Consider the following 72089-nt stretch of genomic DNA (forward strand, 5'->3'; position numbering starts at 1 on the left):
GGCACAAATTGAAACAGCCACCACTTTGACAAGAGTCTTGGGGCTTCAATAAAAGTTTTAAAAAATCACCATGGAAAAATCTTTTGAGCCTAATTTAAACCTAATCATTTCACCAAAAAGAAAGGTTATGACGACGTAAGGAAGCAAGAGAATAACAATATTCTGAAATTAAAAACATCTCCGTTAAATATTTCAACTATATTCATTAACAATGGTTATATATTTATATACATTACACAACGGATCGATACAACCGGAATTTCGCTTTAATCTTGAATATATGACTCTCAACTGAGAAATTAATATGTCTTTTATGCTTTATTGATCTCTCTCTCACTCTAGTCAACTGTAGTCGTACTTGCCTTCATTTGATTATCTACGTTAGTGCTTCTAAATTATTTTCTTTGTATTCATTTGTCTCTTTATTAATTCCCTCTCTCTCTCTCACTCTCTTTCTCTCTTTCTTTCTAACTGTCTCTCTTTCTCTTTCTTTAGCACATCTTTCACTTTCGCTTACGTATCTAACTATAATTCGATTTGACCTTGATCTTATAATTTTAGTATTTTAGCGCTTTAAAACTCTTTTCTTTATGTACATCGGTCTCATTATTTATCTCTCTCTCACTCTTTTTCTATCTATCTNTATATATTTATACACATCTGTCCATCTATCTCTCCGTCCCTCCCACTCTTTCTTTCTATTTATTCCTATTTAATACCTTGATCTTATGTTTGTCCTCTAATGCTTATTTCTTTAATAAGCTGCCTCTTTATTAATTTTCTTCGTATCTTTCAATCGCGCTATCTGACATATAATACGACCAAAGTCTCTCTCTCTCTCTCTCTCTCTCTCTCTCTCTCTCTCTCTCTCTCTCTATCTCTATCTCTCTCTCTCTCACACTTTTTCCTCTTCTCTCCCTTTCTTTACGTACGCCTGTATGCCACTCTTTCTCTCTCTCTCTTTCTCTCTCTCTCTCTCTCTCTCTCTCCCTCACTCACACACATATGCGATCTTTGCGTTATCAAATTCCCTGACTTAGTTTTATGAATTTATCGTTAGGAAAATAATTAATTGCGTCGCGTCCATTCTATACTAGTAACGTTGTTCATCTTGATGTACGGTGTAACCTCAGCATAATTGTGCAAATTTTCAATTTAATAATTCAACTGAAAAGCATTGGCAGAATGATCCAATAGCAACCTATTTAATTCAAAAAGTTTTTCGTTTATATCGTTGTAAGAATTCAACTCGTCCTCATATTCAGTAATACTTAAAAGGGTTTTTTAGCTATTCATATTTCATTACGCAAACTTTTTCCAAACCTCTGTTATAACATTTACATTATTCATTAAAGAAACAATAATAATTTTACAATATTTATACTCGGAAGAATAATGTAAACATTATCAAATCGTAAGAATCGAAGGAAATAAGATAGGTCATTTGGAAGATTCTAGATAATTCACGACATGACAATGGATCAAGGCAAAGTAAACTTTATTGAGGATGTTAGAGGGATGCTTCTGCAAATGGGCAGTAGAAAACCAAATAAAAATAGCGGAACAACTGCTTGCGAAAAAATAAATAAATTGTAAGTTATAAATTAGAAGCGTAAAAAATAGCCAAAGGAAGTTATACCGTAGGTCTTTCAATGAGTAGTACAGTAGTACAAATATAAAACCTTTAAAAAAATCTAAAAAATATTTAACTTTTGGTTGCCAATTTGGACAGTAAACGGCTGACGAATCTGTAGTAAGCTGTTTCCGATTATTTAGTCTGCTGTTTTGGTCATTCAGACAAGTTATGTCTTCTCGCCATGAAACATGAAAAAGTGAAGGGGTGCGTGTTTTTGTGTTGCGGTATACTGCCTTTTCTGTGTACACAACCCCACTATTGAAGATGGCTAGATGCCAAAACTCATTTGACAGACAAACACAGCGAGTATAGGGCCAAAATGACCAGAAACCACCAGTATTAGTTACATGCAGTATTATTATTGTTTTATTAAACGAAATTCATTTTCAAGAACACATCTGATTCTTGAGAACGCGTTTGAGAGTTTGACTTAACCATAAATTTTATAAGATTACATCTTATGAACAAAAGCGTTCCTACACGGAAAACCTAAGGAAAAAAACTTTATCGTCCGTGTAATTAGCCCAGCGACCATGCCAGCGGAACTAAAATCGCCTTTCATTCCTCATGTAAATTGTTTATTATATAATAATTAACGAAGTCACACATGTTCGAGACGAAAGTGAGGCTTTTCGTGGTGATAAGTGGAACTTTGTTCTATCGACTTAGCATAAATACGGCTGTTTCGTGAGAAATGTTTATTCCAAGTCGAACTCAAGTAACGCGATGTCACCGAGAAAAGGATTTCTTCTCTTATCTGTTTGAACTTTTTCCGAGCTCAAATTTAGTACTATTTGTTTGTCGAGGGGAAGGGGTGACCCGAGTCGACAGCGTCCTTGATGAACCAAGGTGCACAACTTAAACCAGCCCAAACTCAGATGAAAACGAATGCCCACAACGCGGTTGGAAAAAATTTATTAAATTTTCCATCAATTACAATAATATTTGAAAAAAATCATGGCTGTCGTTGAAGAAAACATCAAGCCACTGAACAAACTCCTGAGGACGACAAACCTTGACTAGCTTCATTAATTAATTTAGCAATATTAAATTCTAGAACGATCGAATATCGTAAGAAATATTTAACCAACATTTAAACGTGCTCTGATGTGTAACTGACGATGGGAAAACTGACGATATAAACATAATATGACGATATGCTCATCAATCTAGCATGACAGAAGACACGAGTAACTAGCATAAAAAACCCATTATCAATAAATAATTTCACGTACAATTAAATTGCCTTAAAGTACAATAACTCTCGAAAATTATGAAACAGAACGAACTTCATTTGCCTTAATTTCTGCACACCATATACATCAGAAACATATTTTCATTATTATGAGTCTCAAGAAAAAATTAAATATATAACAAAAATAAAGGTCTCATTATAATTTTCTTGTCTATCATTTTTTTTAAACATTTTGAAAGTCTCTGTCGGACGTGATTGGGCATTTTACCATCTCGGTCAACGTCCGCTTGTTTTACTAACCACCAGAAAAGACAAAGAAATATATTATAACCACAACTTAATTAACAGTATAATCAAAAAGGAAATTCTATTCGTAAAAATCCCGCTTGCTTTACTAACCAACAGAAAAGGCAAAGAAACATATTATAATCACAGCTTAATTAACAGTTTCATCAAAAAGGAAACACTATTCGAAAAAATCTCTCCTTTTGTTATTTGATTTGAACAAGTATGTGCAAAGAGAGCGAGAGACAACACACAGACATCCACTGAAATGGCAAACTCGCAGGTGGGGAATAGCCGAATTGCGATAATCATTAATGCAAGAAATAACTAGATTTTATTCCTACAAAGAACTAGTTGTTTGGCTAACACTACATGATTCTTCTAAAATGATAAAATATGTATCAGTATGTATAGAATCAGTTTGATACTTAACATTAATAAATCGAAATGAACAACCACATTTACTGCTAAATGCAGAGATTCCGTTTGCTTTTTATAGACATATATTGTCGATGTTTTACTCAAAATATAAATGAAAAAAAAAATGATATGAAGACTATTTAAAAATATAGAAGAAACCAGCAGCAGAACTATTTACATATGTTTTTAAAATGTAATACTAGTTTGGAATTCAACATCGGTGTAAATAGAATGTTAAGTTAAAAAATACACACGGTGGTAACTAATTCCTTTAATGTTGAATGTAAAATTTCAATAATATCCATTGTTTTTTTTACGATGTACAATTACTAAAATTTTCATTCCCTTCGTCCTTTAGGCTTAAATAAACATTACAAATAGAGTGCTTTTATCAAAAACATTTATCTGTTACCTTTTTTTTTTAATTATAAATTTTTAGTTTATTTTTTTCGATGCTGAACTGGGGGACTCTGCATCACTGGGTGCATGTTTTCAGTGTTCATGTTAATTTCTTAATCCATAAACGAATTATTAATTTTCAAATATGCAAGAGATCGAGTTCTTGTGTAAGACATGGCGTACAAGAGTTAATGAAAATAAATTCTGACAGGTTTCCTTTAAAAAATCAACTGTCCCCCTCTTGTTCTCACAGTATTTATATTGCATTTTTTATTTATATTTACAAACAACTTAAATCCGCAGACTGTACTTTTTTACAAAATCAAGAAAACAAAGTAAATTTACGTTAGAAAACTTACAATCTGCCAGAACCATTGTCAGAACCATCTGACTTATGGTGTTGGACTATGAGCTGAGGCCAAAACCGAGAGGAAACCTTTCGGTCCAAATCACCATGGCATTAACACTAATGGCACATTTTAAGTATATAATCGATCGATAATGTTTTTGTAACATTTTAAATGTTCTACAACAAGCCTACTTTGTGGAGTTCTTCATTGGTTCGGCGGGATGATAAACGAACCTGTTGTTAGGTCGTTTACAATCATTTTGATCTGACAAACGCATTTTGGAATTTTATCATCATCAGAACTGAGTTTGCTAGACCATACCGATGAGGATTGGAAGGCCGAAATGATCGGAAGAGACCAAATACAGCAGCTTCCTGTTCATTCCAATCCTTCTGTTCTCTATACCTTTTCTAAAATAACCTCTAAACCCCAAGAAATCTATAACAAGAGTGGTAATGGATTTCGTTCATGGAAATATGGAAGGAAAATTAAAAAATGAAATAGTGATCAAAACGTGGGCTAATGTATTACAAAGAAATTAAAACAAAGTGAATAGATGCATTGTAATTTTCTATTATGACAAACTCTTCAGGAATTTCCAATGTTCAAAATGAAAACATTACAGACAGAATTCTCTGTTCTTAATTTGCTTCTTGTTTTCATTTGATGCAGGCCATGAAATATTTATCCATATTATTATGGTTTAGAAAGAAGTAAGTGTTAATTTTAAAACGACACAATTTTTATTTTAAAGCTTCCATTAACAATATAAACCCTTTCTATGTTGAATTTAAACACACGAATGTATCCTTTTAAAAGCCATGTATTTTTTGTTTGAGGACTCATTTTTTTAAATTGCTCCGGCCGTTGTGTCAACTTAGATAGCGCTCGGAAGATTAACTCGATGATTATTCATGAGGTTTCGGCCACAAATCATCGAAACGTCTGATGTACTCTTCCTTCCACGCTAATGACTATGTAGAAAAATGACTCTGTCCTTGACTGAGCCCAGGCGAGGAGCTCACATCCTTGAAATCAGCTGGGAGCCTCACTAACTCACTCGGCTCCATCCTTCCGCCCACTCTTATAATATTCTCCTTTATCCACCGCTCCTTTCGGGCTTCGCGTGCTTATTAAAATTTTAAATTATTTAATAAAACAACAATGTGGGCATCGTGAATAATACTGTGCATGCTGTTTTACTGGTAGATACGAAAAAAAAAAAAAAAGACAAGGGAATACAAAATATTTCTTAACTTTTAAGCGCAACAAATATAACCGAAAGACTTGTGAGTTATGGACCTCCATTGAGACAATTAATGACATGACACATAATCATAAAAATTCAATTACTTCAAGTCCTTAAACATTAAAGTCAACAAAAGTTATTATACCAAGAAACCACCAGAAAAACAATAACAAAAAATTGCCTAAGGAATAAAATAACCTCATTAAAGTAATAAAAATATAACTGATTACCATTTGGTTAATAGCATTTTGTTCTAAATTTTCAAGGTTAAATAAAATTCCATTGTTTTAAGCACACCCACGACCAATAACATTTAAAAATCAGCGTCGACCCAGAAATAAAACATATCCACAAAATTATATATTTTTGAAATAAAGGCCAAACAAACGACAAACACCGAATTTTATTCAGGCCCGACAATAATAATTCGATTATAATAAAATTTACTTTCTAACCTCGTTCTGTTCTAACCAATTAACATAGTTTATGTTTCAATTAATTATTCTTTTTATCTAAGGTCTTAATTGAAATGAAAAGTATAATTAATTGAAATGACAATTATGACCTACCTAACATACACGTATTAATAGTTTATGTTGTTATTGAATTTCAACGTTACAAATTAAATTATTATTTGGATAACCTGAGCAATGCAGGTTCAAAGGTGAAGCTAAGAAAATTATGGAGTCTCAGAAATATACAAAACGCTTAGTTTTTTATGTGCATATCATCATATTTGTAAGAAAAAAAGATTTTAAATTAATAGCAAAATATCAAATTTTAATCGATTCCAACAGTAATAATTCATAGATGATGATATATGCTTTGTAACGTGCCTTTCAAACTAACTTCATTTTAAAAATATATTTTTAAAAATTCATTTTCATAACGCTTCACCAGGAGTTTCGATATTGTAAATAGATGTTTTTGAACTTTATCAAATATTAATGTCTTAAAAGTTTGAATAGAAGATGGTTCTCAAGAGCTCAACAAAGGAACTGAGCGCTTTCTTTCAAATTGGCTTTATCCTTGATTTTTAATTTAAAAAATATATAGTATTGACAGCTGGTAGTAATTATATCAGATAAATCATTTATGTTGTTCTTTTAGTTAAACTGATAAATTCAATTTTGATTTTTTGAAATCTGATGCATTAATTCCAGCAAAATAACATAACATAATTTGTCCTTTATTAATCCCAGCCTGTTCTGACTAATTCATGTTAAAATCACACGTTTATGTTATTATTAAATATTTATCCTCAGTAAAAGATAACATGAGATTGGGAGAAATCTCACATTTTATAATGTATCGAAACTAGGCGGAAGATTTCCAACTATCAATAATGTTTAGAATATTGTTATTATCTGTTGGCCATTAATGTTAAATTCTCATTGTGCTATTTAGTAAATTAATGTAAATTCATCAAAATATAATTATACAATTTAAAGGTGAAAATATACATGCGAATTGACATAATAATCGATTTTACGATTTCCTGTTTTATTTTTGTTCCAACCTTCTTTTGGTTCTGGAAAATTTAGTAAATTATACACCATTATAAATGAAGAGGTTTATGGTTAGAATAGGAAAAGAACAATGACAGGAACTAGTTTGTCGTACGATTATCAAGTCATTAAACCAATTATGTTGTTTCCTAACTCCAAAAATAAACGCTGAATGCCTAAAATAGACGTCGATCGTTTTAAAAAATGCTTAACTATTTTTCACTCTTAATTAGGTAGATTTTTATACTACAGTTAAAATAGAAAAAACTTTCGTTTTATCGGTTTAAATGTTTTTAACAAATGAATTGTCATGATTGATATTTAAAATTCGTAGCTTAGCTGTTGAATTCTTTGTTCAATATTCTTTTGATTAAATTCACTAATTTCGTGGTCCGCTTGACCAATGAATATATTACAATTAATTAAGGTTTTTAGTTGAGATAAAAATTCTTTTGATTGCGTTCTCTCATAGCTGGTTTCCTAGTGAATGATCAGTTGCTAAATAAGAACCAAAAATTATAGCCGTCTGAAAATTTTTACTTTCCACCTACCTTGTTGGCATTGAACAACGTGACCAAGAGGAGAATTTTATTTCTTCTAGACCTACATATATTGTACTTTCACATAGATTGCATTGGCTGTGGTCTTTGTTAAACACGTCGGACCGACGAATTTTGGATGAGTGAAACTTTTTTTCTTCTTTTTACACGGCCGCATAACCGTACGCTGTGAAACCGACCACATTGTGGTTTGGTTCCTGTTTCGTTACAGCTAAAGCGACACATTTTAAAAAGCTTTCAACATCTTTTAAAATTATACAGGCCCAGGAAATTGCCCAAGGTAAACGATTTCAATTAGAAAAAGTGGATAAATTTTCAAAAATAGATGATGCACGTTTCATAATATTATTTTTTTAATAAAGTGAAACATTGAATTGATTTACTTATTATTATAAGTCTTAAATGTGAATTCTTTTAAGAAAGAGTATAATTGTTTAAATGACAGCATAATTTCCACATCGATACGATTAAGTTCAAACGTTTCACTGTTTTTAACCAGTTACTTGTGTTGATGCATTACTTTATCCTCAAAATGTCTAATTTTGTTAATATTTTATTTTTGGAATATAAAATTTTATTAAGTGTTCAAATTTGCCATTCGTTCTGAAAATCTTTAATTACTGACAAATCGTGTTAGTTTATAAGGAATTGTATATCCCTTGATAAAGCTGGTTGAATAAACACTTTGGGCATTTCTCGACGACTGTAGTTTCAGAACTGCTTCATAAGCAAACTCCGATACTGCGGTTTTAACCCTTTAGTCAAACGCTAATTGTCAATTACTTGATTGATCTGATAGGTCAACATTGGAGAAAATAAAGTCTGCAACAAAGAAATTGCAAAGGTAGACGTTTATATCATTATGTCTGATATAATTAGTAATCAGCAATTAAATTTGTCTATTAAAAATTGATCGTAGAGGGGGCCGATAAGAATGAAAAGACTCCCTCCCTTCGTCGAGCTTTCGAGGAACATATTAGGGGTATTCACGATCTTTGTGGTATCCCTGTTAAGTCTGTTAGGTCCTGTTAGATGGAGAAAAATGATGACATAGACTTGTAAGAATCAGCTAGTTACCATTGTTCGGTCTAACAGCAGAGAGGCAATGTTAGGTATTAGATTTTATTAGGTTTTGTGGACCACGACCAAATAAATTCTTGTCAATTAATTAAGGTTTTGGTTGAGATAAAAAAGTTTGAGTCACAAGCGGGATTCGAACCCACGACTTTCAGCTAAATATGCCGTTGCTCTACCATTTGAACTATCGTGACTTCGATCCACTCGGACTTCCCACCTCAACCCCACCTTTTGAATTTTCCCTCCTTTTTGCCATTTTTCAAATGTCGTGTAATCTATTTGATTCTCGGCGAAAAATGAAACGAAGAGCTTTACTGAAGTTAGGTTAGGTTAGTCGAAAATGTAGTCACATTGCTATCCGTTAGGGCGTAAGTAACCAACATGGCAGCCATGAATTTAACAGCTGTTTTTTGTTTATACGTATTTTTATTCTTAAATACACATTAATTACATAAGACCAATACTTTTCTTTTGTTAATTTCGGACCTGTCATTATACTTTCATTCATAATAGACAAATTCCCTATCCTATGAAGTCGTAGGCTGTTAGACGTTAGGATACAAGTTAGGTATATCGGCACGAATTGAAGCGTGTCATTTGTTAGTACTTTCGAGTGCATAGATAGCTTTTTGAATGAAAAAGTTGATTAATTTTCCTTTTTTATTAACTTCTGGCATCTTACAATTTAACATAAAAGCGGACCAAAACAAACAACAACAAGCCTTCGAGGACTGTTATAGCTTTATTTTTGGTTCTACCAATCGCCACGCGCATCATTGCAGAAAAATTAACGTTTAACATGCTAAGAAAAGTTGGGGGCGTTCATGATCTTACTGGACATTTCTCTATTCGAGTTAACATCTTACAAACATCGTAACTGAACAGACTATGCTTTTTATTCTAATAGGAAAACAATGTGAATTGACATTAGAAAACACAGTTAGCATTTACAAGACCATCAGACAAAACCTTTCTGGACCTACTGATTTCAACATTGAGGCTAACTTAAACCAAATCCAAACATTCTTCGCATCACCACCAATGGTCCTTCGTTCGTCCCTAATGGAGCACTGCAAACGTCATTGAATATTCCTTGTGCAAAAGATCTCGTCCAATCGCGATTCCAGAGGTTTATTACCAAGCATTCTAACCTAAATCAAATAAATTTCAGGCGCAAGCTATTCCCATCACTATAAATATTTTATTTGTTCAACATTGTATAATATTTGTTAAATTCACTAATTTCGTGGTCCGCTTGACCAATTAATACATTACAATTAATTAAGGTTTTTAGTTGAGATGAAAAAAAGTTAATGGCACGAGCCGGATTCGAACCCACGATCTTCAGCTAGATACGCCGCTGCTCTACCACTTGAGCTATCGTGACCTCGATCCATTGAAAAATGGCAAAAAGGAGGGATAACTCATAAGGTGGGGTTGAGATAGGAAGTTGATTTCGAGTGGATCGACGTCACGATAGCTCAAGTGGTAGAGCAGCAGCGTATCTAGCCGAAGATCGTGGGTTCGAATCCCGCTCGTGCCATTAAATTTTTTTCATCTCAACTAAAAACCTTAATTAATTATATTGTATAATATATTATTTTGTATCATTGTATAATAATATTATTATTCCTTTTCTCTCTCCTCTGCCAATTCCGATCCAAAAGTTCAACAGTGAGCATACGGTTTACTCTAAATCCTTTGAATCTCTCCCTTTCCTCAACAGTAATCCTCCAACCTCTACGAAGCCAAGAGATCAATTGTAAATAACATAACAATATAGAAAGAAGATAATGTATCAACAAGGTTAATCGATTTAATGAAATTTTCTAAACTGAGAAGGCCATTCTATAATTCCTAAATCTACAAAATGAAAAAATCGTAGGCACAATCCCAAGTAGATAGAAGTTCCTTTTAAATTGTTGAAAAAGAAGTGTTCATTTTAAAGGAATGCAATAGCTTTATTTTAAAGCCTCTACTTCTATTCTCCCTTCCTAAGTTGGGTATACGAGCGTGAATTTATTCTTCGTAACAGTTATGTATTTTTTGTGTGAGGACTCCTTTATGAGCAAGGGACGATAATTACTATAAAGTCGTCTAGACCAAAAAAAATAAATGTTATCTTTCCGATTGGATTGATCCCTTATCGTTTGTTAATAGCAAAATTTCTTTATTAACAACACACATCCGAAAAGGTTTAAATCACTTGAAAATGTCTTTTCTTTCTAATTGGCTTCACCTCTGATCGTCTTTTGATGTAAAAGTTTGCCTTTTTATTGATACATATTTTTACATCAATATACTATTTAATTGGTACTTCGATAAGCATTTATTGAACATTTTTTCATATATTTAAATAACTTATTAATTGAAGGCCAAGAAATACCTACGGTGGGAAAGAATGATTTCCAGACGATAACGTTAAACAATTTTACAGTATAACAAATAACCCTTCTATTTCCCAAAATAATTACACTTAATTACAGTGGCCCTTTCTATTTTTGGGTTTTGCACCGTTTACAGTGCTATCCTCATTGCAGAGCCCATATAATTACGAAGCGGAGTGAATAACGTTGTGACACCAGTTTCGCCTTGCGGCTATAATCGAGTGGCATTATTCCTCCAGCTGGAGCGAGAAGTCGGAGGTAGACTTGTTCCACTTCAGGAAGTGTAAGAGGGGCCGTCTCCCTGGTCGTTCTGGGAGATTGATTCTCGCGAAAAAAAAACGGAAGAGAAAAAGCCGTTTCCTTTATTGTCCTAAAATTGGAAACCGCAAGTCATTTAATACAGTGTATTAAAGTTCTTTTCCTTTCTGTTTTCCGTTTTTGAAAAGTTGCGGGTTATTAATTTTAATTTTAGATACGTTTTGAACCTCACCTTGGCCTTGCTCAATTTAGTGTTAGAGATTCAAGACTGGAATAACAACGTTCAATAAAAGAAGAGCGATTTAAAGTTCGCTGTCCAATCTTAATTTTTTGAATTAATTATTTTTCATCTCTGTTGGAGTCAGATATATTATGTAAACTTGTATGTGTGATAATCAGGTTTTAGGCCACATGAACATTCCAACTTCATGCTACACTTTCGTTTAATCTGAAAACATCTTCAGGAGTTAGTTTAAAATTTCTTTATCAGGTACATATGTACATGTTTATAAATAGTTCATAATAAATAAATAACGTGTAAAAACAACAATTAAAATACCAAAAATAATAATCGATCAATTATTTTTCAACAATGTGGTTAATTTAACAAATAAAATAAAATAGCAGACAACCTTAGGAAATGATAATCCTACGTAATAATATTATGTAAACTATTTCACGTTTTAATTTAGTTCTATTACCACCAATTTGGACTCCGAACAAGACATTCAACAACAGACCAAATTCTCCGAGTAACGGACGTAAAGGAAAATCTCTTGGAGAAAAACAAATTTATTCTGCTATCTTCGTTGATTTTCACAAGCTTTTGACAAGGTCTGGCACGAAGGACTCATCAATAAACTAAAATGGATGCTACCAAAGCAGTATGTCGATATTATCAGTTCCTACTTAACTGACAGACTGTTTAGAGTCAAGCCAGAAGATCAATATTCAAAATTAAAAACAATAAATGCAGAAGTGTCACAAGGTAGTGTATTAGGTCCACTTCTTTACTTGTTATACGCCAGTGATTTTACGAAAATAGATAGAGTAAAAATTCCAACGTTTGCAGATGACACAGCGGTGATATCACTAGGACCGACTATCACCCATTCGACCAAAATTCTCTAAAATGCTTGTAATAAGATAAACGAAAGGACAAAAAAATAGAAACTCAAGCTAAATCAGCATAAATCGGATAATCTAATTTTTACAAACAAAAAAGTGGACCGTGTTCCTTCTTTAACAATCACAGTGGAACTACTACAACATACAGCGATACAGCTAAATATCTGGGAACGACCTTAGATGTCAAGCTGAGATGAAAAGAACAAGTGAAGAAAAAAAGGACAGAAATAGGTTTAAGGTATAGACAACTATACTGGTTGATAGGACGTGACTCCAACCTTGCAATACAAAATAAAATATTATTATATAAACAAGTCACAAGCCTATGTGGACATGTGGTATTCAACTATGGGGTTGTACCAAACCCAGCAATATCAAAATCATACAAACACTCCGAAATAAAATCTTACGTAACATGTCCAATGCACCTTGGTGCATAAGGAATAAGGACTTACATAGGGATCTTAAGATCCCTGAGGTCACGGCGGAAATACAAAGATTTGCCGCCAAACTCCACGTTCGCCTCAGCCAGCACGAGAATGTGGAAGCGACCAAACTCTTACATAACCGAAAAACTGTCAGAAGATTAAAAAGAACAAAGCTTGTGTAGTTAAAATAGTGAACAGTGAAATGTAAATCTTATTGTACCATGGGATTATAAGAATGTAAACATTTATTTATTCTAAAATATTATTGTAAAATTAATGGTTGGTCTAATAAGACCAGTTTTAATAAATAAATATAATGTAAAAAAAAATTTAGTACCCTTGGACACTGTTGTTGGTGAGCCATCAAGGATGATTTACGAGATTACTGGTTAAGCAAAAAAAAACTGTGAAACATTTAAGTCGTGATTGGACGGGATCTTTTCGAAAGGGATATCAATTAATTGAAAGGGATAAAAAGAAGCATAGGCAATTATGTCAAGAGGCTTTGGACTGAAATGTTTGGATTTGGTTTGGTTATATTGGTTGGCAGTACCGCAGCGTTCAAGGATGTAAGTCGAGGTAGGTCTGATAATGGTACATGGTAGGTTATTTTCTTTGTTAGTCTATAAATCTTTTCAAACTAGTGTACAGACTCTAATTAGGTTTGCCGTATAGACCGAAACCGATGTAGCTGATCTACGTGGAAACAGAAAGAGTGATTTTATTGAGGGTAACATTGGAACAGTTAGATCTTCTTTACATAAAAGTCACCTTTCCCTTAATTTCATTAATTCCTAGGCGCCAATTCTTGCACGATAATTTGATCTCATGATGATGATGATGAGATGATCTCTTAATCTCTTGATGATTTTGAAAGACAGACATTTGAATGTTATTTAGAAGGGTACTGAGGATAACAGTGCCATCGGCATAGGTGGACGGACAATCGTGAGGATGGGTGTTAAGGATAACTGTGCCATAGGCAATTTTGTGTCTACCCGGGTGAAAATATTGTACAAAATGGGCCTAAGGGCTTTCTTGGGGGACACCCGATTTACAAGTTGAAGATCCTGGTATTCAGCACCTTGATTGTCTAGGAAAAACAGGAGTTTATTACTAGGTGATTCCCGAAAAATTTAATAAAAATAGTTTTTAACGTGTAGATCTTATGGTTAAAACAAAACCAAATGGAGTAATGATGAGATGAACAAATTTTTAATTAGCCTCAACCGCAAAGCCATCAAATAAGGAATAGCGTGTCCTGCAGTGATCCTTTATTAGAAATTCGTGCTAAGACTCTCGCGTGCGTAACACGGTTTTCCTTTTACTTGAAAATAACGCGAACCACGGTCGTAATGAAATTCATTGAAAATCGACGGTAAAACTATTTAAAAAATTCCGAGGTCCGCGTGACGTCGCTTGTCTAAGCTAAGAGTTAAACTTTTCAATCAGAACCGATCAGACAAAAATATTATACACACCTACTGAAGAAAATTTGCGTCCAGGATTCAGCAATACTGAAGATTGTAAAAGCTGAAATAAGTGTAAAGTAAAAATTTAATTTAAAAAATCAGCGAGAATAAACGGATCCAAAAAAGTGATCAGCTTCGATCATTTCTACATAATTGCATCTCGCTTCAGTTCTGAGATCAATAACAACCAATTCAAAAAATATATGTGAAGAAATCCTTGAGGCTAGCAGAACAATTGATAGATAAAAAAGTTCATAGGGCGATTCTGCGGTGTCATAAAAAACTGTACTATTGACTATCCCATCCCAACAAAACAAGGCTAATTATAAACAGCCCCAAAACTGCTGTTTTACTGCTTTCTCTTTGTATGAAGGCCTACGAATACTATAAAAAATCCAGCTATGAAACAGCAATATTTTCGAAACGACTATCAACTATCTTATCCCTGGTTCGCCTATTCTTCCTCCTTCTAATTTTACTGTCACCTTAGTACCAAAATAGGGACGTATAAGGTAAGGTATAACTTCGTAACTTCGTCTGGAACGATGAAATGCCAACACGTAAACAGAAACTGGGAACCAGGATGATCAAGAACAATCAAACTGCGCTGTGATATGTTTATCTTTCGTCAACAGTTTGATCATCCAGATCGTCCTAATGATAGTGAAGAGAAGAAGGAGGACGGCTAAAGATACATCAATTTTTGTTGAATTTGGCTGTAAAACATGTCAAACAAAGGAGTTTAGTAGGATTAAGAGGGAAGTAAAGTACACGATTTTTTTTGCTGTTTGGAGCATGTACTCATGAAAACGATGTTTCGATAAAACATGGTAATTTGAAAAATTAAGTTAATATTACAAACCAAAATCGGCGCTGCTGCAGCAGGTTAATTTGCTTTATAGTCACGACTGCCTTCACGCTCTGGTTAATTCAACGCATTCTTCCAACACGCGAGTGGTGTCGGTATGCGAAATGCTAAGGGGCGGGGGAATAATTACACGTCAAAAACGCGTTGAAACTTTACATTTACTACTCTGGAGAAATGCAAGAAGAAGAGAATTCTAAATTTGTAAATTATATGAAATTCAGTCTTCAGAGGGAACGAACACGCCAAAAGCTGGTATATATAACTTGTACTATGTCGTATTAAAAAAGATAAAAAGAATGATAATTGAGAATATAAAAGAGAGATGATAGTTGAACCTTTTGAAACAACCAGACGTGAATCACATAGTCATAAAATTAATCAACCACAGCTATGGCTAGCTGCCAAATACTATTTTGTCGTAGTAACTAAGAAACTTAGCAAATTAGGTTAAAATATGTTTTTTAACAAAAAACAAACTTGTTATTCGATTTTGCCCCCTTCCAAAAAAACCTGAATCCAAATCGTAAATAAAATCAAAAATATTTTTTTCCTCAAAATGTTCGCCTTTCAAATGTTTTCGATTAGGGTCGGCGGTAGCCGAGTGATTAAGGCTAGTTGATCCCGCGGTCGTGGTTCGAATCCGTCGCCTTTGGACTTTTTTCCAACACTTAAGGGGACCTGTAGCCGCAATGAAAATTGACACGGCATTCAACAATGGAATGTCTGGGGCGGGATAGTATCTCAGAAACCCGATTTGATGCCGACTCCCATCGAAAATGAGTTTCTTCTTTGGAAGAACACCGGCTCACCGGGGGCTCAATTTACATACGTGTTACGAGTACCCAAAAATGGAGCACAAAGGAAACAATGTAGAGCTACAGTGCTCAGGGATGACGCAATGGTCTTTATCGCAATTCAATAAAACATGTATTTGGTTTTGTTGATTTCAACCTTATTTTTCCCTCTTATAATGACTTAAATTCTAAACGTTGTTGATATAGGCTAAAAGTGAGAACAATCCATTGCCAACAGATTTCGTTAAAGTTGAATTTAGATGAAATCCTGATGTGTTAGGCATTTCAAGTGGAATAACAGGACAACGGAAAAGAATTTAAAAATCCAGTCCAAAAACATCGATATTTTATTTGCCATAAAAATTGGTTCTGACCTTGGTGTTAAAGGTTATTTAAAACGAATTGAAATTGGCTTTTAAAAAAATTGGCCTACTTTACTGAAAGAGTCTTTTCGTTTTTGTACCTTTTCATATATCTAATCATTTAACACGGATTTTTATATCTTAGATAAAAAATTCCAGTGATGTAAACTGCGCAAAAATGAAGAGGGATATTCGTAATTTATTGTGAGTTCCAGTTTCTTCTGCTATCACTATAAAGACAGAAACGGGACTCATCAGTAGACATAACAGCATTCCAATTGTTGTTCTCTTCTAGGTGCTCGCTTATGGTACATTCTCCTGAGTTGCTGGTGGCGGGCTGTTGGTGCAGGTCGTCTCAAAGGAGTATACGATGTAAGGACAACTTCTCACAAACGATTACGGGTCATTTGGTTTGATAAAGGCTTTTCCCAAAACATCTATTTCTTTTAGGATCTGGCAGGCAGTATGGAAAGGGTTCCGTCTTGCAGCATTGACTATGATGAATGCATATTATGACTTTGAAATGAATATTTCCGACTTCCTTTCGCGTCGTAATGCTCTAAGATCCACTACCAGGCCAATTGGCACTTCCAGTCTGTCGGAATCGGGCTAAAGCACGGGGAGACCACGAAATGAGAAACGCCAACTGTCTCTGCGATATCCACTTGCCGGAGACCTCGAAGACTCATTCTCACTATAATATTGCGAACGGTTCAAGATGATGTCTTTCCATGGTTAAAAAGAATACAACTGGAATAAAATGGAGAAAATACAAGAAAAGGAACATGTTTACAAAATGAGTAATCTTCATGTGTACTATTCTTAAGTAAATCCGCTATTAAAAATGAGGATTAACAATTTTTTGATTTTTGGTTTGTATTTTCAATTTTGCTATAAGAATATATACAAAACAAGTATATATCGGTTAATTTAATTAAAATTAATGGAGTAAGACTAAATTACAAATAACCGTATTCCTTTCTGCGCAATTTATAATAACCTTGAAAAAAATGCAAAACATAGGCAGAAAAACATTTTAACTAACTACATATGTAAATTACTTAATTTTTTCTCGGTTGCCAGTCACGCCCGTTGATTGGCTTGGACACGTGTCGTTTATCTTTCGACCGAGTATAACCGAAAAAATTTCATAAAAATCGGTTATCCCACGTCCCTTGTCTGTAAAGCAAGAAGTACATTAAAGTTAATTTTTCTAATTAGAGAAGGTGAGTCAATAAAGATTATTTAGGAGTTGGGAAATGAAAATAAGGTATACAATGAAACTCCGAGAGTGTGGCGCTTAAGTCGTCACACTGTATGTCTAATTAGTGGAGGACCATCCTTGAGCCTCTAACATTAATTACTTTGTACGTTTTCAATTTTTATGGACGGACGAGTTGTAATATTCTGTCCATACTAAAAAGCAGTATTACATCAAGGTTCGTCACTCATCAGACATCACCACTGAAATGATTAGGAAAATCTCTAGTTGTCTTTCTTGTAAATTCGAAAAATTTATGCACCTTAGTGACAATGTGATCAATATATAAATGAAAAGGTAGATCGCAAATACACATAATCCGTGGGCCTCCGGTGGCCGTTGATTCATCACTATAATTCAAAGGTCCCGGATTCAAATCCAGCATCCCTGAATTTGAACTCGACATAATAATTTTTCAAAAACACCGGCACCTCGAGGGTATGTATGACAATATGTACCAAATATATTACCAATAATAATATACCATAATATATATCATAAATACCATTGTAAAACCAATCCATAAAAACTTAATGATAACTAGTTTTCAAATCATGTATTGTAAAATAGTAACAATGGTAGAGAACATTTTTGCTTTTCTTCCCTATTTGTAATAACTGATCACATAAGACCCTTTTAGTTTATGCATTTTATGCTTTGACCATGATATATAAAAATATATAATCACACTGACAATAGGCCAAAGTAGACAAAAAGTGAACAAAAACTCAATTAAATGAATTACGAAATATTTCAGGATTCATTTTGAAACCTCTGTTAAGACGTGATTAAATTTTTGTTAACTTTTTCCTTTGGTAACCACAGTAAAAATTTTCTCTCGAGAATATTTTAAAGCAGAATGTTTGATAAAAAATAGTTTAAACAACAATAATAATGTGTAGTATTTAGTCACCGTTACTCGATGATTATTTGGAAGTCGTGAGATGCGGTCTGGTGTGACGTAGGTTTTAGAAAAACTTTATCGTGCCAACGTTTCGATCTTTACTGAGATCTTCTGTCGTGTTGAGAGTGCCCACGACAGATAAGAATGACACATCTACATGGAAAACAAACACTTTGAGGCCTTGAAGATGATCTCAATAAAGATCGAAACGTTGGCACGATAAAGAAAATGTTTTTCTAAAACCTAATCACACCAGACCGCATCTCACGATCTCCAAAATAATCAACAATAATATTAATTCATTAAACAGAGATGTGTATTATCGTTGTAGTAAAATGTTTGCTCTGTAACCTTGGCGTTATTATACACGATAACAATAAAAATGACATTATTACTGATATTTAATTCATTCATTTTGGGTTCATTAGCTTCCATACCCTATGAGAAAATTCAGTGTTAATTTTCAATTCGATCTATCTATAAATATGTATAGCCTGATCATTCTTCTTTGTTAGGATTGACAATTACGGATCAATTTCATCATGCTTAATTATTTTAAGTAAAATCATGTTGGTGGTAAAATAACTAGACTTCCCTCATGGGTTGTGGAACAAATATGGTGAGACTCAAGTCGATTACAATTTTCTTGACCAATCTTTTTTTTAAATTTGTTTCAAAATCTAAAAGATGGCTCAATGAGTTGTGCCAAGTTCCGTTTGGTGTTTCTTATGCGGACATTGTTCCTGAATATGGCCATCGAGTCTGACAAGGGGAGAGACTTGGAATCACCGATTTTAATTAACTTTTTTGGGTGATACTAGATCGAAAAATATTACAGACTATAGTATTTGAGACCAACTACAGACCATTTATAATCGATATAAGGAGTTTGGATTGAAAGGTAAAGACGTTGGATATTGGAAGGTTTAGCGGTTCCCCACAGTTCTCTACCGTACGTCCAATTCGGTTTTAGTAGCATTTTATAGATTGTAAGTTTGTTTTTCATCTGTAGCTTGGATATAAGCTTTGATGTTAAAGGCGGTTAGTTGAAGATATTTGAATTAATACGAAAAAAAAATTAAATGATAAATTGAAAGAACCCAACCTCATTTGTTAAAAATCGAATTTCTGTACAAATAAAAAGCATTCGTTCATTTATTCATAAACTATGGACAAAATAAAGTTGCCGATAGACATGAAAAACGATATGCCAAGTCGTTTGTGTTTCTTTCAATAGGTTGCGTGATAAAAACCGCTTTTACGTGAAAATCTATCGATATTATCATATATCCCTGGTATATTCTTTCTTATCAAACAAAAAAGCAGACGATTACAATCAATTCGAAGTGGCATCGTGTACATCAATTGATTTTAACATTATCCACAACCAGGCATATTATTTATGTTAGTAATACATTTTAATAAACAATACAATCACCATTTAGGTCGCGTAAGTAAAAGCACATTACACGTAATTGTACATTAATGGAGTGTTCGTGGCAATGTCAATGGCGTAGAATATAAAATTCTTATTTCGAGTAAGTATAATTCACTTTAGCTTTTTTATAATTACTTTAGCTTTTCACATAGCTTAATGAATTTTTTTTCTTAATAGCACCTACATGTTGCTGTTTTCGCAATTGCTTTTAAGATTTTTCCCATTCAATGAATTTGGTATAATGAAATATATTTGAAAAATATGTGCTGAGAGACCTCAGAAAAGTTAAAACAATTAACTACGAAATCCATTCACAATGTAGAATGTTAATCTAAACGCTAACTCTTTAACTCTCTCCGGTCAAAATATACCAATAAGTTAAAAAAAAAAAAAGTGGCCTGAAGTCCAATTAAGTAAATTGTGAGGGAATCTAAGTTTAAAGTCCATCCTTGGGTTGTCATGAGCGAGCTAGTGTTGTCTTTCATTTTTTCCTCTTCCAAATAAAGAAAAAATGAGGGTACCCACAATTATCTACTATTAGTAGCTCATCCGCTTGTTGCTAAGGGCCTCGAGCTTGCATCAGCGCTGCTGGTGCCGACCGGTGCTAAGCACGAGGCGACTGGGTGTCTGCCGTGCCCAGAATCCCACTCCTAGCAAAAAGCAGATTCATCTTTTGGATCGCCTCCTCTCGCTCTTTTTCACTGACAACGCGATTAAGCCGTCCTTCTCCCTCCAGGCCGACTCGCCTCCCTATCACTCAGGGCGTACTTGCTCAGAAAAGGTAGTATGGTGACTGGCACCGAGGGAGTAGGTTTCTGTGTCAGTTTACACGTCGCCCTGCATACGTAAACGAGCACGGTTTTTCCGAGTCTTTTTTGCTTTTCAATAGGAAGCTAATATTAACAATTGGAAGAAAAACTCAATTTTAAACCTACTACATCCGTTACCAAAGAAATAGCTGTTGTAAAATATATTTTATGAGTATACATTATAAAAATCCTAAACCAATTTTTTTAGACCAACATTTTTCAAAGAAATACATGAATACAACTCGAAAAATACTTATACCCAAGAAAACTGTTTTGAAAAAATAGTCAAATCCTACTTCTATAGCAAACTTCCATATAGAGGTGGTGTAAAGAAAAGTAATAATGTATCAATGTACAGGCATCGTTATTTCGACATTTGAAATAAATGTGTGGTGATTAGAGACCGTAAGTCGATGATTATTCGGAGATCGTGAGATGCGGTCTGGCGTGACGTAGGACAGAAAAACATTTTCTTTATCGTGCCAACGTTTCGATCTTTATTGAGATCATCTTCAGCGCTCTCTCAACACGACACACAAGAATGGCACAATTACGCAGAAAACAAACACTTTGAGTAAATCAGAAATACTTTGATTGAATATAAAAAATATTTTTCAATTAATTAAGGTTTTTAGTTGAAATAAAAAAGTCAGTGTCAAGAGCGGGATTCGAACCCACGAAAGGGAAAAAGTATCGATCACTTTACTGAAATCGGTATTTCGCCATTCGATGGCAGTACAAAATTACGATTAACATCAATTAACACGACAGAGTAGAAACGGCAAACTTCAAGAGTAGTTCCCACACAGTTGCTATCACCTTCACCATGAAAATTCGTATTTAGGACCTTCAACGGAAAAGGTATCCGGTGTTTTATAAGCATCGGCTTTGTCATTTAATACTAATATGAAAATAAGATTGTCTTTGATCAACATGAGATGAGTGTAGAGCCTGCAGAAACCAAGGGAAACAAGGGCTATTGCCATCGCCCGTGATAGAGATGTAATATACAACATAACTTACAAACACAAAAGGCACTTCTCCGTAGGAATCGTTGTTGAGACCGACGACTAAAAGATCTGGTCCTTTATCGGTTTCGGCATTTTGTCATTCAATATTTGTAGAAAATTAACATTACACAGCGTATGTAGAATCTGCGAACGTCAAAGGGCATGGCAGTACGGTTGCTTTCAGACTGAGGAGATGCACGTCCTCGAAGGAATGGATTTTTTAGGTCATTCACCTAAAGTTCTAGGCTATAGAGAAGCAGGAAAAGTATCTCCTTGGTGAATCAACAGAGAGTGTGTGTAGATTCGGCAAACCTCAAAAGGAACCAAACAAAGGGTTAAAACACACTTCTCCGTATGAATCTGTTTTGATATATTCAAAAAGAGAAGGGGAAAAGTATCCCACCCCTTTATGACATTGATATTTCATGTTAATACATAGTACAAAAAGAAGATTGACATTAATTATCAGAGCGTATATAAGTTCTGCAAAGAACTAAAGGAGCTAAAGGAAACCAGAACATAGTTACGGGCAGACTACGGCGATTCCACTTATCCATAGGAATGTTTTAGGGATTTCAGATAGAAAAGGAAAAAGTACTGGTATGTACTTTTCTTCCTATAATTTTGGTGAAATATCGGAATTAGGTATCAAAATAAAGAAAAGAAAGACAGAGTAGAGATTCAGTCAAAATTTACTGAGGGCAGCATCGAAGACATTGAACCTTAATCAAAATTTGCTAAGCGGGTTAGTGGCCAAAAGAAATGGAATTTGATCAACAGAAATGACGTTTATCCACTAAAACCTGATTCCATTAAATAGAAACAAAATACCTACCACCAAATTTAATGAAATTGTTTCTTCCGGAAACATCATTTCAGCATTTTTTTGTGGGTATATATTTTTATTAGTGTTTATGTTTTGTAAATAAAGAACTTGTCTTCTCTTCTTCCTTTTCTAATTACACAGTAGATCTACAACCATTTAGACAAGCTTAGCAGTACAATGCGTTTCAATCAAATTTCATAGGGAGGTCTAAGTAGTTCTTGTATTTTTTTTCTTTGGTAGTTTATGGTAGTGTACAGGCGGTAATGTAAATTTGGCATATATATCTTGATAACCTTGATATTTATTTATTTTGAAATTCTGAGACCGAATAATCTAAGGCTCTTCAATTCGACACAGTTATATGATGACCAGGTTTATCGACCATTTTTGTACATTAATTTTTTACTGATTTAGATCGAATATTATCATTTCTTCAGTGTTTCCGCCATCATACGGAATGTTCAGTATTTTTTTTAACGATTTTAAAGGATGATACCGCGTCGTACTATCTGCCAACAAGGCCTTAAATACTTGTTTTACCCTGGGGAAGATACATGTTCTCCCAATTACGGCCAAAGGAGGTCCGGAGCCAGCTATAAAAAAATATGTTTTAAAGTCGTTCGTTGAAAGAATTTATGAAAGGGATTGACTTCGGGTGGGCCACCTTGGAAGTAAAATGGGGTGTCTATTTTAGAACCTTGTAAATCTACCGAGGTAATTAGAACAAAGGGTAGTTCTATTTATAAATTGTGTTTTACAGCTTCTCTTTATATACCAGGAGGGCTGTCATCCAAATTAGTGGAGATCGTGTGAAACTGAGTACATTGAGATCAAACTTTTTCCTGTTTTTCATTATCCATTTCCTTTATATGCATGCTTATCGTTATATTTATCCCTCATTTCTGAGTGTGAGAGCTCTGCTTAATAAAAAGTTTCCTAGGTTGTTCATTTAGCTTTAAATTGTGGGAAGCGGCCTGGCATGGAGGGGAAGAATTATAAACGTTTCGTATTTGAAACACGGAAGACGTTTGTTGCCTCTAGTTAAAGACGATAACCGATGTAACTCGTCCATTTCCAGCTCTATTAAAAATATAAAAGAAGAAAAACACGATCTACAGCAACATCTTTATCGTTATCCATATTTGGAATTCCCCAGAACCAGAAAATAGATACATGAAACTTGCTCATTCTGCTGAAGAACTTACTTTAACACGGCTTTAAGAGCAAGGTGCATTGCAGAAAACTATTAGCATTGACGTGATAATTGGATAATTAAGCTCAAATCAAACCTAGGGTTGTACACGGACTTAAAACTTATCTCATTTCCGCATGAAACGTTTAAGGTAGTACACGGCAATAATAAGACGGCTCATTAATCTTGTGGTGTTTAACAAAAACAAGCCAAAAGTAAGGCACGTACAAAGAAGAGCAAATCTATGCATCACACTGCCGCAGAAACACTACTAAACTGCGTCGATTGAAATCAGGAGTTAATCAAATAAAATTATATGGTATACAGATAACTCTAAAACAAATTATGTAACTCGATCTGGTATATTCTGGGCTATCACAAAACATGAGCCATCAAATTCATTAGAAGTACACTTCGGTCTTTCAAGCTGAAATGCGTCCTATCAATGCTTATGCCGTTGTGTTAGTATAATTAAGGGAAGGATCGATTCAATTGAACTGAACTAATGAAAAACTCAAAAACCCGCGAGTGGAAACCGACCCAGCAAGTGACCCAGTACCGGTTCAACATGAGTTCACCGACCCGCAGATCAAAGCCCAACATCAACTCTGAACTAAGGAATTAGGAAAATAAATAAACCAGAAGACTGCATTGCTTGAGGTATACAAAACTCCCGCTCCATAGCATTTCATTATATCACCATCATCATTTACGCCAGCATTAGGACATTACGTAGCCATCAAAACATAGTACATTGCAGAAAACCATTAGCATGGGTGTGATAATTGGATCATTAAGCACAAATCAACCTAGTGCAGTATATTGATTCAAAAATATCCTTTCAGTTTGTAACGATAAGGTAGTTTTACGGTTTGTACAAAGTCAAAACCAACATCTCAACGTGAGTAACAAACGCCTCTGGGATGCTCACATAGTCTCAGTTGTGCATTAAAGCTCTAAAGTACTCTAAAAGTCTCCTGATGGGTCCTTTTATCCCCTGTCCAATAAAAAACTAATCTACTGTAATTATGTGAGTATGAATGTTCAGGAGACTAAAAAATTTCACGCTGAAACTAATAACCTTGGTATGTGATAAATACCAAGACAGAAATTTAAACATGGCCGCTTTAACCAACGCATAAGTTCACACCACAATTACTACTAGGAGAGAAATTTGACAACCCGCCATCTTCAAGAGGTAATAGGATTATGAAATGATAGAGATACTTCAGATCGTCACAATGGTGAAGTTGTAAATAGGGAGAGGGATTCTCCGCAAATTTAACGCATGAACAACAATTTACAGAATTTTAGCTGTCTGCATGACATTGCTGGTTGTTCTGAATGCTTCATATCTCCAATTATAGAATATTAGTTAAAACCCCAACATACTTAGAAATGGGCCTGTTTTTCAAAAACACCGATATTACGAGATTGATATGATCTCTGCTGTTGCAAAAAACACATAAAACCACCATAACTGCCCTGCTTTTTTCCGTTTTTTCTTTAAAATAAACTTCTGAAGTACACCATTTACTTGAACTTTCCCTTAGTTTTTTCAATAAAAAAAAAACATGTGTCTAATTTAACCAAATGGAATTAAATTATTCTGGATGGAGTTGATGAACTGGTGTCAGCAGTTTGATCAATATTAATCGTCTGTGGCCCGCCAATTCTCGCTGATCTTCTAGTCAGACCCGTTTCAGTTCTGGACGATATCTTCAGTGGAACTCGTCCAATTATCCAGTTGAAGTGGTCATTTTGATCAGACTACTCGCAACATCCAGAGTAATTTCACAAAAATTATTATTCTAATAATTCCATTTTGTAATATATATTTATAGTTCAATAAATTCGAGGAAATACTGGTGTTTATAAAGGCACCTGTACATTTAATGTTATTTATTTAGAGTTTATTCAGTTTATGACTTTAATGTAAAAACACAAGCATTTCAAAATAAGGTAAAGCTAGTTGCAAAAAAATTGTTTATATAACAAAATCCAATTTTTATGAGACATCAAGCTCCAATCAAATGGCGTTAATCCATGCCTGATACATGCACGACCCGAATTGCTGTCTCCTGCTAAGCTGTTACTCTTCACAGTTAAATTTCATTATACTATACCACTTGTAATTTTGCCAACGTATCTACTAATAATGATCAGCGGATTTAGATTTTTTCTACATTTACTACAATGAATATTACAGGCCATACAGGTCAACTGATCGAGTTGAAATACAAGATCAGCTGTTGTACTTAGGATTCCTGTTCCTTTCGGTCTAAAATCTTTGTGGCTGTCAAACATGTGAGATCAAAATTATTTTATCTATAACTATGAAGAGCAAACAATCGATGGTCCATCCGTCTACGAGTTGTTGAACATTTATCAGAAGAGTGGTCTTCCTTGGTCAGCCAGGTCTTTCTCTCTGTAGGTGTAATCCGGTTATGATAACCACTTGACCGATTTTACACCATTTAATGAGCTTCATTATTAACACAATGAACACATAATAAAAAGAATAAAATCTCCTTTCCCTCTCACACCCTCTCACTCTCTCTCTCACTCTCTCTCTCTCTCTCTCTCTCTCTCTCTCTCTCTCTCTCTATCTATCTATCTATCTCTCTCTCTCTATCTATCTATCTATCTATCTATCTATCTATCTACCTATCTATCTATCTATCTATCTATCAATCTTTTTCTCTTTATCTTTCTCTATNATATATATATATCAATCTGTCTATCTATTTATCTATCTATCTATCGCTCTCTCTTTCTTTCTCACTCTCTCTCTCTCACTCACTCACTCACTCACTCCTTTCTCTCCCTATTTATTTATCTCACTTACTCATTTACCCTCCAAGTCTTTAACTTTCTGTCGCTTCTTCTTTTGAATTAAATCGAAACGAGGAAAATAAACGGTGATAAACATGAGAGAAACAAGAGTCCGTTAATCTCCAAATTTGTAAGAAAAAAACACTTCGTCTCAATGCGTGATATGTGCTACAAACTGAACGTTTGCAAGAATCTAAAACGTAAAATAAATCGCGAAAAGAGTCGTGGAGCGAAAAACAAAGAATGGGAAATAATAGGCACGGAGCCTGCAGACGAGCTGTCGCCAAAGGTTCTGCTTTTATTTTCCCTCTCTCTCGCAACCGTTGTTCCTCGGTTTTTCCTCCTTTTCTCGATGTGTATCAAATGGGCCCGGCCCTTTCCACGGTGCCCCTGTTGCCGGGTGTAACTGATCCGGGCAACTATCAAGCCCAAGCCTAGATCTACTGCCGGCAGAATCAAGGCCTCTTCCATTGTTTCAGTTTTTATTAATTAAACAACAATAGGAGCCAAGGTCGGACTCGTGTCTTCTGCTTGCTCTGATAAAGACGCGTTTTTTTGGTCAGAAATTAAACGAACAAGTTTGTAAAATACCAAAAATAGAACGAAAATAAAGCTTGATAAGTTGATTGCAATATTGTTCTTGATGGTATTCAAGGATAGTACAAGGCTACGTGTCCATTTTAATAAATTCATTACAAAATTATAGGTTATTGCAATGTCTCTGCGTCGATGTAATGAGTAAAAACGACAAGGTGGTACAAATCAAATTTGTTGCAATGGTACGGCATATAAATCTCTATACACGTTGAACTTTCTAGGAACACAATTCATTTTTTTCATGTCATTATCGATTTTTTCTTATATTTTTTTCGTGTTACAGAGTCAAAGAAACTTTTTTTCACGTGGCCCACAATAGTCCATATCACATCGAGCATTTTACAAGTATTACAACGTGGCATTCTGTTGAGGCGGTTTTTTTGTCGGTTTTCTCGCACTTACTGAACTGGAAATAAGTTTCCCATGGATGTTTCTTTGCTTTTGTTAATGGAAACGTAAAAATGATATTACAAGAGTCTAAAGTTCCATGGGTTTTTTTGCGGCTCGACCATTCCAATTCCGAAGACATCGTCTAAGAGCAATACGAAATTTGGCTACTGACGAAACAAAAAATTTTTTATTACTCAGACTTGACATTTATAAAAATTCAGTTTGGTGGTTTCTTTCTTCTAGTTATAGATGACATAATGTTAAACTGCCGTGAATGATTAAATCATTTAAACAAAACGAGAAATTTTGTAAACTTTTTTTAAAAAAATTACAAGTAGAAGAAAATTGATACCCCATTCTGGAGTTCTTATTTCTGGAGCACTGAACTAACTTGAATAAGGCTGTTTTTATTATATATTTTATTATTTGTTTCCCAATCCTACAGCAGTTTTTTTATTTTCCAAGTGGCCTACAAATAAGTTGAAAATACTAGTAGGTTGAGATGGAGAGTTGGTGTCCGAGAAGACCGAAGTCACAATAGCTCAAATGGTAGAGCAACGGCATATTTAGCCGAAGTTCCTGTGTTCGAATCCCGATCGTGACACTGACTTTTTTATCTCAACCAAAACCTTACATAAAAAGAATATTTAATTGAAAGAAGTAACTTGGTCTATTGACAACTAAAACATAAATGGATACTATTTCCTACTAATTTATTTAATCATAAATCGCAAAAAAATTAAAATTTCAGATGTAGCGTGGTTTTACAAAAACAAGTTTCAAAAATTTACACTAGCTTGGTTTAACGAAAAAATTAATAACAGAATTGATAAAAATATTTGGAAAGGATGTTCCCAGATTTCCTTTTCGAATTGAACCTTGAGGCGCATTCTGTTGGTAGATAGACATTGCATTTTACGGATTGCCAGTTGAAATTATTTAAACATAGAATTGAAATAAAGTTCCAAAGCAATAAGGGTTGTTGGCACTGTTTTTGGAAAACGATAATTAATAATTAATTAATAATAATTAGATAATTAATATTTGGACTAACCAATAAATCAAGATCAACTAGTCTTTCAGTATATTAGATTTGATCATCAGGACCAAAAAACGTTTTACCAAAACCAACCTTAAAAATTTTTATTGGTTTTTGTAAGGCCAAACCTTTTAATTGTGTTCTCCTGCTTTTAAAAAGTATGTTTTTTAAAAAGTATAACAAAATGATTAAAAAATTAAACATGATCTTTGTAGTCTAGTTGTGTTTATTTACTGCTCCATTAATTTTTTTATACTTATGACTACTTGTAATATTTTTAAATAAATTTATCTTGTAAAACAAGGTTTGAAGGCACCTTTAGATTGTGGTAATTTACCATTGTTTGAATAATTACAAGTGTAAGTAAATTCTTGACAGGATCGACCAACAGCTGTAATTGCAATGAAGTTATCATACATAACCACAACCTCCATAACTACATTTTTACAAATGTAAATGTTTGAAATCTATGCCATCAAAAGTGGTTGCATGAAAGGAACAAATTCAAGAGATTTTTTTATCTACTTCATTGTTCAAACATACTTTCAGGTACTTTATTTATTTATTATTTTTTTATTTTTTTTATTTTTTTCAGCTCTACAAAACTATTCACTTAAAATGCGTACACCCCAAAGAAATTAGAAGTATAGATGTAATGTCTATAGGTGCCACTAGAGTGAACTGAAAGCGTTGTAAAGTGTGCAGTGTTTAGTGACCGTTAGTTAATGATTATTTGAAGATCATGAGATGCGGTCTGGTGTCTTTGTGAAAGGATCTCGTCAATCTCGTCAATGTGTTTCTGATAATTTATGTCCAAATTTAGTTTTAATGCTTCATGGATTTTAAAATCTTATTTCCTTTACATTAAATCAGTCTTCTTTTCTTTTTTTTTCTTTTTTGTTACTTCTCGAATACAATTTCAAAATATTATTGAATTTTAGCACCAGTTGTTCTTTACTATGCATTATGTCTACTCTTACCTTGGTGGAGGGAATTTCCTCGGGTCGATATAATTCCCGAGACCGCGAACAAAGGTTGTGAAGTTTTTCAAGTAGCTCCCAGTCGTCTTGCTTTGAAAAAGTGAGCAAGTGCTACCCCTTTGTTGTCTATGGCTGGTGAAAGATCTGGTCGATTTGAGTGACATACTCAATCTTGATGGCCTGTGGTCCTGCCGCTATTGAACAATAGAACATTTGTGAGAATTCATTCTCTCAAAGTATGTGGGGTGGTGAATTATTGGGCCATATATAAACCTCTGCTTGAAAAATCGAAGTGATAATTTGGTTTACCTGTTATTTTTATACTTCATTTCACTACCTAGTTAGCCATTAGCCACGAGGTAATTTTTTAGAAACAATAAGGTGGGATAAATATGTTGATTCAATTTTTGTAAATGATGGTTCTACTCACAGATTCGTATCCAGATCAAATCTGTGAATAGAACCATAATTCACAAAGAGTATTTAAAAAACATATACATTAAAATAAAGAGGTAATTCTTATCTAATAAATTTCACTTTAAAAATGCTTAAGTGGTGAAGTGTTGAATTTTTTTCTATGCATACCATATAAGGAACTGCAATGCTACCCCTAAATTTTCTTTCTTTTCCATCTTTTCCTGACATGGTTGTATCTTGATCAGCCAGTTCTGACTCAGCCGGCTCAGGTGGGTTTTCCACCGATATTGATGATGAGACGTAGGGAGGCTCAGTCACCTTTTGTGCCAAGGGGAGTCCGAAGCTGGCCCAACTGTCGATTGGGCAAGGCGGAGGCTCGTAGTCTTCATCCCAGTCCCTCGGGGTATCCATTAAATCTTTCTGTTGAAAATTCCACTGGAAGGGAAATCAGGATTAGTCTTCGCCAGAATTACACTGCCGATAATTCTTACATTCAACAGCTTTTTCAGTGCCATTTGGAAACAGTGCACCGTAAACGGAGCCACTTGGGAGTCGATATATTTGCTGTATTCTGTATCTATTATTCTGCGGAAAACCATTTCTCGTACTTGAAAAGCTAACATATCCCTCTCCTCTTCAAATTTAAAGTCGCCTCTATAAAAATCAATTAATTTATTGGACATAATTTTCATATACTGTAATAAATTAATAAAAAACAATCATTAATAATGGCTCCAATAACTTGTTAGAGATATTATTAATAGATATGGATAATAGAAAATCATATAAATTAAAAGTTGTGATATGTTATATATACATTGCATTTGGAGTTTAGAGTAACTGATAGAAAATAGACAAATGAGACTCTTGCAAGGAAGTTGATAAATCTGTTGCATCTCCATTCAAGCAACACCCAAGAACACTCAAAATATACCTTATTTACAGAATGTGACAGTATTTCTTGAAGAAAAAACAAACATCAAACACACAAACACAGAATTCCCTTTAACTCTCACACATGTACACGTATACAATATCTCTTATTATCCTAGACCCATTTATCACTATCTTCTACTGTCTGAATTTCACTAGGCTGCAGATAGAAGGAATAATCTCAGATAGGAAGAGACTAAGCGGACTACATGAATCAGAACTCTTTCTCATTTCTCACTCTCCCTCATCACACACACCTTCATCCCTCTCATAGATAACCTCTATATCCCTGTCTCTTTGTTTGTATATCTATGTATAACTCTTGCCCTTTTAATAGTGCACTTCATTAGATACTCTTTTCAGTATTAACGTAATTTTTTATAAAAAAAAGTTCAATTCGTGTTTTGTTAATGAACAATTAATTAAGGTTTTCAGTTGAGATCAAAAAGTCAATGGCACGAGCGGGATTCGAATTTTTTGCGGGATTTTGATCTCAACTAAAAACCTTAATTAATTGTAATAATTGGTCAAGCAGACCACGAAATTAGTGAATTTAATGAACAATATTTCTTTCATTTTTCTTCTTTTCACCATAGGAAAACGTTTACATTAGAAGAGAGGTTTTGTTGGGTAGCCTAGGTTTTTCACTTTTTAGCACTTTGGAAATCCTGTTTAGATATCTTTGCATGCCAACCCACATTAAAATAGGACACAACTCAACAAAATATAATTTCACAAGTTTAATTTTTTTTACTTATGTATTGAGTATACACCATTATGGTTGTAAAACTGTCATGATCCGTCAATATTGTCTTTCATTTCTCCAAGACTTTAGCGAAAACACAAAACTTAAAAAATTCAGCTGTACTACCCCTAAAAACCTACCCCTTTTTGAGTTGTGACACTTTTCTTGCATACATTGGCCCTCAGGAATTTAAGTAGTTTGTTTACTCTAATCATAATAGTGAGTGGGACTGTAAGAGTATTAATTTTTGTCCTTTCTTCGTCGAGTCAGGACTAATTAGTTATTTAAAATACAAAATTAATTATTGAAATAAACAAAGGTTTTATTGATTATTAAAAATATTGAAACTAATAATAATATTGTATATAATTACAAAAATCGTTGAAGAAAAAAAAAAATATAAAAGTCAAAAGACAACAGTGTTATGAAATTATGAAAAAAACAATGTTAAGAATGTTATTAAAGATTATTTAGAGATCGTGAGATTCGGTTTGGTGTATTGTGGATTTAGAAAAACATTTTCTTCATCGTGCCAACGTTTCGAACTTTGAGGGATCGTAAGATGCTGTCTGGTGTGATGTAGGTTTAGAAAAAAATTTTCTTTTTCGTGCCCACGTTCGATCTTTATTGACATCATCTTCAGGGCTCAAAGTGTTTGTTTTCTTTGTAGATGTGTCATTATTATGTGTGGTGTTGAGAGTGCCCACGACACACAGTAATCACACATCTACACAGAAAACAAACATTTTGAGCCTTGTAGATGATTTCAATAAAGATCGAAACGTTGGCACGATGAAGAAAATGTTTTTCTAAACCTACGTCACATCAGACCGCATCTCGCGACCTACAAATAATCAATAATTAACGGTCTCTAAACACCACTCGTTACGATCTTTAGTGAGATCATCTTCAGTGCCTGGGATTTATAAAGATCGTTTAAATTATACAAATACATATATGATGTGAATATGAATTTATACAATGATGTACACAATATAGAAATTTTAGGTTTAATAAAAAAAATTTTACTCTCGAAGTGTGTGTTTTCTGAGTAGATGTGTCATCGTGTGTCGTGTTGAGAGTGTTAGTGTGATAATAATGTTTTTGTTAATATATGTTTGATTTTGAAGGAGTGGGAAAGGAAGTAGGGGTAGAAATTCATTTTTCTATGGGGAGTCGGCTTCTTTGAGGTGAAAGGGACCGACAATGGAAAAAAGGGGTACTAGTACTACTAGTTTGTCGTTCGGCCTGGTCAGCCTTTCAGGATTATTAGGGAAAGGAGAGATTAATAGTTGAAGATTTAGACAATGTAGAATTGTTTGATGTGTTGAGCGTAATGATTGTTTTATATGTTGTGTTAAATGTTTTGTGTAAGTGTTTTGTTATTGATATTGAATTTGATTTATGATATTAGCGTAGCTGAGTTTACATGTTTCAGTTCTGTAATTTATGCTGTGTTTCCTGTTGATATAAACCATATCTGAAAAGTTCCGTTTATGTTTGTTTTGATCTATTTTTAATATTTTTGGATTGTTGAAATCAAAGTTGTGTTGGTGTTCGAAATGGTGGGTAGCCAGTACTTAGGATCTTGTTTGAGTTTTTTGCAATCAAACATATGTTGTTTTATCCTCTTATCCAGATATTGGGATGCCATTCCGATGTAAGTTGCCGAACAATTTGTGTAATTGATTTTGTAAACAAATAACACGCAAAACATATAATACAACATATAAAACAATTATTCTTTTTTGTAAGGTCTTGGTTGAGATGAAAACTCATTGTCACGAGCGGAATTCGAACCCACAACCTTCGGCTCAATACGCCGCTGCTTTAACGACTTGAGCTATCGTGACTTCGATCCTCTCGGACACCAACTCCCCAGGGCTTTTTCATTTTTTCAATTGATACAAATACTCTTTGATTAACCTAAAATTTCTATATTGTGTACATCATTGTATGAATTCATATTCACATCTTGTACATATTGTATAATTATAAACAACGTTTATAAATCCCAGGCCTTGAAGATGATCTCAATAAAGATCGAAACGTCTCGACAAAAAATCTCTAAATAATCATTAATCACTAAATACTACAAATGTTATTAAATCCGAGAAATGAACTTAAAATGATTCACCAACGCTCTAGATCAAGGTATGGTCTTGAAGAAAAAAGCAAATTCAGTTGTGACTGCCAAGCTTTCGACCTATTTAAAGGTCATCATCAGAACCTATATTAATTTCACATTATGAAAAACATATTTGTACAATTGATTTAACAATTGTTTTTCATCATGTGAACGAACACTTGTCCTGATAAATCGCACACTGAAGCTTTAAAGCTCGATAATAAGATATGCCACTTTTCCTGAGTGGTGACCCTACGTTCTCGCCTATTCCAAAGCGCTGTCCACCTACAGTTGATGACCGTTATCAATGATTATTCGGAGATCGTGAGACGAGTGGGCACTCTCAACACGACACACAAGAATGACACAATTACGCAGAAAACCAACACTTTGACCCCTGATGATGATCTCAATAAAATTCGAAACGTTGGCACGATAAAGAACGATGTTTTTCTGAAACCTATGTCACACCAGACCGCATCTTACGATCTACGAATAATCACAAACTAAATGATCCTGTTTTTAGAATTTTTCGACTAGTGTCACTTTTCTTGAGGATTTGCGATATTAAGAGTAATGGATTAAAGAGGACGAGGTCCATATCATCAATGTATTATCAATGTATTATTTTATTTTTAAAAAAATTGACTGAAAAATTTGACACGTCAGTCATCGTGCTTATCAAGTATTTGTGAACCAGCTTCTGGGATGTGTAGAATTTTGAAATTTCGAAAAAATTCTCCAGGTTTTTATGACATTTTACGACAGTTTTTAATTCGTGTTTACTTACTCCATGAAATCGTCAATCAAAGAAGGAAACTGCCTTGGAAACGTGCGGACGCCGCTCTGCACAGACGGCCTCTTTTGCTGATCGGCTTTGCCGCTGACCGAAGTCATTTGTTTTCCCTACTATTACAAGAAACTAAAAGAAAGAAAGAAGAAGAAACAAAAGGAAAGAGAGATGCCTTTAATTTTTAGCAGTAGGCATTTATTTGAATTGTCAGGTTAAAGAGGGATTGAAAGACTTTGATGGAGTCACGTGGCCGACGTCACAGCTGTCGACCTCTCGGATCGAGGCCTTTCATATCTAGATTTTCCCGCCTCGCTCATATGATGGCCCCGTATTCCCATCAAAATAAATTTCATTTTTGACTATATATCTGAAAAATTTTATCCCATTGTAAATTATCCTTTAGGGAAAAAATAAGGATCAAGTTGGAAAAATTACCTCGACGAAGGAGAAAATTATTGTTTAACAACTGTCAGGATATACGCCATCGGTTGTTGCACTCTTCTGTCATTCGGTTCAAAATCATAATGCAGTTACAAAATCAAAAACCACCGACATCATAACTTATTTTTCTAATGAGACGCATTATTTTTTCAAATTATCCCGACATTTATCCAACGTACATTTTCTATTGGAAGAAGGCGAGCGGTTTTACAATACCAGCCCGGTCTACATCTACATTCTCAACTCAGGTCAGTCACAAAACACAAATTTTTCAACATTTTCATCAACACGCCGTGCATGCAACTAAGATGTTGCTCAAACTTCACGGATCTTCATGAAGAAATAAAATCAAATAACTACCGAAATAAAAATTGATCCTTTCTGCCTGAACGCTTTTTAGCATTACTTTTCAATGAGAGGCACTGACTTTTTTAAAACTCGACCATTGCCATTTCCTCTTTTCTCATTATGGGACATCTACGATTATCATCAATAATGAAATAAGATGAAATAATACAATACACATTTGAAATGATCTTAAACATAATGCTCTTCTTCTAAAAGCATTTGCTTTTCAAGTCAGATTTTTAATTTACTTGATTGATTAATAATTTTAAGTCATTATGATCACACTTTCTAAAAGGTTCTATGTCCGATGCTACACATAATTTTATTCAAATTTTTACTATTTGTAATGTCCATAAGCTTAATGATCTTCGCGTAAATGTTTTTCAGGATTTACTTTTTAATTTACTTAACTGGTCAATAATTTTAAGTCATTATGATCACATGTTCTGAAAATTTTACGTCCAATGCTACACATAATTTTATGCAAATTTTTTCTATTTGTAATGTCCATAAGCTTAATGATCGTTTAAATGCTGTTCAGGAGTTACTTTTTAATTTATCTAATTGGTCAATAATTTTAAGTCAATACGATCACACTTTTTAAAAGGTTCTGTGTCCAATGCTACACACAATTTTATGAAAATTGTAACTATTTGTAATTCTATTCACTAATTTTGTGGTCCGCTTGACCAATTAATATCTTACAATTAATTAAGGTTTTCAGTTGAGATGAAAAATGGCAAAAAGGAGGGAAAATTCAAAAGGTGTGGTTGAGGTGGGAAGTTGGTCTGAGCGGATCGAGGTCACGATAGCTCAAGTGGTAGAGAAGCGGCGTATCAAGCCGAAGATCATGGGTTCGAATCTCGCTCGTGCCATTGACTTTTTTTATCTCAACTGAAAACCTTAACTATTTGTAATGTTCATAAGTTTAATGATCTTTGTTAAAAAGCAATGCTTTTCAAGAGTCAGACTTTTTAATTTACTGATATCAATTTGGTCAATAATTTTATGTCATTTTATGCAAATTTTTACCATTTGTAATGTCCATAAGCTTAATGATCTTTGTTTAAATGCTGTTCAGAGGTTACTTTTTAATTTATCTAATTGGTCAATAATTTTAAGTCAACATGATTACACTTTTTAAAATGTTCTATGTTTAAAGCTAAACATATTTGTATGCAAATATACATAATTTTATGCAAATTTTTACTATTTGTAATGTCCATAAGCTTAATGATCTTTGTTTAAATGCTGTTCAGAGGTTACTTTTTAATTTATCTAATTGGTCAATAATTTTAAGTCAACATGATTACACTTTTTAAAATGTTCTATGTTTAAAGCTAAACATATTTGTATGCAAATGCTTGCTATTTGTAATGTCCGTAATCCTAATGGTCTTCATTTAAAAGCATGTGTTTTTCAAGAGTCAGACTTTTTAATTTACTCGATTAGTCAGTAACTTCAAGTAGCACACTTAAAAATGTTCTACACTAAATGTAATTGTATGCAAAGTTTTACTATGTTTTCAATTCCTTGAGGATGGCTGGTTTGCTCTCTAAAATTTAGAAGACAAGTTATGAATGGAGGTGATGACTGAGGCTGTTGGTGGGGGGTATAGCAGGCCTGGCATCGTCCTGTTGGTCTGGCGGTTTCTGTTCGTTGACACCCTAAGCATATTTCTGTTCAGGGTAGATTATAACCCTTAGTGGTTACTTGCCTTTATTGATAATAAAAAATAAAATAAAATAAATACATAATCCATAAATGTTTAGCAGTCACAATTGACGGTATTAATTATTTCAATTAATTATACTTCTTATATAAGTTCTTGGTTTAGAGCAGCAGCATATTGAGGTGAAGTGTTTCCTAACCACCGCCTGATTTTTCCATATGTTTCTCTAATGGTTATGCCTTCTTTTCGTCCAAATACCGTATTATGAATCGTATGTTTTGCCAAAGATGATGTCCATCTTTACAGTCGAAGTATCGAGGAAAGAATTAGCAATTTTTCCCTACACTGTAGGTGTGGTAATTACATTCTTGCTGACATTTGTAGAAAGATTTAGGGGATTAAAATTATTGGCAAAACTTCGGTGATTTGTTGGGTCAAAGGACTTATTTGTGCCTTGTTATTTATTTTCTTTAGTATAAAAATCTCTTTAAAAACAGTTGGTCTTTGGAGAGGTTATCTGTAAAAAAGAGGACTTAGGAATAAACAAATTTTGTCTGTCACTTGTACTCGCGTATAAACCCCAGCCATATAATATTAGAATGCCTGGAATTTGACAACTTACAGGAAAAGTTATTACCAGAAATTTTCTTCTCCACTTCTATATTCACTGCTCACCGTCCTTGTGCTTAGATACTATACAGTTTAATTAAAAGAATATTCAAAGGGTGAAGCAAAAAAAAAAAAAAAAGCAATAATAAAAAATAATAGTGTTAATTAATTTCAATTAATTTTTACCATATATTAATTTATTTTTAAATATTTTCATTTGTTTTTATTGTATGCGAAAAATATTAATTGTTACTGGTTATTTCTTTATTTCAGATTAACTTGAATCCTTGACAAAATGGCTCTGAGGAAAAGAGACAATTTTATAATAGCAGGTAAATTAAACAACCAAAAATAGGTTTAATTTGCTTAAAAGTTTATTTAAATTACCTCACAGATTCTCAATTATTTGAATCACCAGTGTTATACGATATCATATCTTGCCCCTGTCGATTTTGTTTGAAATTAGGCTCACAAACAAATAAATTATCTTTAAAAACGCTTACAATCTTAATAAAATTTATTGCACTTGTGCACCAAGAGCATGGTCTATTATTGGCTTCCAGAACATCTAAATAGCAGAGGAATGATCATCATAACTTGACTCATAGCTGGCCACATGCTGTTGACACATGAACACTTTTTTTTTTTTTTTTTTTGCCAAAGCCTGCTAGTCCGGCATGTAGACAAGCTTGCTCAATGTGTCCCACTTAATTGTCATTCCTTGGCTCCTTATAGAGAGTGTGTAGGAATGCCACCTGATATGAATTTGTGTTCCATAATGGAAGTGAATCTTTAGGTTCCCTGTTCCTATTTTTAGAAGAAACAGGGCTGTTTTGTAATATAGATTTTTTTAAAACAACGTTTTTTGTTGTTGTTTTTTTTTATTACAGTTTAGTTATGGATATATTTCTGCTAACTGTTTCACATGTTATAAGCATGAATGTGTAATAAGAGAGTCATTGGTAGAATATTGATTACCTATTGACCCTCAGTTAGACTAGTTAATGTATGTCGTTTTTTATATGGTAGATGGAAGAAGATTGAGTACTCCATCATCCCACTTGAGTAAATAAGAAAGAATGTATTTAAGAATGAGCGAGAGTGTTTTTAGGTGCGATGTTTTGATATCTGAATTAGTTTAGTAACTACAGAGTACTGCCTTTTCAGGTGTTCCTGAGCCAAAACCAAAAAAAAACTTTGTACTGGAAAATATAAAAAAAGTTAAGGATATGCAAAAGGGCATACATGAAAAAACAGAGAAGACGTTCTCTCTACCGAATACATGCTATGTAAGATTTTTTTTTTGTTCTATTTTCAAATCATTTGTATATTGAATGTACTTGATGAATTTATTTTTACGTACTCAAAATTTGGCAAGCTGACATTCATATGACAGCATTGAAAAAGTACATCATTCATCTGTCGGGCTAATTAAGTAAAATAAAGTTGTATTGATATCGATAGAAAAAAATTAATTTCCTGCAGAAAAAGCCACCGGTAAACATAAGAGGTAGCATTTATCAAAAAAGAAGAAAAATGTGTGCTTCTTTAGATGGCCTCGGTTCGAGCTCTATCAAAACGCATGTGAGCACACCGATCACTGCGGTGGCCGCATTGCACCCGATGAAACACCCCCATGGTAAATATGATCTATTTATCGTAGGAGGTCTAGATATTATACTAGGTTTAAAGTTTTTATTTTTTTCTCTCTCAATTCCAGGCATGAATATTAACACTAGTGCTAGTTGTAAAAATATTTTAAATATAAATCAATCTAACAAAATAGAACAAAAAAAGTTGGAATTGACTAAGAATATGAATAAAGAAAAGGATGCAAGTAATGTATCTCAAAATAACGAACCTGGTTCAGAAAACTCCGACACCGATTTAGAACTAAGTGCTGGAGATGGGGCCAAACTTGCAATGCTGGCTAAAATAATAAGCGTAAGAAAACCAACATAGTTTTGTCGGTTAATTTAGTCAATAAATAAAACAAATTGACAAATTTGAGATATTGGTATAAATTGAAGCGTAAAAGCTTAAATTGAAAACAGCTTTGATCAGCACTTTAGTCATCCAAATTTTAACTTTTTTATTCACAGATTCTTTTGTACTATCTTTATTGTGTGTTTGAGTATCATGCTTGCCTTGCGTATTTGAATATTAAAGGAAGCAGGCTGATTGGTCAATAGGAAACAGTTAAAAAAAAGTTGTCCTTGCCTACACTAAACTTCACTGCTGTTTTTTGACTGTACTTTTCACCATTAAATTGTGAAGTCTGTGCAATTATAAACCTGAATTTTGGTAAGTTCTGAATATTTTGGCCTGTCAAACCCATTTCAGCTCCTTACCATGTTCAGCGGATGGTATTAAATCAAGATTATTTTTAAAACCTGAAGATGGTCAGAAGCTGAAATTATCCGACAGAAGACAGACCAAAATTATCAGGAACGACTTACCTATGACACTTGTCTAGCATTTCCAATCATCCAGCGTATTATAAACCAGACCAGTTTTACTGTTTGTTTCTGAATTAATGCTGTTACTTGGATAGATTGAATTGGAAAATAATTTGCTTACTGGGTGTTCTTTTATTATTCTTTTAATTGTTAGATTTATTCATGGGGTCTTCAAAGCTATGAACGTGTAATTTGGTCATGTGTGATCATTTTGATCTAGCTATCCTTTGTCAGGTGCATATCGGAGATTTATTTTTAAAATCTGTCTGATAATTTAACTTACAACAAGTGAAAGCACCAAACTTTTTTCATTTTCATGACTTTTTAAAATTTGTGAAATTTTGATTTCCATTTCATTATTTTAAAGAATTCCTTGAATATTTAAACGATATCTGTTTATAATTTTTCTTTCTATTTTATTTATCTATTTTTTACTTAACTATTTCTTTTTTTAGAAAAACAATAAAAATTTCGTTAAAAAAAATACGTTGACTGTTTACGAAGGGAAACCAAAACAGCCGAAACCTGACCCAACGAGACCGCCACCAAACTACAAAAGAGGAGTCATTCCAAAGTAACGTATGAATTTGATGAACACAAATTGTATTTAAATATTTTTTTAAACCATTTTATTAGGTATCTAGAAGCCGTCAAAAAAGGAGTAAAGAAACCCGATGGAAAAATGGACCGTGGCGATATTGACCCGCAGTGCCCACCAGGCCATGTCAGATTGTCAGACGATGAAAGAAGGGACCACCTGGCGAAAATTAAGCAGTGTAAGTTCGCTTTAAAACGCTGGACCAGCCCCACATTACAACATACAAATACTGTTACTACACTTTATAAACAAATGTTTTAGCATATTCTGAACTCGTCACGCAGTTCAACATGTTACCAATGAAATGTGATTCTCTCAGGATGAAACAGAAGAGAATGGAAATAGAAAAAGAACTCGAGAGGCTGGAAGCGGGCATTAAAATATTCTCAAAGGACAAGCTCTACGTCAAGTTAGCAGGTTGACGTTCGCTTCAGGAGTTTATTTAAGGTCGTCACACTCCTTCCTTTTGCAGCTCCTAGTTTCCTTTGTGCTCCCACATTTTGACCAGATTGGAAATGTAAAATATATCCGAACAAAAAATTCGATATTGTTTGGTCTTATTTTAAGTTATTGAGCTTGTACAATTAAACAATTGGTTAAAAATCCGTCCAAAAACAACTATCATATTTTATGTATGTTATTAGTTTGTTCATAATGTTATAGTTTTATTTGAAGAAACTTAAACATATTTGACAAATAAATTTTTAACTAATTTTTATATTCTGATGACAAAGTTTGTACACTGTTATGTATTTATATATTTTTTAAGTTAATAAATGTGATAAACAAATTTTAGTATTTTTAAAAGCAGAAATGTTTATAAAAATTGTTTATTAAATAGAGTGACTTAATTTGCCAACTAGTGGATTGAAAGGGATATAAGCAGGGAGAATCACCATAGCAAACCCATCACTGAGATAGAAACCAAAACATGTCTACCAGACTAAAGAAGCAAATATTGAATGAAATAAGTTAAATCTGTTGCAGGACAGTTGCATAAAAAAGAAAGATTTGAGGTGGGATGAGTATAGCAATTCATGATGGTGGGTGTAAATTCGCGAAATGTCCAAAAAATTTAATGTAAAAATAAAACAAAAAATTTATTTTAAAAAAACCACATGGAATTTTTTTTGTTTTAAAAACCACAAATTATAAAATATCCATATTTACCATAAAACGGATCAAATTTGACATCATATTACACTTATTTCTAGGCTATCACATTTTAAACATTTAAACAATTGTCTGACTAGAATTGCTTTTAGTCAGTAGTAAAAAGTAAAATTACTTTGGTATTATTTAATTATTTATAATTATTATAGTCAATTATTTGTGGTTGTTTTGACTAATTGCAATTTTTGATGATATCCGGGAAAGCTATGTCTTCTTTTACATGGATTTGCAAATCCTCGTCAAACTTGCTGTAACCATTTCTAAAATAGACCTCCTCATCTTCATACCAAGCGTCTACATCGAAGTCAGGGAAAAATATAGACACCTCGTTCTTCATAGATTCAAGGCTATCTAAAACAAAAAGTTGTGTATAAACCTTATCACCGATAAACTTTTTAATAATACCTGCACCGTGAGTAGCATTTCTTGTATTTGATGTACCATAGAGACTCCTTAATGAGTAAGGGTGTGTGTACTGGGATTCGAGAACTCTTGTTGGTCCCATCATCGTCCTCCAGTGTTTAATTGCGTTTTCCCTCGCAAGGACAAAACTTTCGGCCGGGCCACTGGAACAGATGGGAAATCATTCTGTTGTCATATTTTATATGACTGGAGGAACAACCTTGTCATCATTGAAACTAAGCGTATATAAAATGGTTTCGTCTTGTGTACGGAGTACATCTTCTCAGCGATATCCAACGTTATGATGTCCCTCCTCCATCTTAGAATAAAGTAACCATTGGTGATTAAGGATTCTTTGATTTTCTGAAAGTTTTTAGTGAACAATTGAAACTTGTATCAAGTATTGACGTTTCCCTTGACTTTTACAAGCTAAATATGTGAATATTTAAAAAACAAAACAAAAAAACAGCGCAATCAAGGAAGAGTGGCTTTTGTACAACATTGTTGGCTACAAATTCAAGCTTTTTTACTCTACTTTAGTAAATAATTCGTGCAAATGAAGCCATTTGAATAGTATAAAAGAAATTTGATTGTTCCTACCTGAACGACTGGCGGTATTTGAGCAGCATGAGGTTTGATTAAGGCAAGTGTCAGCTCTAAAGTGTGAGGAGGAAAGAATTTCATTTCTCTCACACTATAAATAAAAACTAAATAAATTAAAAATTATAATTTTGACAGAAGCCCTCCCACATGTCACAAGTGTGGAATTGGAAGAGGTAAAACATGACAATCTACTGTTATCGGCGAGAGAAAGAAATGATAATTTTACACGGCCAGTACATCCAAGGACAAAAATGTTAACATAGAATGTCACAATGTACTTTATTGTCAATAGGAAATAATTTAAAATAATATTTAAATTAAATAATTAAGTCCACAATAGTTATAACATTGACGTGACTCTTGGTAGGTTTTAATAAGGTTTTACAATCTAACGGTAGCGCGGAAATGAATCGATACTAAACTTATCGATAGGTCGTCATTCTACCTCGTATTTTTATCAAAGATTTTTGGTGATGTGGGGCCAAAACGCAAAAATGCGGAAAAAATTCGGTACACCCAAGCTGTTTGAGGTAAGTTCCCCAAATTTTTGTAAACTTAGGTTTTTTGGTAATCTGAAACCAATGAATGTTTTTTCGAATCGATTCCACAGGAAACCGTAAAAAATTGTGGTCCAAAATTCAAAAATGGTACAATATCATCAATAATCACTATGGGTATCGTTTTCTATGTTTTTTCTATACGCTGAATCAACAAAACTTTTTTCGAATAGACTGGACCACAGCAAACCACCCTAAATAGTGGACGGTAGACGAATAACTCGTTGCAAAAAACCTTTTTTGCTTTTCTTCTTTTGCTAATAATCTTATTTCCTCCTGTTTGTCTGACAAAACACATATAGTTAAAGTTTGAAGTTCTCTCTCAATTTCATCTGGTTTATCCCAAGGCTCTATTCTTAGACCTTTACTTTTTTCCAAGTTTCTAAATGATCTTCTGCTAGTACTTAATTTATCCCCATTTCATCTTTATGCTAATGAAACCAGCTTTACATTCAGTGTCCTACAAGCAACACATCTGAAGCTATCTCTCTACTCAACCGTGATCTTCATTCTCTCAACTAATGGTCAAGTAATAACGGCATTCTTTTAAACCCTAACGAATGCCAGTCCTTAGTAATTTCCAATAAACCCATTAGTACAGATTGCCTATCCTCTCCTCATACCAACGGCACCCCTATTAATTTTTGACCTAAAGTTAACCATCTCTGCGTTATTTTTAACTCCAAGCTCTATTATTAAAAAGAACTACTCAAGCCTCAATTTTCTTCGACGCCTTAGCTTTTTCACTCCACAGAAAACTATTAAATCCTTAATAATTCCTTTATTCTCTTACTGTAGCGCTATTTTTTCACTTTCCCTAGACTCTCAATCTGCACATTTCCTTCAAATTGCTAATCTTTTCTGCATTAGATATTGTTATGATCTTAAACCAACCTACCATTCCAAGCACTTATAAACTTACAGTTTTAACTTATAAATTTAAAATTAAATCAAATAATTGTCCTCAATAGTTATAAACTTTTTCCCTCATCTTTTCTCCAAACGCACCAATCATATCCAAAACCTTCAACAGACCTCTAAACCATTAGCCCTATCCTTCAGAATTGCAGGGTCAGAACTATGGAATTTGCTTGCTGCTTGCTGCCTTGTTTCTGGTTCTTGGCATCTCAGTTTTTAAAAACGACATGAATCACTCATTTTCTTCCCTCCTTTTCTTTTTTCCGTTTCCCTAGAGAGGAATGGTAATGTGAACGGAAGTTGTTATATGACAGTTTTTTATAGATGTGTCATAATTATATCTGCCAGTATCGGGCCTAGGTTGCTACCCATGGCAATGCCAAATAGTTGTTTGTAACATTGATTGTTATATGTAAAATATCCGTTAATACAGCAGTGTCGAACCATTGTTACGAACGTGTTTTTTGATAGACTTGCTGTTATGTTGGGCCATTTATCTTTAATAATGTTCACTGTTACGCCTATTGGAATGTTGGTGAACAATGATGAAACATCTAGGGATATGAGGGAGTAGTGTGAGGGGAATGTGAATATTATAAATTTTGTTAATGAAATGAAATAAATCTTTTACGTTATATGTGTTATCTGCGATGTTGTTGAGTATATTGGTTAGGTATTTTGTCATGTTGTATGTAGGGGAATTTACAAATGAAATTATTGGACATAGAGGGTGTTCAGGTTTACGTGTTTTGATAGATCCGTACAGTTTCGGGGGCAAAGAACTAAACGTTGGCACAATAAAGAAAATGTTTTTCTAAAATCTACGTCACACCAGACCCCATCTCACGACTTCCAAATAATCATTAACTAACGGTCACTAACACCATACACGCTGTTATTATTATTTTATTAGGTTTATAAAATTTAATTTATTTCTACTGTAAGTACATGTAAGAGGTATAAAGCCCCATTTGTACCTTTAAAATAAGTAAATAAATAAAATAAAAATCGGGCATATTGACTCAGATGGACTCACTCATTATACACAGGCAGTTGAAACACTTGATTTTAAAAACCTTTATAGGAAATTAAACTCTGATCACAAATAAAACCATTTAAAAGATATTAAGTTGCTTTTTTTCGCAAGGGAATAATCAAAAATTTTGAGATGACCAAAATGAAGCTTGCGCATGTTTTTCTCAATGAATTTTTTTTACCAAAAATTGTAAAATTGTGTTTAAAATAGATAAAATGTGCATCTACTTCACAAGTCAACACCTTTTTGCACTTCGTCCGCAAAAAAACGAAAGTTTATGATCCCTTACAGATATATCTTTATTAAAGAAAACATTTCATGATACGATATTTTTGATATCTGATTCAGATTCTACACAGCAAAAACAGTAATAGTTAAGGCAAAGTCATTCATCTAAACAGAAATGGCCAAATTTCTTGTATTTTTGAGATTGTAGGCTAAATAGTTCTATTTAAAACAGTATTGCAATCTGATAAACAAGAATAGGCAGCTAAAAACCACAAAGATAGTACTGTGATGTGTATAGAAGGGAAACAGAACGGTGACAAAGCAAAGACAACGAAGATTTTTTTTGAACGTCAAAATCCGAATATTCCTCGAATATCGCTGGTTTTCGCTCAACTAACCCACCTGATTCCATCCCAACATTGAATTTTTTGTTTTTCTCATACTTGGGTGTGTGGAATTTACGGTGAACGAATTTTTATCCGTTGGGTAGAGTGTATTGCTCGGAACATACCTGATCTTGCGAAATTTATAAATTTCACTTTTCAGCAGTGATTACTGATTTTGATCAATTTTTAACCGAAAACTATTAATATAGCCTTATTCTCTGACAAAATATGATAAGAAAAATTAATTGTATTATCAAAATTTCAGTTTTTAGGAAATCGTTTTTTTATCGCCTTTGCCCCACTGTTCGTCGTAGGATACTTAAGGCCATCCGCGAGGCCAAAGAACGTAATACTAGGTAATAAATAGTTAAATTTTAATCTAAATGATTTTAAGATTTTAACTACTTGCAGATCAACAAAAGCTCATAATTTGGGCGCAGGACTTGTTAAAATGAAGTTATTGACTAAATGCCTGTATGATTGATTAACCCTGATGACCCTTGAAGAGGAACTATGTAACTTTTTAAGTTCATTAATTTACAAAAAGATTTGAGATGTTTTGAAATGAAAAATGGTACTTTATTTTTTCTTACTATGAATGCCGAGTATAGTTTGTTCAATTCTTATCTTCAGATTTACGGCAAGTAAAATGCGGCTGGAAAAGTATAAACATAATACAAAATATGCCGATATCATTTGTTGCAGCTGTTCTTTTACAAATCGAAATGAAATTTCAGAAATAGAAAAAAACAAGATTAGTATTAGGCAGGGTTCACAGCAGAGCGATTAGATACACATCTTTAGGTCCTATACGATAGACGATAATTGTCTTGATCGGGTATCATTGAAATATACTGGAATTTATGTACTTACTCTATTGAATTATTTCGACGTTGGACGTTGATAAATGGTTTATGATGGTTTCCATTTTTGAAATAAAGAATGATGGCTTCCATTATTAATAGTTTGTGCAGTTTAAACAGTTAGAACTTTTGAACATAGTTAGGCCGGATTCACACCAGAGCGATAAGATACACATCGTTAGGTCGTATACGATAGACGATAATTATCTTGATCGGATATCTTTGAAATATACTGGAATTTTTGTACATTCTCCGTTGAAATATTTCGACGTTGATAAATAGATTATGATGGTTCTCTTTTTTGAGAATGACTGATGTCTTCTCCTATGAATAGGTTATGTAGTTTAAACAAGTAGAACGTTTTAACATGGTAAGATAAGTGAGGTATCATACTGAAGTGATAAGACACGACCAGCCAGCCAATCACAAAGCTAATGTCCTCACTTCGAATTTGCCATCTTCACTCTTCGCAATATTATAGGACACTTGAGGAAGAGACAAGCCTTGGCGGTTGATACTCGCATTTTACAACACATGCTGCTATTGTACTAATTTTGACGTTTCTTCACGTTTTCTATACGCCTGAGCGTTGCGTACCTTTCAAGACAATTATTGTATATCCCTTACAAATTTAAAGATGTGTATTTTATCGCTTTGGTGTGAACCTATCTTATGTACATCTTTTTGTCTTAAATGACCAAAAATTTGTTGAATTTTTGAAAAATAACGAATCCAAGGGTGTTTTTTTTATTGTTTTGCGTACTCGACGACGTAGACATTCAGCCTGTTAAATTCATGCCCGTATTAAGTCCATACACATAGTCTAAAATATACAAATGCTCTTTTGTCCATAAAATGCTAATTCCCGACTGGTCCTCAGGGCTCTTTATGTAAGAGGTCTGACCCAAAGGCACTAAGCGACCCATTCCCAGTTAGGAGGCGCGCTCCGAGAATTCTATAATATGTCGGAGGGGGGCCCTATATAGAATCAATAGCCCCCCAGCTAGAACAGAAACTGCGGGGCGACCAAGGAGAATTTTTTATCTCTACATTTTATCCCAGAGCCTGAGCCGAATAGCAAGTGGTTATGTCACCTCGATATTCACCGTGACTCAGAAATAAATCTTCGAATTAAGACAACGTCCATTTCGACAACTTGTGTTTAATGGAAACGACGGAAGGCTTGTAAATTCGAAGTCACCCACTCAAAAAGTACGCTCTTTGAATCAATATCGACTTCAGATTATGTATATTTAAAACTGGTATATTAACAATTCAAATATAAATCTTTTAAAGTTAAGCCTCTTTACTTTTACAGTAAAATCAAGTCCAATGATTTTCAAATTATACTTTATATTTTTTATGTTCAAATTAATTGGTTTTTCCATACACGCTGGTTTACTCATACGCGATTTAGATTCCCACCATCTTCAGTAAGACGCAGTTTCTCTGATTACTAAACGACTCCAATTTAAAGCCGCTTTTAAGACTCTCTCTCACTAGTCGCCAACCAACATTCACTAGCCTCAAAGCTGATTGTTACGTTGAGTTCTCTTGCTGAAGTCTGCGGAGTTAGAATTTGATGAGGTTTGTACGTGTTCGATCACCCAGCTCTGACATTTCTTGTTACCTTCATTTTTAAAAAAACTTCTACAGCATAAGTCTCAAAAAGGAGTTACCATGACCCCTTCCTTGTTGGATTATGATGATGGTGATGATGATGAGGATGCTAGGGAGCGGGGTTTGTCTTACTGGATTAAAGGAGGTACACGGTCAGAGAATATTTTGTCCAAAAATCAAGTACTCAGGGCTGGAACACCAATATCTACCCACCACAAAACATGCCGTTATTTCTTTATGAGGTTTGTAAGGTTGAGCCTGTATTTTCCGGTCATTTTGTTTTTTATTCCCTTTCTGCATTATTAAACAAAACTTTTAGACCTTAGAATCAAAACGTAATTTAAATACTTCCTACCAAACAATCAACGAAATACCAGACGAAATACAGCCTAGTGGTTATACAGTTAAGCAATACACACAATTCTGAGGCTTTTTTCTTTATCTCTATCCATATCTTTGTTCTTTCAGACCAGTCACCCTCACTGGGTCCCAAGACATGCAAGAATGGGGGAGAAAGAAGTAGCAAATGCCCAAACAACAAAAGCTTGCAGTAAGAGCTGTCACACCGCAGACAGGATCTAGAACCGTCTTCGGAATGGAAATTTATACTGTCATATAATAGTAGGTTTTTCTAATCCTAAAATGTGAAGGGGAAGAAAAATATATCCGACAGAAAGGATATCAACTGGAAGCACACCTATAAAGAGCGTATGTTTTTGAAGACAACTGGAAGGATTGTTATTAATTTAAACAAAACTTCTAAAACTAGGTGTCAAGTTTGCTAGCCAAGTAGCCATTGGAGCAATGAATTTCGACATCATCAGCCCGAAGAAAGTTATAAACTGTCACAAATTTAAATAAGTTGAGTCACCACAATCACGCCGTACTGGTCCCAGATCTAGCATGAATTGGGGGAAGAAGAAGAGAACGTCCTTACATTAAAAGGCTCTGTCAAACCGCTGACAGGAACCAAACCTTTCTCCGTAAAGGTGGCCATTCACGATCGCTTCAAATGGAACCGCGCCAAGCCGATCATAGCTCCATTTGGAGTGCCTGAAATTTGAGGGGGCATTCACGACCGCTCCATAGCCAGTCGCTCCGAACGTCAATCAGTGAATCACCTTCTCAAAATGGATGACGATCTCTTGTGCTACGCTGCTGTTTGTTTATATATTAAAAGCAAAAAACCGAAGAGGAAATGGTGTAAAGGTGGCCATTCACGATCGCTCCAAATGGAACCGCGCCAAGCCGATCATAGCTCCATTTGGAGTGCCTGAAATATGAGGGGGCATTCATGACCGCTCCATAGCCTGTCACTCCGAACCTCAACCAGTGAATTACCTTCTCAAAATGGATGTCGATCTCTTGTGCTACACTTCTGTTTATTTACATATTAAAAGCAAAAAATCGAAGAGGAAATGGTGTAAGAAGTGGCTCCTGAACAGAAGCCGTAATACCCAGATCAACTTGATGAAAGATCTTTCCCTTGAACCCGCTGATTGGAGGAACTATGTAAGGATGGATGAAACGTCTTATTTATTCATTATATTTAGTGTTCTATTGACCAAATTACGTCTTTCAATTATTTAATCTTTTTTGTAAGGTTTTGGTTGAAATGAAAAAGCTACTGCCACGAGCGGGATCTGAATCATGGCCTTCGGCTAAATACGCCGCTGCTCTACCACTTGAGCTATCGTGACTTCGATCCTCTCGGACACCAAAAAATGGCGAAAAGAGGGAAAATTCGAAAGATAGATTGAGATGAGAAGTTGGTGTCATTGTTAGGGGTTCAAAGGGATCTTCAAAGACAAGCTTGTGTCATAGCTGACACCCCAGAATTATATATAAACACACAAAGGTGAAAATAGTTCACGAACGCTCAAATCAACAACTATCATCGACACTAAAAAACCTCCAATGGCTGAAAGAGGAATCAGGGGTATATATATATATATTTATATATATATATATATATATTTTTTTTTTTTAAATTAAAACACAACTAAAGACATGTCTACAAATATTTTTCAATCTCAAGTCTATGCACACGAGATGTTCTTTTTTCAATTTAATCAGTGTATACGCAAATTATGACATTGCTATATTGTCAGATAACAAAGCCATCAGAAAACTGAACTGGTGTGTGTTCACTTATGAATCCTAATAAAAATCATGTACATACGTTTTTTTACTTCAATTATTTTCATTTACAACTAAATGCGTATCATACATCTTCAGATTGGATTTTGATTTCTGATTGTGAAATTAGGGGTATTATAAAGAAAGCTACCCATTGGCATAATTGCCCAATGCCTTGGCACCGTTTGCATTTCACGATTTGTCACCATTTCCTCAATTTTTATTTTGGTGGAAAGAATTGTTGTAATGTCATATATATTTTCGGTGCATGTATTTCGATCAATATCATCGAAAAATATGTTAAGTGGTAATTTTACGGGCGATAAAGAGTTAATGAAGTTAACTTAAGTTAGCCTCTGTAAAAATAACAAGCCTAATTCTTTTATGATTAATGCTGTGGGGGTAGTGAAATGTAAACCTTTTAAAACACCACTCTTATTTTTTTCATCTTGTAGTTGGAATGGATGATATTTTGTTTGTATTTTTCCCCAAAAAATGTATAAACTGTCTGAGAGTTGCGGTTTGTTGGCGAGAAGGTTTAGAGTATTTTTTCTTTTTAATATGAAATAAGTAGCGCTTTCGATGTTTTCTATGATTTTTGCCAGTTAATGAGTATACACAATGTTTTTTTATGAAAATCGGTGGTTCTGGAGAAATTTGTTTCTCCTGTCTCATTCCTAGTTGTTTATAGGGATCTAGATGCCCGAAAATAATTGAAATCGATTTTTTATAGCAATTTTGCAAGTTTCAGCTTCAGTTTGTGAAAGCGGAAGTTTCCTCGGACTCCATTGACAATTTTTGGGCAAGGCCTTTTTTACCAAAAAACCTTTTGCCACTCTGTAAGAACTTTAAACTCATTTAAAGCGCTAACCATAAAATCAGTTTCTTCACTTTCTTCGGCCATTTTGAGCTGGAAGACAGAAGGCAGCCTTGGTAAAAACCCTTAGAGTTTAACGTGCAATTCTCTCGTTTGCTATTTCGAAAGTTTTGGTGTCATAAACGGCAATAAACTTACAGAAATTGTAATTTTTCGTAAGACGGTTTTAAAGTACGTGTAACGAGTCTAGAAAGCAAACAGCTGTACATATATAATGTCGAGAAATAAAGTATTAAATAAAATCATTGATTAGTTCAAAATGTATTGTTTGTTTTATGAGTGTATAGTAAGTAAAAAGAAATTGGGTTAAAAGTTAATGTAAGCACTTCTAAAGAGTGCTTCTTGAAATTGGGGGTTGATTCATAAGAGGAGAACCTACCTGGTCGTAAGAGGGTTGAAACAGTCTGAGAGATCATCGTTCGTTCGCTCGACAGTTCATAAGGACTAAAATAAAGGCTCCGTGAAGAATAATTTAGGAGGGAATTTCTATTGTATCACGACAAGGAGGAAAAAATCCGGCGATCATTAGTACGGCTGGAAGGGATATTTTCGAATTTTTGCCACAATGTACTTAATGAAGTTTTACGTCGTAACGAAAACATTTTAAATTTACATAGGTCGTTGTTTTCTTGCATTTGTCTTCAGTTTAATTTATTATGAGGCCTACTAGTTCCAAAGAGTTTTTGTCGTATGTATTCTTTCTCACGCGATTGTGTTTCTTGAACTTTGACGAGGAATTGAATTTAAAAAAATGTATATCCACATTAATATCTGAAAAATAATCAGTAGTTTTTTCATAGATTTTTTACGAGGTTATATCAACCCTCGGGGTGCCGGTGTTTTTGAAAAAAAAATCCCATTTGTAAGTATGTCGGGTTCGAATGCAGGGCCACTGGATTCGAACCCGGGAACTATAACTTATAATGAGCGCCGTGTCAACGCTAAACCGTTGCGGCCATACGCTCTCTAATAAATCAATAAATATATAATAATTAATATATACATACATATATATATTAATTAATAAAGTATCGATAACGGACCTTTTATTCATCAATCACTCCCGAAATAATCATAATCACAAACGTTTAAATTGCCAGATATAGTTTTGTGAACTGTTAAACATATACTCTCTGACAATTTTCGTTATGATTGCCCAAGATAAAAAAATATCTTACGAAATAAATTTGTAAATATTCCTTTTACTAAACAATTTCCTTCGAGTTAAAGTAAAACTAGCAAATATTTACAAAATAAACAAATCAGCGAAGCTTCTAGAACTAAAATAAATCTGAAATAATTTTAATCAATAAGTCTGAAAACAGAAATATATAGATAAAGAAAGATAAAGCGAAGCAAGAATGAAAAATGAAAAATTCAATAAATAAAAAGAAGTGGGTGAGTGAGTGAGTGAGAGNAGAGAGAGAGAGAGAGAGAGAGAGAGAGAGAGAGAGAGAGAGAGAGTGAGAGAGAGATAGATAGAGTGAGAGAGATAGGGAGTAGAATTTAATTTTGTAGATTTATTTTGAGCGACAATTCATTACATTTTCTCTAAAAATTCCAATTTAAATAAATTTTTTTGTGGAATATTTAGCGGTTATTAACAACCAGATAAGACAACGGGGCTTGTATTAATCGCCGATCGCCGTCAATAAAAATAAATAATTGCCTGCCAACAGCGGGATTTCTTTCAATAATTACGTCCCGTTTACAGTGAAACGGATTTGCACATACAATTAAGGAAAATATCGACCGCGGGGCAGCTCATTTACCAAAATTACCCCTAATCAAGGGGAGTGTTTGTTATTTAGAAGTGGGACCTGTTTGCAATTAATCCTACGGACGGAAATATCTTATACGAATTAATATCACTCGGCCAACATCGGAATTGATATTTGGAATTTTGACGGTTTAAAAGTTTCCATTGAAAATGTCGTGCAAATTGATGAGTGAGAATTAAAAAAATGACAATTAAAGATGGAGTTTTTATATTTGTTCTATATGTAAATATTATTTATTTGAAAATAAAATGAATGATTTAACTACATATTCGTATGTTACACTAGAAAAATTCACACAACCACTTTTTAACATTCAAAATTAAGTAGCTATTTGTTTAGACAGATAATTGAGGAAACGATTTCAAAAGGTTTTGTAAAACATACATAATAATAATAATAATTACAACACTTTTTTAATGTAATATGTTTCTGTGTTATGACTAATACGTTCAAATTATATATGAAATAGGATATAATTTAATGAAGATTCGAAACATTACTTTCTCATCAGTTGCTATTTCAAATCAATCTTCTCTCTCTCTTTCTTTCTCTCTCTCTCTCTCTCTCTCTCTCTCTCTCTCCATATATATATATAATTATTTTAAATTTTGTATTTTCCTTGGCAATTTACATTTTGTTACTTTTTTAGACAAAGACTCAAGTTGGTGGAATGTTTTGGTTGTCAGTGTATATGTATGTGTGTATACATTATATTGTAGCATATAATTAAAAGTGATAAATGATTTATATAAAAATAAACTTTTTTTGTGTGTTTAGTATTTCAGTAGAATATAATTACCGATCTATAAACATCTTTCCAGATTTGACTAGGATCTTCTGCCAATATACCGGACTTCATTTTAACATTATTTTCCCATGTGCAGTAACTCTTTCATTTTGCCTGTTTCATATCATATGAATTTCATGCACGTTTTTGCACTGCTGTTCGTAAATTTTCCCGGGAGTTTATTACAAAATAGCAAAGGGCGGCGCTCCACATGGCCTTCTTTCGTGACCGTGAATTAGTTTCCTAGTCAAAATTGTCAGCATTTGAACACGACAGTGGAACATGGTTGTTAATTTTTGGTTTTTAAACAGAGGATTTTTTGAGAAAATGTCTAGAAAAAACATTAAAATCCAAGTGATGGTTTTTATTTAAAGGTTAGAAGGAGTTTTGACTGGACTGTTGTTCACAACTGGATTAAAAAGGTGGAAAAAAAGGTTATTTCAAAACTAACCTTTATTGATTAACAGAAATGATAGTCCATGCTCTACAAACAGCTGTTGTTTTCGTTGACAAATGCTACATTTTCATAATAGGTGTTGTCTTGGATAACTTTATTCATATTGTACCTAACAACATTATTTTCTGAGAGAATTATTTTTTCTTCCTATAGAATTGGAAATTGATATTATTACCTCGTTATACGTTAATTATATCAAACAATGTCTTTAACTAACCTTAATTAATATTTCTTCTTGAGTTGGGCTGTCTTTACATACGTGTTTTGTATTTTGGTAATTCAATATTATCTATTGTGCCATTTTATCCGAAAGAGGGACTCCTTCTTTCTCTCTTTCTCTTTATCTTTCAATCTCTTTGTCCTCGCGAATGTATTAAATTAATTGAGAAATTTCTTTGTCATGAAGAAATACATTATGTTTTTTCCGGCTCAGCATCTAAATATTGATTTAAATGGAATACATTAACAATTAAAAATTATAGCTAAAGTTACAGTAAAAATAAAATTNGGCGAAAACCGTAAGGAAGTTTTCTCTGTTTTGACCTCTTCCGAAGACCCTCTGAAAAAATAAGTAACATTCTACACCATACTATAGTATATTATATACTATATACTTACTGAACTATTCTAAGGAGATTAATCTTTAGGAAATAAATTTATATGACTTAATTATTATAATATAAAGATGTAAGCCGATGAGGTATTAATTGTTCATTACAAAACACGAAATTTTTATCTATTGTAAAAGCTCTCATATTTTTTAATTTTGTCGAATAACGAACTGCGTGAATGTATTGCTCATTTTCAGTCTTACATACGATTATATCTTATACGACTATATAATCTGACAGTTTTTTTTCTGTGAACCATGTAAAACCGTATTTCTTACCACTTGAGGAGTTTAGTTTAGACATCTTGAAGATTGTACTTTTGCTGATTTGGCAACTTCAGAAGACTTAGTTAACTTTAACCCAACGGCCCTTATCTCAGTTTCTACGTAATACAAATAAAGAACTTCTATACGTCTTAAATAGAATGTGCAGCTTTTTTTTTTTTGCAACCATAAGTCCGTATTTTTGCATTTATTAATTTTCATCAGTTTGACTAAACCGTTATTTACAATATTAATTGACATTGATTAATATAATATTTTTTTATCTTATTTAGAATAATATATGATTTATGTATACTTGATGCATGGATTGTACGGACGGGTCATTCGTCGTCCCTCTCTTTATGCTCTAGGTGGAAAAATATTACGAATTTGAGAGTCTCAGCAAAATTGTGGGATTGTCAGGGTACCCAGATACATACGTCTACATTTGTCCGAAATGTCCCAACCTCCGGATCTAACTACCGCTATCCGGCCCACTGACACTAGAAATTCAATAAAAACATTATTAAAAGAACGTAGCAGGGTTTGTGGGCCGATCGGCAAGGGAAGCTCGCGCGAATCAAGAGCACTGACGATAAGTGGTCCTCGAAGGAAATGACTCGTAGACGAAGAGTCGTTATCATCACCCGACTAAGTTAAGTCAACGCACACATACTTTTGGGCCAAAGAGCACTTATGTGTCTGGCATGGAGAGAAAGGTTGCTCGACGTGTCATACTTAATTGAAGAGTGCTTGGTTCCATATGGTGAGCATTTAGGAATGCGACATGGTATGAGAAATTTGCTTGAGCACAACAGAGATTATTATTAACTGATTATTATTAACTGAGATTGTTATTATTAACCTGTTTCTATTCGTGGAGGAAACAAGTTTTTTTTGTATATAGATTGACAGTTTTAAGTCCCTAGCGTGAGAATAAATGTATTTATTGGTGTGAATGTATAATGTAAGGTGGCTAATGGCAGAATATTCAGTACCCCATTGACCTTCATTAGGTTAGTTACATAATAGGCGTGTTTTTAACGTAGTTACGCTGGGTTCACACCAGAGAGATAAGATACACATCTTTAGGTCGTATACAACATACGTTGTCTTGATCGGATAGCTTTGAAATATACTGAAATATTACTTACATATTCCGTTGAATTTTTTCGACGTTGGACGTTGATAAATGGTTTATGATGGTTTTTTTTTCATTAAGACTGATTACTTCCCTTATTAATAGTTTGTGCAGTTTAAACAGGTAGAATTTTTTAACGTAGTTACGCCGAGTTCACACCAGTGCGATAAGATACACATCTTTAGGTCGTATACGATAGACGATAATTATCTTGATCGGATATCTTTGAAATATACTGAAATAATACTTACATACTCCGTTGAATTTTTTCGACGTTGGACATTGATAAATGGTTTAAGATGGTTTTTTCATTAAGACTGATTACTTCCCTTATTAATAGTTTGTGCAGTTTAAACAGGTAGAACTTTTTAACGTAGTTACGCCGAGTTCACACCAGTGCGATAAGATACACATCTTTAGGTCGTATACGATAATTGTCTTAATTGGATATCTTTGAAATATACTGAAATATTACTTACATACTCCGTTGAATTTTTTCGACGATGGACGTTGATAAATGGTTTATGATGGTTTTTTTTCATTAAGACTGATTACTTCTCTTATTAATAGTTTGTGCTGTTTAAACAGGTAGAACTTTTTAACGTAGTTAGGCCGGGTTCACACCAGAGCGATAAGATACACATCTTTAGGTCGTATACGATAGACGATAATTGTCTTGATGGAATATCTTTGAAATACACTGGAATACATAATCCGTTGAATTATTTCGACATTGGACGTTGATAAATGGTTTGTAGTGGTTTCTATTTTTGAAATAAAGACTGATGGCTTCCCTTTTAATAGTTTGTGCAGTTTAAACAGGTAGAACTTTTTAACGTAGTTAGGCCGGGAGGAAACAGGTTTTTTTGTATATAGACTGACAGTTTTAAGTCCCTAGCGTGAGAATAAATGTATTTATTGGTGTGAATGAGTAGTGTGAGCTGGCTAATGGCAGGAATATTCCGTACCCCATTGACCTTCATTAGGTTAGTTACATAATATGCGTAAAGGGACGAATATCGAGTCCTCCGCCACCCTAACAGAGTGAACGCTCTATAAGTAAGAATGTATTTAAGAGTGAAAGTGTGAATGGATTTAAGAACTGAATGAATTAAGGCTGACCTAGCTGTCGATAGCCCCTGGATTACAATCTCGGGGTAACAGCGACGTCTGACCCTCGGACTACCATCAGCAGGGATGGGTGGTTCTCGAGGTCTGAAGGTAATTACAAAAGCTGGAATTGCCGGTGGACTACGAGAAGTGATTGCCGAACTGTGTACATGCGTATATATTTAATAAATCTATGAAATTTTATCATATTTTTCAATCAATCAGTAAATTAATTATCACTCTTATGAATTGAGAGAGATACTTCACAAATTGCAAGTTTTAAATAAGTCGAATAGTTCGACGCCTCTCAACAACACGAACCGGACATTACACAGGTTTTAGAAGTCATTAAAAAGGCTTAACAGGCACTCAAATCAAATGACTTCCAATCGAAATTCTCACGCAGGTAGTTGCATAAGGACCTTCTCTTTAAGTTTACCGATTATCAAGTTGTGGCAGAACTTACTGACTCCATGCTTGCGTCGTTATTAATCAAGAAGGGGGAATATGCAATTATATCTATTTAATGATTATTTATAAATCAATTTTTATTTAAGCTAAGTCAATATTTATCAAAATAGTTAATGAATACCTCGTTTGAATTTAATTAAATTTAATTATTATTGGCTATTATTGTTTATTTTGTAGGCAGAACTGTAATGGACAGTTGAGCAACTTGTTAACAATTTAAATAGGTCAATAGTATAAAAAGGATCTATAATCGGTGTCGAGTCTTATATTCACATGCTGAAAACTATGTTATCAAGAGGCGGCACTTGTGGGCGAGGGTTTGGGGACGGGCCGAGCATTGTGAGAAAAGTCTCCAGCCCATTGTCCTGAGGATGAGCAAAAAAATAAACGGCATTGTCAACGGGCAAAGGGGTGGATTCCTTGTACAAGGTGTACAAGTTGTTCGAAGGGATGGGAGTAAAAAACCCAACGTTTACTGAACAAACATCGCTTTAGTCATTCGATCCGACTTGTGTTAACTTGATCTTTATTGTTGTAGAATTACAGCAGCGTTTTACAGATCGCTCTATTACGTTTCAACGATCACAATCATGATGGGCTTTACACAAGCAAAAAACTTACAACAGGGGAACCTGTGAATGGGCTATTACCGTGACGTTTTAGTAGTTTTTCTACATTTTGCATCGGTCCTAGTTCTCCCGAATGTTCTTTATTGTTAACAGCAATTATAATTGTAAAATGTTGAACAAAATAAAAGAATCGATGTGTCACAAGAGAGCGAGTAAATTATGACCCTGTAGTCGTTCCTGTAGTCCGTCTGTCTCTGCCAAACAAGTCTCAAGCCTCTTACACCAGTTTTTTTGTGTGTTGTTTTTGTTTTGGATCAATTGGATAAGCAGTGAGTTAAGGATTAATGGAATTGTACAATAAAAGGCGTTTATGAAATTTTCTACTTCAAGATTCTATCATATCTGTCACTGAAGAAATAATAAGGTTATGCATTGTTTATTTGGAGATGGTGAGATGCGGTCTGATGTGACGTAGGTTTTAGAAAAACATTTTCTTTATCGTGCCAACGTTTCAATCTTTGTGATCATCTTCAAGGCCTGGGATTTATAAACATTGTTTAAATTTTACAACTACATGTAGGATATGAAAAAAAATAAGAAGAAGGAAAAAAATGAATTTATACAATGCTAGAAATTTTAAATTCAATCAAAATATTTGTATTCACTCAAAGTGTTTGTTTTCTTTGTAGATGTATATATACCTTGGATTTTGAAAACGTGGGGAAGGAAATCGGGGTAGAAAGACATTTTTATATGAGTAGTCGGCTTCTTTGATGTGAAAGGATCCGACAATGGGAAAAATGGTAATGGTTCGGCCTGATTGCAGACGGGAATAATTAGGGGAAAAAAGCCAAATTGTTGAAGAATTAGACTATGTAGAAACGTTTGATGTGTGGAATGTGATGAATTCTCTATATGTTATATTATATGTTTTGTGTGATGATGATGATATATGTATGTTATCGTTATTGAATTTGATTAATGATATTGGCGTAGCTGCGACTGAGTTTACATGTATCTGTTCTGTAATTGACGCTGTGTTTATCTCTGTTGATATAAACCATTTCGAAGAAATTACGTTTATGTTTGTTTTGTTCTGCGTGTAATATTTTTGGATTTTTGAAATAAAAATTGTGTTGGTGTTCAAAATGGTGGGTAGCGAGTGCTGTAGGATTTTGCTTGGGTTTTTTGCAATCATAGATATGTTGTTTTAACCTTCTGAAACCTACATCACACCAGACCGCATCTCACGATTTCTGAATAATAATAAATAATAGTACAATAATCGCTAAACTAATAAATAAATTCTGCAGTTAAAAAATTTCCGTAATTTAAAAAATTCACTTTAACGAATTTACTTAATCCTTACCAATTTTGACTATTACGAATGGGTATTAATCAGATCTAATAATTATTTTTTCCAAGGTACACTGCCTTAAATTCACTTCCTACGAGGCATACTGCTAACAATTTTTTAAGTTTGGTTCTTTACGAATACACCCAAATTTTGGAATATGCCATGCGTTTTGCACGACGGTGTCTCCTTCTTGCTGGTACTGTAAAACACTATTTAATTTTCCTTAAGTCTATTTCATACAAGAGGTTAAAAGTTAAAACGTTTGTGTGTCTGTGCCTATTTGTATAAGATTACATCTACTTTCTGTGGGAGGAGGGGCATTTGCATATTAACACCGTAAAATATCAGTAGAATAGCCGGGATAATGGCAATCCAAATTGTTATGTTCATGTTCGTCTATATTTTTAAATATTTGATGAAAAAATAAAACATTTTTCTCCCTCTAAATCTTGTTATTATTTTACTTTGATATATCTTTATTACGATGAATATTCCTAAATGCTAATGTCAATGATTTTCTGATTGATTGAGGCAAGCAAATGCTTTTCAACTTAATAGGTTGTTATCGGATGTGTAGTTTCCACCCTCACGGTTGGCACTCTGCGTATTCCATAATCTTTTCGTTTCTTATTACAACACGTGGGCGATTGTAATATATCTTGTTTACAGATACCCCGCCGACAACAATGGATGTTGTGAAATGTCAAACACTCTGATCATACATTCAGTGAGATTAGGCGTACTAATTCGATCAGATACAATCTACAAATGAATTCATTGTAATATTGTATGGAGACATTGCAGGGCTAAGCTCCAACTGATGCACGAATTTGATTACCGATCATTTTGGTCTGCCTACCCACACTGGTGATGTTTGAGTCACTTGTAGGAGAAGTTACCTAATGACAACACTCCTCCACAATGAACACACGCCATTAGTTTTCACTGAGAATGTCTCTGGCTACTTTTGATTCAATCGTTTTTGGAGGATTTAGGGTTGAAATTGTTAGTTGTTGTACGAGAAGATTATTGCGATTTTTTTATGACGGTGTTATTAGGTCATGTACAAACTGGATGTCAAGGGCGTTAAGAATAGTAGAATTTGAAACGTAAAAACAATAATTTCGAATGTGACGGAGATTTTTCGATTGAATAAATTGGAGGCGTTGGGAATTAAAATCCTTGGTTGAGTCCCGCTCTTCACAAACGTACGCCAGATAGGTTTTATCATAGTCTTGTCAATTAAAAGTTACTTTTTAATGTATTTCCAGCATGAGTAGACTAATCTTTTTTAGCAATTTATAACGTCAGTTTATCTTTTGTCTCGGTATTGTATTTTGTCTCCAAGTCAGTCCGTTCGTTCAGAAAAATCCAGGAGAACGCAAAATATCAGCAATAAGGTTATTTGTATGCTTTCTGGGAGACATATACTTTTAAACAAGGTAAAATTTATCTGTAAGCTTTTAGTTAGATTCATTTTCATTGTTCTTTTTGTGAACCATGCCGCCAATTCATTAATCAATGAATCAAATCCATCACTCCGGTGGTGTACGTGTTGAGTATTTATGGAGGAGTTCAAATTTCCTGTAGGAATCGCTGTACCATCATGAAGGCATGTGTTGAAATGTTTGCAAAGTATATTGAAAAAATAAATAGGCCGGTAATGCTTCCTTGAGTAACACCTGGCTCAAGTTAGATGAAAAGCAAGTTACCTGATGAATTCGGCAAATAGATCTGTTAGATATAATTTCAGTATGATATAATACACTAGAGGGAAGATGTTCTTTAGTTTCCAAAGCAAACCTAAGTGTCAGGCTCAATCGAAAACATTGCAAGAAATTCATTATTGCATGTGTTGCCTTCATAATTTAACCCAAGATTTAGTTAAGGTATTGCCATTTTATTATTAACTTATGACGTGCATGGCCAACATACAGTTTTTATTGCTTGATAGTTACTTATCAACTTGGTCTGAGAGAGACTGGGTCAGACCAATATGATAGATATAACACAAAAGAAGGTGATCTGATGAACACCAACACAATTTCGACTTCAAAAATCCAAAAATATTACATAAACGTAATTTCTTAGAAACGGTTTATATCAACAGAGATAAACACAGCATCAATTACAGAACGGCTACATGTAAACTCAGTCGCAGCTACGCCAATATCATTAATCAAATTCAACACAGATAACATACATATATCATCACATTACATTCCACACATCAAATATTTTTCACATAGTCTAATTGTCCAACAATTTAGCTTTCCTTTTCCTATTTATCCTTTTCTATATAATCCTGAAAGGATAATCTGGCCGAACCATTACCAACACATTTTGTCCCTTCGTCGGCTCTTTTCACCTCAAAGAAGACGACGCCTTATACAAAAATGTATTTTCTATACCGACTTCCTTCCCCACCCCTTCAAAACCAAACATATATAAACATAAAACAGCAAAATCTCACTGGCACTCTCAACACGACACGCAAGGATGGCACAATTACACAGAAGACAAACACTTTGAGTGAGTAGAAATACTTTGTTTGAATATAAAATATATTTTGCATTGTATAAATTCACTTTTCCACATCCTAAATGTATTTGTTAAATGTAAACATTGTTTGTAAATCCCAGGCCCTGAAGATGATCTCAATAAAAGATCGAAACGTTGGCACGATAAAGAAAATGTTTTTCTGAAACCTACATCACACCAGACCGCATCTCACGATTTCTGAATAATTATCGATTAACGGTCACTAATCACCACACATTATTGATTATATAACAATCTTTATTTTATTGTAAAGAATAAATGCAAGGCAGTTGAAAAACCATAGCTGGAAAGCTATTTTTTGTTAGTTGAAATTAATCAAACCATTGGTGAATGCCACAAATCTGGCTGATAAATTGATAAAAAATAATGCCAAGTGTAACTTTTACGGGTTTTATATCATATCATCTCAAAAAATATATATCATAGAATCTCAAAAAAAAAAAAATCACTTTTACATTTTACATTAATATTTAAAACACAACACAAACTTTTTTTCGATGGTAAATTTATGAAATCTTTTTTGGAAAATAAAAACGTGTTATTACACGAGTTTGAAGCCGATCTTTATTTTTAAATTCAAAACTCGTGAATATGCGATAGCGCATATTTGTCTGATCAAATGGGAGGAGAATTTTGAAATGTATACATGCAGATGAAAGATTAACTGCAAATTTTATGAGGTCGACGATGTTTGCATACTGTTCAATTTTAGCTTATATTGTATATGCTCTTGAATATTTTTCATTGCAAATCATACCGTTTTGTTTTAAACATGATTTAGGGACGATGAAGTTGGATGATAATTTTAGTGCACAGTTGTTGAAATGCTTTAATATACATACTTCTCTTTTGACCTAAATCAAACAAATATTACTTTATTTGTTTGAATTCAATTTCAATTTAATTTGGTCATTACCGATGATTTCATTATTTTGGTTTGCTTATGCTCCTTGGGTATGTTAGACGAGTTTTGTTATTTCGCTATCCACATTACGTCTCTCCATCCATCAAAAGATCTTTGTCATTGTTTCAGTCAATGAAAGGAAATTATACATAAAAAATATATATTTTCCATAATAACTAGACATAAACGTTAATAGTTGATTCAAAACGAATAAAAAATAACTTGTTTACCTTTATAGTGGTACTAATCCTTTTACACTTTTTAGACTTGCCGAAGGAGTTAAGTTTTTTCTTTGATGAAACAAAGAATATGAGGAAAAATTAATATTTTTTAATCTGAAAAGCATGGTTTTATGTCAAAAAGATCTAGTCCGGGTAGATGCTTTGATCAATACCCAAGTCCTGATGTATACACCGATGTATACTAGGTTGGTATACAGCGGCTTAGGGCCATCGGAAGTTTCGATCGAAGAGAAGAGAAGTAGTGGTTTGAACGATCATTTTCCTGTTCTTGCCGTACTACAGAAACGTCATTTGTCTTCTTTGAATAGCCAAATCCAAACGGTCCGTAATGCAATAGTGAGCTTTAAAACAGTTATCAGAAGACTTAGTGAAAATTGCCTATCTCTAGATGTCCAGCATTCTCTACTACTGGAGAGGAATCGAAGGGAGTTAACTATTGGCAAATCAACATCTCTCTTGGACAAGTGAACAATGGGGGACTGTTCGATTCACATCTGAGTGCAGGTTTGATTTGTGGCAATTAGACGGCGGGACCGTGTATAAAGAAGACGTCGGAGAATGCTTTGCTTCATGTGCCATGCGTTTAAAAGACAGTCATGGCGTGGAATCAGCATCCGTGCACGTATCGAACTGATTATAATGCAGAATGGATTGCACTAAGTTACATTGAGGGAGATCTTTTAGAAGTTATGGTCCTATTCACTCCATTTATTGGGGACAACTTCGTGTTAAAACATGATAATGCTCGAACTCATGTAGCTCGTGTTACCCATTACTAGGAGGAAGTAAGGATTATCATAATGAATTGGCCAGTATCCTGACATGAATCCTTCAGAACATTTAAGGGTCATGATAAAGAGACGGATTGGACATTTGCCGCCTCCAACAAGCTTTGAACAGCTCCAAAACGATCTTGTTGAAGAATGGGGTTCTGTTTCACAGGGCGAATCCGGTCACTTATTCAATCGATACCTAGGACATTTGAGGCCCTCGCCCAAGCCAAAGAAGGTAATAAGCGTTATTAAGAGATAAACTAGTTAAATAAATTCTTAGTTAAATGTTAATCTTGGCTATATGCCTAAATAGGCAAGGCCAAAACAAGTCAATCTATCACTAAATAATTTTCTGGAATTTTGGTGAATTTTCTTTCAAACCTATTTGTACTGAAGTCATGAATTTCTAATCTCGTTTAATTTGGTTTACATTACAATAAGTAAGTTGTAATCAATATAACTATAAAATATATTAGTTTGAAATAAACAACAAAATACTATATCTGTTTTTTGATGTGTGTAACGCATTTTTTTTTTTTTTTTTCAATGGATACCAGGGACTGGAGGAGTTCCCTCCTGAGTACTGCAGCTGAGCTGTACAGCTTATTGTACTTTATCCCCGGCTCCATATTTTGGGGGAGGGCTCGCAACACAAATGTGAACTTGAGCCCCCGTTGTACCGGTGTTCTTCCATCGAAGAAACTCATTTTTGAAGGGGGTTGGGACCAAATTCAGGGTCGCTGAGATCCGATCCCGTCCCTTCCATTGATGAGTGCCGTGTCAATTTCTTTCAATTGCGGCCACCGGTCCCCTTAGGCGTCAGAAAAAGTCCAGAGGCGACGGTGGGGATCGAACCTACGACCGCGGGATCTAATAGCCGAGAGTCTGACGCCTTAACCACTCGGCTACCGCGGCCCCCTATATGTGTAACGCATTAATAAATATTACGATAATTAATCAAAATATATAAGGTAACATTCCCTTTTGGGTTCTGTGGGGCGATGTTTACGAATATTTTCTAGCCTTGTATTTTATCTCTTAGACTTTGGTATCTCTCTTTTTCCCTGTACTGAAAGTTACAAAACGCCTTTGATACACAGACCAAGCGAAGGCTGAACATGATCGGTAACGACCAAATTACAGGTCCGTTTCCCCGCAGACCACAAGGAGTATTTCATAATTTTAAATTTTCAACGAAGTCATAAATAAATTTAAGTATTATGCTAATAGTTATTTTTTGACACGATTAAGCTATAATAAATAATAAGTAAAATGCTAAATAAATAATATTTCCTTTTTAAATTACATACATTGTAATATCTTATATATATATATATATATATATATATAACACAACACACATATATACACACACATATATACACACACACACACACACACACACACACACACACACATCGCCGGCCCTCGTGTATTCTTTCTCTTTCCTGTCTTTCTCGCGTTTTTGTATTGAATTGCAGCCATTTGAGCATCTCGATCTGGTTACTGACTCTCTGCTTTTACTTGTATTTTAAAATGCTAGCCTCTTGTTAGTACCTCAGGTCAATTTAATGTCAATTTAAGAATAGATACACAACATACAATTCATAACATATATATCGCCACAAACATAGAAGTCTGGTCACATTCACTCTCCCAGAGTACTCGATATTCCTCCGGGCAGGGTTTGAACCCACTCCATTCGCTCTGATAACTTACTTGTACTCTCCAGACGTCACATACTCACCGCAGAGAGTACTCGATATGCCTCGGGGCGGGGTAAATAACTCCTTCCTTTCACGCTAATAAATTACATTCATCATAATATATTAACATAAACACAACTCAAGCAAAGCAAAAACACACATAAACTATATACATTTGAAAGTCCCTATAGCCGTGAAGTACCGGTACAGCGATTTGAGTCCGCTGCCGTGCCCCAAGACTACGCACAGGTCCGATGATATTCCAAAATATTGCCTATAAACGTTGAGCCTTCTACGATTGAAAAGGTGCTCGACTGTTACTCTATCCTTGCATAATGGGCTCTTATGCGGTCGCTTTCCTGCTAGAAGGTGCCCGTGCGTAATTCTTGTATGACCTATGCGTAGTCTTGTCAGTATGACCTTATCCCTTTTTGACCCATTTTCCGTGAATCAGGGACCGACGTCTTTCTTAACCTGCCACAGTTTGGCAGGGTTATTTATATTTTTCCGAGCCCAGCTGTTTTTCCATTCTTCTTTTATCATATTTGAAATTAATAACTTCAGATCCGCTGGGCGTATAGGTTAGGAATCGTCGTAAGGTCATCTGGCTGCTTCGTTGGCAGACCTGTCTACTTCTTCGTTCCCGGCTATCCCTATGTGGCCGGGAACCCAGACCAACACGACCTTCATCCCAACTGTGTCGATCCCTTTTAATTGTTGTTTTATTTTGTTTACTAATGGGTCCACGGAGATCTGGTCTCCCTTCATAACGAATAAATCTTTCGCCTTTTACTAAAGATTTCCGTGGAGAGGGACTCACTGATGAGTCTGTAATATTTTATAAAAATATTTGTGATTCATTTTTGAATTATATTCTGCGTTACAAATGAAAATAAAAACAAACAAAATTGAACTTAAATAAAATTCATAAAAACGTTGACTGCTACAATAAAATCGAATTTATCAATAGTTTAAACATCAACAACTCTTACAAACACTGACAATAATAGTACACAATTCATTATGAAACATTGCCAGATTTTCTTGTGTCATGGTCAAAACCGTTTGCCAAAACTGTACTTTTTGTAGGCTTGAAATGTTGAAGTAATAATTTACTGGAATTGGTTTTAATTTGTAGTTAAAGTATTTGAGACTCTACTACCTCAGCTTTTGAATGTATGAGTTGTTCTCTTGTTCCAAAGCGCGACAACGCAATGTTACACATTTCTCGTTGGACCACATCAAAAATTGACGAAACGGAATTCACCCCTCCAGTTTGGCAAACATCAATGACAGCTATGTTTTACTCCAAATCCATTGAGGCATTAATTGTTCCACTACTAAATATTAAACTCTGAATAAAAGGTTAAGGTTTTTGTGTTTGTTTTCTGACTACCCATCACAAAATGACTAATTTTTCTCAATAACTGATCACGGTGCGAGGAGGTTTCGAAAAATGCCGAGAGGGCCTCGGGCAAATGCCTAGGGTATATGTTCGGTTTTGTGTGTGTGTGTGTGTGTGTGTGTGTGTGTGTGTGTGTGTGTGTGTGTGTGTGTGTGTGTGTGGGTGGGTGTGTACAAAGCTGTATAAGTAAAGTTTTGTACGAAGTTGAACGGGGTTTTATAGTCGACACAGATTTCAGTGCATCTTCGGACTAGTTCAAGCTTTGCCAATTTGTTGTCTCTTAGGTCATGTGTACGGATTTAAAGTCAGTTTGTCGTTTAGATACAGACTTAATGGTAAAGTACCCTACTTGAGTTGATGCCAGTAGCTCTTTGTTGATGTTATATCGGAGAGATAGTCTTTTTTTATTGTAAATGTACACTGATGCATTTTTGCTCATTCAGTCTTTCTTTCCCTTTCTGCACTTTTGATAAGCTCAAGGTGTTATTTGAATATTGGTTGCTTGAATAGGATTAAAGTTAAAGAAATGCGGAATCTTCTGTGTATTTCATGACTATAGCAAAATTTGCAATATAAATACAATGGATTTCAAATTGGCATCTAAAATACTCTCCTCTGGGAGGCATTTTTGCATTGCTATGATCTCTGAGTATTCTTTGTCTCACCATACTTCTCTGTAGCAGGAGTTATTTATAAATAAGATACTAGGATAAGATTTAGATAAGGAGAGGGTGGGGAGTGTTTAAATATATTGAGTATGCATTTGTTTTAATTTTTAATTGTTTATTTCATTTCGTTTTTGAGACTACAGAATCAGTTTAATTTTCATATACACGAAAAAACCAGGAGGCACTCCTATACTAAGATATTTATTAAATATTAGAATTCCCTTCCTTTTCCTTTGTCCTGCAATTTTAGACATAGTGAAACTTCTGGACAAACGCAGGAAAATTTCCATGAGTGTTTTTGTCAAGCTTGAAAACTGATCATTCACTTATTATCTTGTCCTGCAATGATTCCTGTTCGTGATTATGTCCCAAGCTTATTAAGGCCTTCTTTTCTTCCAAAGTATGTTTTGCCGTAGTTTTGGGTATCATTATTTACACTATTTATATGAAATTCTTACTTCTTCTTTAACAGTAATCCAGTAATCCAGTTTGTAGGGGATTCAGCGATCCATTCTTTTTATCCTTTCTGTGCCATCTCCTACAGAAATTTTCAAAACCATAAATCTACTTAGAAAAGACCAATCACAATTCAAAGCAAGTAGAACATATGCTTTTACGCAAAGTAAAATTTATCAGTACGCTTGCAGTTAGGTTTATTTTCATTCTCCATTTTGTGAAAGTGGCCTCAAATTGTTTTACCTCCACAGGTTGTATCTGTTGAGTATTTATGGAGGAGTTCAAATTTCCTGTAGGAATCGCTGTATCATCAGCAAAGGTATGTGTTGAAATGTTAATATGTGTAGGAATATCTGCAGTGTATATTGAAAAAAAAATGGGCCACGAATGCTTACTTGAGGGACACGTCTCTTAATGCACACGTAAGGTGAATATTAAGTTATCTGACGGACTCGGCAAATAGGCGTATGATAAAAGTATGAGATAATACGCATGGCGGGTGTCTTTAGTTCTTCTATTTCTCTATTTGTTTATTTCCACAATAAATATACTTTGCGGATGTTCGATGGTAGTAAGGGAAATGCGTTGCCATCTTTTGCTATTTTGATGGTTAGCTTGTTTACTTTAAGCCTCTCATGTCCTACCACAACACACACACACACACACACACACACACACACACACACAAACAAACAAACAACAACACACACAAGCGCGCACGCACGCGCACGTACACATATATAAATATATAAAAATCCGTCATTTATTGTATACATAGACCTCTGGGCCATCGGGTCTTTCATATAAATAATAATAATAACAAAGAAACAACCGTAAATAGCAATAAATTGACACTTTTCAATTTCATGTTGAACAGGAAATAAACTGTTGCACAAATCTGTTCAACTTTTCAATTTAAACTTTAACTGTGTTTAAAATCTCCATACATGGTCGACACACGAATATAAAAAATTATTAGGTGACTCGTAAGACGTTTGTAGGATCTATCCATCAATCTTGCAGCGTAATTTGTGTACGTGTTTGTGTGTGCTCGTTATAAAATGGACATTTCGTGTTTGATCTCTACCTACGTCGATTCGATTTTTAATTGAATTAATAGTTAAGATCATATTTTTTGTAATTGTGATTATAAGGTGCTAGTTTCATAAATTAATAATTAAAATTTTGAGGGTTAAGTACGTTCGATGCGTATTTACGTCTCACTAGTGGTTCTGAGTTCGAATCTCAGCCAAGCCCATGGTATTTTAATTAATTATAGTTTGAAAAATGTATGGTGAAGTGGTTTCACCACAGCAGGGTAGTTGGACGATAAGTCGTTCTTTAATTATAATTTCGTAGAGTCGATAAAAGTGATTTATCTAACGAAGGAACTGAGATTTTTCTTTCAAATTGGCCTAATCCCTGATAGTCTATTAATATAATCTTTTAATATACAACTATTAAATGTTAATCATTAATTATATCAGACATAATTTAGTTCCGATAAAACGTAATTTGTTACAAATACTCTATCAGGTGAAATTTTGACAAAAAGATGACAAAAAGGCAATCAAATGTGTGTCGGATTTATAGAAATTCAATAAGTCAGTATTGTCTAAATGCACTTTAGTGTGGTTTAAACAAATAAACCCACGTTGTGGGGAAGGGCTTGGGGTGGCGACGAGCAGGCGCGCGGCTGGCAAACCGGCGGCTACCGGCCCACTGGAACCAGTAGCGAAAAGGATTCTGTCATGACAGCATGATACTGCACGCAACCATCCTCATTGTTATCGCACCCGGTTCGTAAAATACGCACATTTTACATTTTTCATGTTTTGACCCAGAAGGATGTCCTCAGTAGTCGTCGTCACGGCCTGTGGACGCCGTCTTCGCCAATTACAAGGCGCATAGCCTATTCCAGGCCAGAAAAAATCTTTTGTTTTCCAAAAAAAATGTTTTTTCTAAAAAAATATATTTGATGATTTTCGTTTTATTTAGAACCAAAATCAAGAAATTCTTATATATTTTTTTTTCAACGACATATTTTCTCTGTATGATAATTTAGAACTACAAATTTTACCACTTTAAATTTGCACATTAGCACAATTTTATTAGAGTAATAAAATTACAGATTTGCACTACAACAAAATCTAAACAGCACTGCATGCCTGAAATTTTATAAATTTATTTGAATATAGCAAATTTGTGTCGAAACTGTTTTAAGATGTTGTTCAGTTGTTTTTGAAGTATAGTGATTTCATTGAAAACTTGAATGAAAAGTTGGGTCACAGGATATTACAAAACTCTACATGAATTTTCAAGATTATCAAACGCAATTAAAAAAAAAAAAATTCGATCGGTTTTTCCGTTTATAACAAATTATTTAAACAAATTAAAACAAATGTTGATTACTAAATTTAAAAATTTGACAGTTCAATATTTTTTTGCCCAAGACATTCGAAAAATGGTTTTACTTATTCAAAAGCACTTGATTTGGTTATTAATTTTTGTTTTACTCGTAGAATTCATATTCCATAATTTTTGAATTCGTCCTATCGCATTTTTCAAAACTTTGAAGGCCAGTCAAATTTTTATCACCTCTTTTATTTTATCGTTTTTACAGCCTACACGGAATTAAGAATTGTAAAAATTATTTGCAAACTTCAACACATGAGCGTAGTTCATGTAATTTATTGTTAATTTTTTAATTTTTAGAAAGCTCAAAGTATATATTTTCTTGTACGTGTTGTTTTTCTACACATGTACATACCTTATACTTATTATGTATTGTTATTTTTAAATTATTATTATTGGCCATCAAATTTTTTACAGCCACGTGTTACGTGTTATTTAGTTAATTGTGATTGTACAATTTATAAAAATGTATTTAGAAGTTTACACAATTCTTTATATGCTGAATTTTTTTTTAAATTGTTTAATTTTGTTAGCTAACAGAATAGAACATCGTTTGATACACGAAAAACGATTGCGTTTACACTATTCGATCTTGTTCTGCCGTTTTTAATTTTTATGTATCAATAAAACATAAAATACGTATAAATAAATACGTACTGCCGGTGAATACAGGGCTGTGAAAAAAAAGTAATTATTATAATTACTTTACTTTATATGGTTCCGATGAACGTATAACCACTGGGTCATTAAATAACAGAATAACCACTATTGTAGGAATTATACAAAACAAAATTTTGTCTGCAAAGATT

The 72089-nt window shown here is 34.0% G+C and overlaps 4 protein-coding genes and 1 non-coding gene across 13 annotated transcripts in view; 3 read left to right on the forward strand and 2 right to left on the reverse strand.

Moving 5' to 3' along the window:
• Window positions 1-5326: 5326 nt before the first annotated feature.
• LOC106660850 lies at window positions 5327-34934 on the reverse strand. Of its 5 annotated transcripts, none has more exons than XM_024229023.1 (5): window positions 34671-34934; window positions 30566-30728; window positions 30243-30509; window positions 29658-29851; window positions 5327-5414 (listed from the first exon to the last, which is right to left on the reverse strand). In XM_024229023.1, the coding sequence occupies exons 1-5, from the start codon at window positions 34775-34777 to the stop codon at window positions 5342-5344; spliced, it is 804 nt and encodes a 267-aa protein (XP_024084791.1). In that variant the 5' UTR covers window positions 34778-34934; the 3' UTR covers window positions 5327-5341. The 5 variants fall into 5 exon arrangements, with proteins under 5 accessions (XP_024084791.1, XP_024084794.1, XP_024084795.1 ...); XM_024229026.1 differs by lacking the exon at window positions 5327-5414 and adding an exon at window positions 8388-8424 and having other exon boundaries at window positions 34671-34933; XM_024229027.1 differs by lacking the exon at window positions 5327-5414 and adding an exon at window positions 11713-11772 and having other exon boundaries at window positions 34671-34933.
• A 6-nt stretch (window positions 34935-34940) lies between these two features.
• LOC106660849 lies at window positions 34941-41345 on the forward strand. Of its 3 annotated transcripts, none has more exons than XM_014383838.1 (8): window positions 34941-35362; window positions 38017-38075; window positions 38911-39032; window positions 39208-39382; window positions 39464-39687; window positions 40658-40776; window positions 40839-40978; window positions 41062-41345. In XM_014383838.1, the coding sequence occupies exons 2-8, from the start codon at window positions 38039-38041 to the stop codon at window positions 41220-41222; spliced, it is 978 nt and encodes a 325-aa protein (XP_014239324.1). In that variant the 5' UTR covers window positions 34941-35362; window positions 38017-38038; the 3' UTR covers window positions 41223-41345. The 3 variants fall into 3 exon arrangements, with proteins under 3 accessions (XP_014239324.1, XP_014239327.1, XP_014239328.1); XM_014383841.1 differs by having other exon boundaries at window positions 39229-39382; XM_014383842.1 differs by having other exon boundaries at window positions 41120-41211.
• Window positions 41346-42084: 739 nt separating this feature from the next.
• Window positions 42085-54467, reverse strand: LOC106660973 (nucleoside diphosphate kinase 6). 3 transcript variants are annotated; one of them, XM_014384053.2, is made up of 4 exons: window positions 54183-54467; window positions 42596-42738; window positions 42379-42539; window positions 42085-42324 (listed from the first exon to the last, which is right to left on the reverse strand). In XM_014384053.2, the coding sequence occupies exons 1-4, from the start codon at window positions 54240-54242 to the stop codon at window positions 42146-42148; spliced, it is 543 nt and encodes a 180-aa protein (XP_014239539.1). In that variant the 5' UTR covers window positions 54243-54467; the 3' UTR covers window positions 42085-42145. The 3 variants fall into 3 exon arrangements, with proteins under 3 accessions (XP_014239539.1, XP_014239540.1, XP_014239538.1); XM_014384054.2 differs by lacking the exon at window positions 54183-54467 and adding an exon at window positions 42976-43338 and having other exon boundaries at window positions 42596-42694; XM_014384052.2 differs by lacking the exon at window positions 54183-54467 and adding an exon at window positions 42976-43336.
• A 12617-nt stretch (window positions 54468-67084) lies between these two features.
• LOC112127696 lies at window positions 67085-67200 on the forward strand. Its single transcript, XR_002910690.1, has one exon. It is a non-coding gene; the product is annotated as a U5 spliceosomal RNA (small nuclear RNA).
• Window positions 67201-70607: 3407 nt separating this feature from the next.
• LOC106660793 (lachesin-like) overlaps window positions 70608-72089 on the forward strand; it is a 329309-nt gene continuing 327827 nt past the window's right edge. The window contains exon 1 of the mRNA XM_014383725.2: window positions 70608-70664. Within this exon, the coding sequence (XP_014239211.2) occupies window positions 70625-70664 (40 nt within the window). The 5' untranslated portion in view covers window positions 70608-70624. The remainder of the gene's footprint in view (window positions 70665-72089) is intronic.

This window comes from Cimex lectularius, unplaced genomic scaffold, assembly GCF_000648675.2.
Source record: "Cimex lectularius strain Harlan isolate CLEC.00 unplaced genomic scaffold, Clec_2.1 scaffold188, whole genome shotgun sequence".
Taxonomy (NCBI): Eukaryota; Metazoa; Arthropoda; class Insecta; order Hemiptera; family Cimicidae; genus Cimex; species Cimex lectularius.

Coding starts and splice junctions, on each gene's coding strand:
- LOC106660849 (XM_014383838.1), top strand. CDS start 38,039: ATGGCTCTGAGGAAAAGAGACAATTTTATAATAGCAG. Junction 38,076..38,910: donor AGACAATTTTATAATAGCAG/GTAAATTAAACA, acceptor CTGCCTTTTCAG/GTGTTCCTGAGCCAAAACCA. Junction 39,383..39,463: donor CCCGATGAAACACCCCCATG/GTAAATATGATC, acceptor TCTCAATTCCAG/GCATGAATATTAACACTAGT.
- LOC106660850 (XM_024229023.1), bottom strand. CDS start 34,777: ATGACTTCGGTCAGCGGCAAAGCCGATCAGCAAAAGAGGCCGTCTGTG. Junction 30,510..30,565: donor CACTGAAAAAGCTGTTGAAT/GTAAGAATTATC, acceptor TTTCCCTTCCAG/TGGAATTTTCAACAGAAAGA. Junction 5,415..29,657: donor AGGAAATTCCCTCCACCAAG/GTAAGAGTAGAC, acceptor AATTTTAATAAG/CACGCGAAGCCCGAAAGGAG.
- LOC106660973 (XM_014384052.2), bottom strand. CDS start 43,059: ATGAAATTCTTTCCTCCTCACACTTTAGAGCTGACACTTGCCTTAATC. Junction 42,739..42,975: donor AAATACCGCCAGTCGTTCAG/GTAGGAACAATC, acceptor AAAAACTTTCAG/AAAATCAAAGAATCCTTAAT. Junction 42,325..42,378: donor AAATGCTACTCACGGTGCAG/GTATTATTAAAA, acceptor TTTTTGTTTTAG/ATAGCCTTGAATCTATGAAG.